This window comes from Triticum dicoccoides, chromosome 6A (assembly GCF_002162155.2).
Source record: "Triticum dicoccoides isolate Atlit2015 ecotype Zavitan chromosome 6A, WEW_v2.0, whole genome shotgun sequence".
NCBI lineage: Eukaryota > Viridiplantae > Streptophyta > Magnoliopsida > Poales > Poaceae > Triticum > Triticum dicoccoides.
In genome coordinates, this window is record NC_041390.1 from 489988374 (window position 1) to 490060462 (window position 72089).

Here is a 72089-nt window from a genome sequence, read left to right on the forward strand (position 1 = left end):
TTTTTGAAATTACTACGTTCCCCAACATTGGCATCCGAGCCTGGTTTTATGCGTAGATGTCATATGCACGAGTAGAACACAAGTGAGTTGTGGGCGATATAAGTCATACTGCTTACCAGCTTGTCATACTTTGGTTTGGCAGTATTGTTGGATGAAGCGGCCCGGACCGACATTACGCGTACGCTTACGCGAGACTGGTTCTACCAACGTGCTTTGCACACAGGTGGCTGGCGGGTGTCAGTTTCTCCAACTTTAGTTGAACTGAGTGTGGCTACGCCCGGTCCTTGCGAAGGTTAAAACGGCACCAACTTGACAAACTATTGTTGTGGTTTTGATGCGTAGGTAAGAATGGTTCTTGCTCAGCCCGTAGCAGCCACGTAAAAACTTGCAACAACAAAGTAGAGGACGTCTAACTTGTTTTTGTAGGGCATGTTGTGATGTGATATGGTCAAAGCATGATGCTAAATTTTATTGTATGAGATGATCATGTTTTGTAACCAAGTTATTGGCAACTGGCAGGACCCATATGGTTGTCGCTTTATTGTATGCAATGCAATCGCCCTGTAATGCTTTACTTTATCACTAAGCGGTAGCGATAGTCTTAGAAGCATAAGATTGGCGAGACAACAATGATACTACGATGGAGATCAAGGTGTCGCGCCGGTGACGATGGTGATCATGACGGTGCTTCGGAGATGGAGATCACAAGCACAAGATGATGATGGCCATATCATATCACTTATATTAATTGCATGTGATGTTTATCTTTTATGCATCTTATCTTGCTTTGATTGACGGTAGCATTATAAGATGATCTCTCACTAAATTTCAAGATAAAAGTGTTCTCCCTGAGTATGCACCGTTGCCAAAGTTTGTCGTTCCCAGACACCACGTGATGATCGGGTGTGATAAGCTCTACGTCCATCTACAACGGGTGCAAGCCAGTTTTGCACACGTAGAATACTCAGGTTAAACTTGACGAGCGTAGCATATGCAGATATGGCCTCGAAACACTGAGACTGAAAGGTCGAGTGTGAATCATATAGTAGATATGATCAACATAGTGATGTTCACCATTGAAAGCTACTCCATTTCACGTGATGATCGGTTATGGTTTAGTTGATATGGATCACGTGATCACTTAGTGGATTAGAGAGATGTCTATCAAAGTGGGAGTTCTTAAGTATATGATTAATTGAACTTAAATTTATCATGAACTTAGTACCTGATAGTATCTTACTTGTCTATGTTGTTTGTAGATAGATGGCTCGTGTTGTTGTTTTGTTGAATTTTAATGCGTTCCTTGAGAAAGCAAAGTTCAAAGATGATGGTAGAAATTACATGGAATGGGTCCGTAACTTGAGGATTATCCTCATTGCTGCACAGAAAAGTTATGCCCCGGAAGCACCGCTAGGTGTACCACCTGCGCCAGCAACTGCAGACATTGTGAATGCCTGGCAGCCGCGTGTTGATGACTACTCGATAGTTCAGTGTGCCATGCTTTATGGCTTAGAACCGGGACTTCAATGATGTTTTGAACGTCATGGAGCATATGAGATGTTCCAGGAGTTGAAGTTAATATTTCAAAAGAATGCCCGGATTGAGAGATATGAAGTCTCCAATAAGTTCTACAGCTGCAAGATGGAGGAGAATAGTTCTGTCAATGAGCATATACTCAAGATGTCTGGGTACTGCAATCACTTGATTCAACTGGGATTTAATCTTCCGGATGATAGCGTCATTGACAGAATTCTTCAATCACTGCCACCAAGCTACAAAAGCTTCGTGATGAAATATAACATGCAAGGGATGGATAAGACGATTCCCGAGCTCTTCGCAATGCTAAAGGCTGCGGAGGTAGAAATCAAGAAGGAGCATCAAGTGTTGATGGTCAATAAGACCACCAGTTTCAAGAAAAAGGGCAAAGGGAAGAAGAAGGGGAACTTCAAGAAGAACAGCAAGCAAGTTGTTGCTCAAGAGAAGAAACCCAAGTCTGGACCTAAGCCTGAGACTGAGTGCTTCTACTGCAAGCAGACTGGTCACTAGAAGCAGAACTGCCCCAAGTATTTGGCGGATAAGAAGGATGGAAAGGTGAACAAAGGTATATGTGATATACATGTTATTGATGTGTACCTTACCAGAGCTCGCAGTAGCACCTGGGTATTTGATACTGGTTCTGTTGCTAATATTTGCAACTCAAAACAGGGACTACGGATTAAGCGAACACTAGCCAAGGACAAGGTGACGATGCGCGTGGGAAACGGTTCCAAAGTCGATGTGATCGCCGTCGGCACGCTACCTCTACATCTACCTTCGGGATTAGTATTAGACCTAAATAATTGTTATTTGGTGCCAGCGTTGAGCATGAACATTATACCTGGATCTTGTTTGATGTGAGACGGTTATTCATTTAAATCAGAGAATAATGGTTGTTCTATTTATATGAGTAATATCTTTTATGGTCATGCACCCTTGAAGAGTGGTCTATTTTTGATGAATCTCGATAGTAGTGATACACATATTCATAATCTTGAAGCCAAAAGATGCAGAGTTGATAATGATAGTGCAAATTATTTGTGGCACTGCCGTTTAGGTCATATCGGTGTAAAGCGCATGAAGAAACTCCATACTGATGGACTTTTGGAACCACTTGATTATGAATCACTTGGTACTTGCGAACCGTGCCTCATGGGCAAGATGACTAAAACGCCGTTCTCCGGAACTATGGAGCGAGCAACTGATTTATTGGAGATCATACATACTGATGTATGTGGACCAATGAATATTGAGGCTCGCGGTGGGTATCGTTATTTTCTCACCTTCACAAATGATTTAAGCAGATATGGGTATATCTACTTAATGAAACATAAGTCTGAAACATTTGAAAAGTTCAAAGAATTTCAGAGTGAAGTTGAAAATCATCGTAACAAGAAAATAAAGTTTCTACGATCTGATCATGGAGGAGAATATTTGAGTTACGAGTTTGGTCTACATTTGAAACAATGCAGAATAGTTTCGCAACTCACGCCACCTGGAACACCACGGCGTAATGGTGTGTCCGAACGACGTAATCGTACTTTACTAGATATGGTGCGATCTATGATGTCTCTTACTGATTTACCGCTATCATTTTGGGGTTATGCTTTACAGACAGCCGCATTCACGTTAAATAGGGCACTATCGAAATCCGTTGAGACGACACCTTATGAATTGTGGTTTGGCAAGAAACCGAAGTTGTCGTTCCTTAAAGTTTGGGGCTGTGATGCTTATGTGAAAAAGCTTCGACCTGATAAGCTCGAACCCAAATCGGAGAAATGTGTCTTCATGGGATACCCAAAGGAGACTGTTGGGTACACCTTCTATCACAGATCCGAAGGCAAGACATTCGTTGCTAAGAATGGATCCTTTCTAGAGAAGGAGTTTCTCTTGAAAGAAGTGAGTGGGAGGAAAGTAGAACTTGATGAGGTAACCATACCTGCTCCCTTATTGGAAAGTAGTTCATCACAGAAACCGGTTCCTGTGATGTCTATACCAATTAGTGAGGAAGTTAATGATGATGATCATGGAACTTCAGATCAAGTTGTTACTGAACCTCGTAGATCAACCAGAGTAAGATCCGCACCAGAGTGGTACGGTAATCCTGTTCTGGAGGTTATGTTACTAGACCATGACGAACCTACGAACTATGAAGAAGCGATGGTGAGCCCAGATTCTGCAAAATGGCTTGAGGCCATGAAATCTGAGATGGGATCCATGTACAAGAACAAAGTGTGGACTTTGGTTGACTTGCCCGTTGATCGACAAGCCATCGAGAATAAATGGATCTTCAAGAAGAAGACAGACGTTGATGGTAATTGAGGGATTCCTGGATTAGGGGGTCTCCGGACAGCCGGACTATATCCTTTGGTCGGACTGTTGGACTATGAAGATACAAGATTGAAGACTTCGTCACGTGTCCGTATGGGACTCTCCTTGGCGTGGAAGGCAAGCTAGGCGATACGGCTATGTAGATCTCCTCCCTTGTAACCGACCTTGTGTAACCCTAGCCCCCTCCGGTGTCTATATAAACCAGAGGGTTTAGTCCGTAGGACAACATATAATCATACCATAGGCTAGCTTCTTGGGTTTAGCCTCTACGATCTTGTGGTAGATCAACTCTTGTAATACTCATATCATCAAGAACAATCAAGCAGGACGTAGGGTATTACCTCCATCAAGAGGGCCCAAACCTGGGTAAACATCGTGTCCCCTGCCTCCTGTTACCATCCGCCTTAGACGCACAGTTCAGGACCCCCTACCCGAGATCCGCTGGTTTTGACACCGACATTGGTGCTTTCATTGAGAGTCCCACTGTGTCGTCACCGTAAGGCTTGATGGCTCTTTCGATCATCGGTAGCGATGCGGTCCAGGGTGAGGTTTTCCTCCCCAGACAGCTCTTTGTATTCGGCGGCTTCGCACTGCGGGCCAATTCGCTTGGCCATCTGGAGCAGATCGAGAGCTACGCCCCTGGCCGTCAGGTCAGATTCGGAAACTTAAACTACACTCCCGACATCCACGGAGACTTGATCTTCGACGGATTCAAGCCCATGTCAGGTGCGCCGCACGGTCACGACGAGCATGACGTAACTCTGCCGTCGGACAGTATTCGGGAGATCGCATCTGCAACTACTCCGGCTGTCAATCCAAAGCAAATCGCACCATCCAAGAGCGGAGGGATAGAACCCGCCATGGAGGCCGTACTTTAAGTGGCGATAGAGCCGGATACCGACTTCACCCTTTACGAGATCCGTGTTGCTGAACCACTGGATTTGTCTCCAGCCATAGACTCCGAGCCGCCTGCATCCACGCCCATCGAATCCGACTGGGCGCCGATCATGGAGTTCACCTCTGCGGATATCTTTTAGCACTCACCTTTCGGTGATGTGGTAAATTCATTAAGGTCTCTCTCCTTGTCAGGAAAACCTTGGCCAAACTATGTCCGGCTAGAATGGGATGCGGACGACGAATAAATTCGCTGCCCACCCACCACCCACTTAGTAGCCACTGTCGACGATTTAACCGACATGCTCGACTTCAACTTCGAAGACATCGACGGTATGGACGACGATGTAGGAGACGAACAGGAACCACCGCCCATAGGGCACTGGACCGCCACCTCATCATATGATATATACATGGTGGACACCCCCAAAGAAGGCAATGGCGATGAGACAGTAGAGGAAGACCCCTCCAAGAAGCAACCCAAGCGCCAACGTCAGCGGCGCCGCTCTAAGTCCCGCCATAGCAAAAGTAGTGATACCAGCACAAGAGACAATAACACTCCGGATAGTGCCGAAGACAACAATAATCCCCTCCAGCACGATTTAGAGCAGGAGGGTGAACAAGCTAGCCCTCCAGAGCGGGCAACAGATGGAGAATCGGAGGAGGACAATTACATGCCTCTCTCCGAAGACGAGGTGAGCCTCAGCGATGAATAATTTATCGTGCCTGAGGATCCCGTCAAGCAGGAGCGTTTCAAGCGCCGGCTTATGGCCATAGCAAATAGCCTGAAGAAAAAGCAACAACAGCTTCAAGATGATCAAGATCTGCTAGAAGACAGATGTACCGAAGTCCTTGCGGCCGAGGAATACGAACTCGAGCGCCCCTCCAAGAATTACCCAAAGCGCAGGTTGCTACCCCACCTCGAGGAGGAAGCATTGAAACCTACATCACCAGTGTACGATGCGGCTGACCGGCCACCACGTGGCCGAGCCAGAGAGGCATTTCGGCCTGAAGTTCAGCCTACACCCCGCCGCCACTCAAACAAAAATACCAAGGCCCGGGGCAACACATGGGACCTGCGAGACGTATTGGAAAACAAGGCAAAACATGCAAGATCGATCTACGGATCACGGGGCACGCACCAATACGCGACGATTATCGTCACGCCGGATACACTAAAAGCACATCCGGCCGAGCCGGACACGGCAGACAAGACTCGTATGAACTCCATCGTGATATAGCCCGGCACAGAGGCGCCGCACACCCCTTATGCTTCACTGATGAAGTAATGGATCATGAATTCCCAGAAGGGTTTAAACCCGTAAACATCAAATCATATGATGGTACTACAGACCCCGCGGTATGGATAGAAGACTTCTTCCTCCACATTCATATGTCCCGCGGGGATGACCTGCATGCCATCAAGTATCTCCCGCTTAAACTCAAAGGGCCGGCTCGGCATTGGCTCAATAGATTGCCGGCAAACTCCATAGGAAGTTGGGAGAACCTGGCAGAGGCATTCCTGCACAATTTCCAGGGCACTTACATGCGACCGCCGGACGCTGACAACTTAAGTCATATAACTCAGCAGCCAGGGGAATCGGCCAGGAAATTCTGGACCCGGTTCCTAACCAAGAAGAACCAAATTGTCAACTGTCTGGATGCAAAGGCCTTAGCGGCATTTAAGCATAATATCCGTGACAAATGGCTCGCCCGGCACCTCGGCCAAGAGAAGCCAAAATCCATGGCAGCCCTCACGACACTTATGACCTGCTTTTGTGCGGGCAAAGATAGTTGGTTGGCTCGTAGTACCAATACAGCAAGCAAACCTGGCATATCACAAGCCAGGGATAGCAACGGCAAACCATGACGCAACAAACACAAGCGCCGCAAATATGGTGAAAACGCCAAAAATACGGCAGTTAATGCCCGGTTCAGGGGCTCAAAGTCCGTTCAGTGGAAAGGGCCGCCCAAAAATACAAATCCGAGTCCATCCAGTCTGGACCACATACTCGCTCGCCAATGCCAAATTCATGGCACCCCAGAAATGCCAGCCACCCATACCAACAGACAATGCTGGGTCTTCGAACAAGCCGGCAAGGCAAGCGCCAAAAACGAAGAGGGGTCTCAAAGCGACGATAGCGACGAAGAGCCCAGATCGCCGAACACGGGAGGGCAAAAGAAATCCCCCACATATTCAATCGGTGAATGTGGTAAATACCACCCAAATTGCCCACTTGGACCAGAGAAGCACCCTTCGGGATGATGGCCCAACAGAACTCGCCGTCCCACAATATAAGCTAGGGCCGGTCACCTTCAACCACACGGATCGTCCGATTAACGCCAATCGGGGCAATCCAGCCACACTAATCCTCGACCCAATAGTAGATGGGTTCCACCTCACTCGAGTCCTTATGGACGGAGGTAGCAGTTTAAATCTGCTTTACCAGGACACAGTGCGCAAGATGGGCATCGATCATTCAGCGATCAAGCCCACTAAAGCCACTTTTAGAGGCATCATACCAGGTATGGAGGTTAGCTGTACAGGCTCCATTGCCCTCGAGGTAATCTTCGGATCACCAGAAAATTACCTTGGTACATAGGACAACATGATAGGCATTCATGGAAATATAATGTCCTTGGTACATAGCTCTGCCACAAGGTAGGATCCTTTCAGGACACTCTTATAATACAATTCGGGCTTGCGGTGCTCCTTCCTCTCCGGCAGTCCCTCGGTCACTAGCTTTTCGGCATCCATCTTCCCCCAGTGCACCTTTGCAAGGGCGAAGGCCATTCGTGCTCCTTCTATACAGACCAAGCACTTGATGAAGTCAAGTCGAGGGCAGGCGCTCACAAGCCACCTCACAAGCCCGAAGTAGCTACTTGGAATCGGCTCGGCAGGCCATAGCCGGATAACCATATCTTTCATGGCTAGTTCCGCCACCTTATGCAGTTCGATCAGCTATTTCAGTTGATTGGCAAAAGGCACCGGAAAATTCGGTGCCAAATACTGCGACCAAAAGAGCTGATCGGCGGTGTTCCTTCCTTCGGCTCGGTAGAATTGAGCGGCATCTGATATACTGTGAGGTACATAGGGAGTCCTGGATTAGGGGGTCTCCGGACAGCCGGACTATATCCTTTGGCCGGACTGTTGGACTATGAAGATACAAGATTGAAGACTTTGTCCCGTGTCCGGATGGGACTCTCCTTGGCATGGAAGGCAAGCTAGGCGATACGGATATGTAGATCTCCTCCCTTGTAACCGACCTTGTGTAACCCTAGCCCCCTCCGGTGTCTATATAAACCGGAGGGTTTAGTCCATAGGACAACATCCAATCATACCATAGGCTAGCTTCTAGGGTTTAGCCTCTGCGATCTCGTGGTAGATCAACTCTTGTAATACTCATATCATCAAGAACAATCAAGCAGGACGTAGGATATTACCTCCATCAAGAGGGCCCGAACCTGGGTAAACATCGTGTCCCCTGCCTCCTGTTACCATCCGCCTTAGACGCACAGTTCGGGACCCCCTACTCGAGATCCGTTGGTTTTGACACCGACAGTAATGTTACTGTCTACAAAGCTCGACTTGTTGCAAAAGGTTTTTGACAAGTTCAAGGAGTTGACTACGATGAGACCTTCTCATCCGTAGCGATGCTTAAGTCCGTCCGAATCATGTTAGCAATTGCCGCATTTTATGATTATGAAATTTGGCAAATGGATGTAAAAACTACATTCCTGAATGGATTTCTGGAAGAAGAGTTGTATATGATGCAACCTGAAGGTTTTATCGATCCAAAGGGAACTAACAAAGTGTGCAAACTCCAGCGATCCATTTATGGAGTGGTGCAAGCCTCTCGGAGTTGGAATAAACACTTTGATAGTGTGATCAAAGCATTTGGTTTTATACAGACTTTTGGAGAAGCCTGTATTTACAAGAAAGTGAGTGGGAGCTCTGTAGCATTTCTGATATTATATGTGGATGACATATTGCTGATTGGAAATGATATAGAATTTCTGGATAGCATAAAGGGATACTTGAATAAGAGTTTTTCAATGAAAGACCTCGGTGAAGCTGCTTATATATTGGGCATCAAGATCTATAGAGATAGATCAAGACGCTTAATTGGACTTTCACAAAGCACATACCTTGACAAAGTTTTGAAGAAGTTCAAAATGGATCAAGCAAAGAAAGGGTTCTTGCCTATGTTACAAGGTTTGAAGTTGAGTAAGACTCCATGCCCGACCACTGCAGAAGATAGAGAGAAGATGAAAGATGTTCCCTATGCTTCAGCCATAGGCTCTATCATGTATGCAATGCTGTGTACCAGACCTGATGTGTGCCTTGCTATAAGTCTAGCAGGGAGGTACCAAAGTAATCTAGGAGTGGATCACTAGACAGCGGTCAAGAACATCCTGAAATACCTTAAAAGGACTAAGGATATGTTTCTCGTTTATGGAGGTGACAAAGAGCTCATTGTAAATGGTTACATTGATGCAAGCTTTGACACTGATCCGGACGATTCTAAATCGCAAACCGGATACGTGTTTACGTTGAACGGTGGAGCTATCAGTTGGTGCAGTTCTAAACAAAGTGTCGTGGCGGGATCTACGTGTGAAGCGGAGTACATAGCTGCTTCAGAAGCAGCAAATGAAGGAGTTTGGATGAAGGAGTTCATATCCGATCTAGGTGTCATACCTAGTGCATCGGGTCCAATGAAAATCTTTTGTGACAATACTAGAGCAATTGCCTTGGCGAAGGAATCCAAATTTCACAAAAGAACCAAGCACATCAAGAGAGGCTTCAATTCCATCCGGGATCTAGTCCAGGTGGGAGACATAGAAATTTGCAAGATACATACGGATCTAAATATTGCAGACCCATTGACTAAGCCTCTTCCACGAGCAAAACATGATCAGCACCAAGACTCCATGGGTGTTAGAATCATTACTGTGTAATCTAGATTATTGACTCTAGTGCAAGTGGGAGACTGAAGGAAATATGCCCTAGAGGCAATAATAAAGTTATTATTTATTTCCTTATATCATGATAAATGTTTATTATTCATGCTAGAATTGTATTAACCGGAAACATGATACATGTGTGAATACATAAACAAACAGAGTGTCACTAGTATGCCTCTACTTGACTAGCTCGTTAATCAAAGATGGTTATGTTTCCTAACCATAGACATGAGTTGTCATTTGATTAACAGGATCACATCATTAGGAGAATGATGTGATTGACATGACCCATTCTGTTAGCTTAGCACTTGACCATTTAGTTTGTTGCTATTGCTTCCTTCATGACTTATACATGTTCCTATGACTATGAGATTATGCAACTCCTGTTTACCGGAGGAACACTTTGTGTGCTACCAAATGTCACAACGTAACTGGGTGATTATAAAGGTGCTCTATAGGTGTCTCCAAAGGTACTTGTTGGGTTGGCGTATTTCAAGATTAGGATTTGTCACTCCGATTGTCGGAGAGGTATCTCTGGGCCCACTCGGTAATGCACATCACTTAAGCCTTGCAAGCATTGCAACTAATGAGTTAGTTGCAGGATGATGTATTACGGAACGAGTAAAGAGACTTGCCATTTGTAACACCCCGGATGTAACTTTCCCTATTTGTACTCCAACTCTTGCTGTTTCCGGCATTAAGTTATTTTATTTCCTCGGGTTCGGGTTTTGTCTCCGTGTGTTGTTGTCGTTGTCATGCATCTCATATCATGTCATCATGTGCATTGCATTTGCATACGTGTTCATCTCATGCATTCGAGCATTTTCCCCGTTGTCCGTTTTGCGTTCCGGCGCTTCGTTCTCCTCCGATGGTCATGTCTAGCTTTCTTTCGTGTGTGGGGATTAAACATTTCCGGATTGGACCGAGACTTGCCAAGCGGCCTTGGTTTACTACCGGTAGACCGCCTGTCAAGTTTCGTTCCATTTGGACTTCGTTTGGTACTCCAACGGTTAACCGAGGGACCGAAAAGGCCTCGTGTGTGTTGCAGCCTAACACCCCTCCAATTTGGCCCAAAACCCACCAAACTCTGCTCCATGTCCTAGAGCGTTCGATCATGATCGCGTGGCTGAAAACCGCACCTCATTTGGACTCTCCTAGCTCCCTCTATGCCTATATATACACCCCCCATTCCAAATTCCGGATCCCCCTCGTCCCTAACCCTAAAATCCCAGATCCGCCGCCGCCGGACACGTCCGGACGGCGCCGGACACGTCCGCTGCTCCCCGCCGCCGCCACGTGGCGCCTCCCCATACGCCCGCCGCCTCCCTCCACGCGCTGGCCCGCTGAGCCCAGGCAGGGCCCCCGCGGCCCATCGGCGCGCGCCGCCGCACCGCTGCTCCCCGCCGCCTCTCTCCGCCGCTGGCGCCGCGCCCCACCGCCCGCCGCCACCGCGCTAGCCACCGCCGCCTCCGCCTCCACGCGTCGCCGCCGCCTCCGCGCCGTGCCGCGCCGACGCCGCCGCCGCGCCGGCCGGAGCCACTCCGGCGAGCTCCGGGTCAACTCCGGTGAGATCCCGGCCGGATCCGGATCGGGACCAGATCCACCGGTCCCCGATCCAAACGCCCTCGCCCGTCCCCGCACCGCTCCGTACCGATTCGCGAGATCCACTTTTTCCGGAGGTTGTTTTTTTCTCTAAGTCCCAGAATTTTTAGTTTATATGCCCATATTCGTGGCTCCGTAACTTTGCATCTGTAGCTCCGATTCATGTATATAGCATATCAAAATGTTCATCACAGAGAGTGCATCAGTTCATTCCATTGCATCATTTTCATTTGAGTTCATCTTGATTCCCAAAATGCTGTTAGAAGAGGGCTACTTGAGTTAATTGTCAGATATGTTACTCCGTTTAGCACTTTTGTCATTTTTGCCATGATTAATGTGTGCATGATATGCCCGTGAGTTCTTCATATGTTTTGTTAAGGGTTTTGTCATCTTTCCAGAGGTGCAACCCATGTATTTTTAGGATGTGTGTGGTGACTTGTGCAAGCTTGCAAAGTGGTGCACTTGCTAATTCTGTTTTCAGGGACTTAGTAATTTCACTAAGTCCTGGGATTGTTTATCTCACGATGCCATATGTTCTTGTTGTTTCCTAGTGATCCGTGCCTCTTTTGAGGATGATCAGTAAGGGAGTTTCGTTAATATTGTAGTGCTATATCCATCCATGTCTTTGTTTTAAATTATGGAGCACCCTAGCTTGAGTCAATTGAGCTCTACTTTTGCTTCGTTGCGAATCTGGGCAAATCATCAACTTGTTTGCGATTTCGCCGATGTTATTGTAGTTGATCCGTGCATGCTATGCCATTGTTCTTGCCATGTCTAGCTTTCATTTTGTTCCTTCTTAAGGGATGTATGCTTGTCTTGCCATGACTTGCACCGTGGTGAGTGCATCGAGCTCGTAAACATGCCTTCGTGAGTTATGTTTCAGCATGTCCCAGTTTTTACTAAGTCTGAAAACTGATTATGTTTTTGCTATGTTCATGTGCTTGTTAGTATTTTTTGTGATCCCTTTTGGCTCAAGGTCACTAAGGGACTTTTGTTAAGCTTGTTGAGTAGCTCCATGCCATGTCTTTCTTTGTCATGTTCAGGTCCTGTAGCATGTTGTTTTGTTGCTCCGAAGAGGACTATATGATCTGAAATTCTAGACAAGTGTTAATTTCACTAACTCTGAGATCTGTTTTACCATTTGCGTTTTTGCCATGCTTGTTTGAACCTGTTAATGGATGATTTGTCCATAGCTCAGTGCTAGACTTTTGTTAAGCATCTTGAATGCTTCCCTGACATGTATTTTGTTGCCATGTTTGGTGGCTGTAGCACGTCCATCTCATTGCATTTAGATGCCTACTTGCTGTAAATCGCAGACCGGTGTCATTTTTGAATCGCTTGCCATTTCCAAACCGTAACTCCGATTCCGGCGTTCTTTATATCATTTTCAAGCAATTTCATCTCATCTTTCCAGTGGCACCCTTGGAATTCCAAGTTGAGGCCAGGTTCATGCATTTCCTGTCATATCTTGCATTTTGCATCCCGCATCGCATCCCGCATAGCATATCATCTTTGCATCGTGTTGATTGAGTTTGCACGTGGTTGATTGTATCCTTTTTGCTTGTTTGTCTTGTTTGGGTAGAGCCGGGAGACGACTTCGCTAACGAGGAGCCCGTTGAGTTTGCTTTTGAGGATCCAGTCAACTCTGACAACTGTGCAGGCAAGATGATCATACCCTCGAAATCACTACTATCTTTGCTATGCTAGTTTGCTTGCTCTTTTGCTATGCCATTGCTACGATGCCTACCACTTGCTTGAAAGCCTCCCAAATTGCCATGTCAAACCTCTAACCCACCATTGTCCTAGCAAACCATTGATTGGCTATGTTACCGCTTTGCTCAGCCCCTCTTATAGCGTTGCTAGTTGCAGGTGAAGCCTAGAGGCCGTTCCTTGTTGGAACATTGATTTACTTGTTGGGATATCATTATGTTATCTTGTTATCTTAATGCATCTATGTACTTGGTAAAGGGTGGAAGGCTCGGCCTCTCGCCTAGTGTTTTGTACCACTCTTGTCGCCCTAGTTTCCGTCATATCGGTGTTATGCTCCCGGATTTTGCGTTCCTTACGCGGTTGGGTTATAATGGGAACCCCTTGATATTTCGCCTTGATTAAAGCTTTTCCAGCAATGCCCAACCTTGGTTTTACCATTTGTCACCTAGCCCTTTTCTTTCCCTTGGGTTCTGCAGACTCAAGGGCCATCTTATTTTAACCCCCCTGGGCCAGTGCTCCTCTGAGTGTTGGTCCACTTGTCAGCTACCGGTGGCCACCAGGGGTAACTCTGGGCTGGCCTACCCGTACCTAGGACAATCTGAGTGTGCCCTGAGAAAGAGATATGTGCAGCTCCTATCGGGATTTGTCGGCACATTCGGGCGGTGTTGCTGGTCTTGTTTTAACCTGTCGAAGTGTCTTGAATTACCGAGATACCAAGTCTGATCGGAACGTCTTGGGAGGAGGTCTATTCCTTCGTTGACCGTGAGAGCTTGTCATGGGCTAAGTTGGGACTCCCCTGCAGGGATTGAACTTTCGAAAGCCGTGCCCGCGGTTATGGGCAGATGAGAATTTGTTAATGTCCGGTTGTAGACAACTTGAACCTTAATTTAATTAAAATGAATCAACTGAGTGTGTTACCGTGATGGCCTCTTCTCGGCGGAGTCCGGGAAGTGGACACGGTGTTGGAGTAATGTTTGCGCAGGTTGTTCTCTAGCTTCTCGCTCGTGCTTTGCCTCCTCTTCTCGCTCTCTTTGCGAATAAGTTAGCCACCATACTTGCTAGTCGCTTGCTGCAGCTCCACTCATATTTTACCTTGCCTTACCTATAAGCTCAAATAGTCTTGATCGCGAGGGTGCGAGATTGCTGAGTCCCTGTGGCTCACAGATTACCATTACACCAGATGCAGGGCCTGATGATTCCGCTCCAGGAGATGCGTGTGAGCTCAAGTGGGAGTTCGACGAAGACTCTCAATGATACTTTGTTTCCTTTCCCGATGATCAGTAGTGGTGCCCAGTTGGGGGTGATTGGGACCGTGTCGCATGTTGGGTTCTCTTTTATTTTGGCGCCGTAGTCGGGACATGAGTGTTTGGATGATGTAATGTTATTTATGTACTTGATTGACGTGGCGAGTGTAAGCCAACTATGTTATCTCCCCTTTTATTATTACATTACAGGGATGTTTGTGAAGATTGCCTAACTTGCGACATATGCCTTCAATGCGATTATGTCTCTAAGTCATGCCTCGACACGTGGGAGCTATAGTCGCATCGAGGGTGTTACACCATTAACGAGATTGAACTAGGTATTGAGATACTGACGATCGAATCTCGGGCAAGTAACATACCGATGACAAAGGGAACAACGTATGTTGTTATGCGGTCTGACCGATAAAGATCTTCGTAGAATATGTGGGAGCCAATATGAGCATCCAGGTTCCGCTATTGGTTATTGATCGGAGATGTGTCTCAGTCATGTCTACATAGTTCTCGAACCCGTAGGGTCCGCACGCTTAAAGTTTCGATGACGGTTATATTATGAGTTTATGAGTTTTGATGTACCAAAGGTTTTTCGGAGTTCCGGATGTGATCACGGACATGACGAGGAGTCTCAAAATGGTCGAGATATGAAGATTGATATATTGGAAGCCTATATTTGGATATCGGAAGTGATCCGGGTGAAATCGGGATTTTACCGGAGTACCGAGGGGTTACCGGAACCCCCCGGGGGATTAATGGGCCATAGTGGTCCTTAGTGGAGAAGAGGAGAGGCGGCCAGGGCAGGGCCACGCGCCCTCCCCCCTAGTTCGAATAGGACAAGGAGAGGGGGGCGGCGCCCCCCTTTCCTTCCTCTCTCCCTCCTCTTTCCCCCCTTCTCCTAATCCAACAAGGAAGGGAGGGAGTCCTACTCCCGATAGGAGTAGGACTCCTCCTGGCGCGCCTCCTCCTGGCCGGCCGCACCTCCTCCCTTGCTCCTTTATATACGGGGGCAGGGGGCACCCCATAGACACAACAATTGATTTGATCTTTTAGCCATGTGTGGTGCCCCCCTCCACCATATTCACCTCGATAATACTGTAGCGGTGCTTAGGCGAAGCCCTGCGTCGGTAGAACATCATCATTGTCACCACACCGTCGTGCTGACGAAACTCTCCCTCAACACTCGGCTGGATTGGAATTCGAGGGACGTCATCGGGCTGAACGTGTGCTGAACTCGGAGGTGACGTGCATTCGGTACTTGATCGGTCGGATCGTGAAGATGTATGACTACATCAACCGCGTTGTGCTAATGCTTCCGCTTTCGGTCTACGTGGGTACGTGGACAACACTCTCCCCTCTCGTTACTATGCATCACCATGATCTTGCGTGTGCGTAGGAATTTTTTTGAAATTACTACGTTCCCCAACAAAGACATCGGGAGCAACCAAACTAGAAGTCATAAGCTTTCCCGGAGAAACAACTTGCATGACTTTGGACAAAACCTCTGTGTCAACATTGTGCTCCGATGCAAATGGGAATGACATGAAAGAATGCGATGCACCAGTATCAAAAAGAACTTTTGCAGGAATAGAGTTAACTAGAAGGTTACCCATGATCACTTCTGAAGAATCCTCTGCCTGAGCTGCGTTCATCATATTGACCTTGGCATGCTTGGGATTATGCTTGACCACTGCATTACTGGCAGATCTCACAGGAGGAGGAGGCAGAAGGCACCTTTGGTTGAAGCATTTTTTTTGCATAGTGCCCTTTCTGCTGACACTTGTTGCAAGTAACCTCTGAGAGCGGACGGTGATAAGGAGCACTTGACATTGGAGCATGAGACTGCGCTTTGTTCTGATAGCCTGGGTTAGGTGGGTGGAAAGATCCATTGCCACCTTTACTCTTCTGCTGATAAGGCTGACGGGACGGAGAAGGAGGAGGCAACCAGAACTTCTGTTGCTTAGCTGACCACTGCGCTTTTTTGTTTGTATGCCTGAGTATTGATGTCTTTATGTCAAATTATAGACTATTACTTTGAATCATTAGTATCTAAATATTCATACCATAAGAGAAAGATTACATGATGAACATGTTAGGTAGCATACCACATCAAAAATTATGTTTTCATCATTTACCTACTCGAGGACAAGCAGGAATTAAGCTTGGGGATGCTTGATACGTATCCAACGTATCTATAATTTTTTTTGTTCCATGATATTATAATATCAATCTTGGATGTTCTATATGCAATTATATGTTATTTTATATCAATTTTTGGGACTAACCTATTAACTGTCAAGTGTCAGTTGTTGTTTTCTACTTGTTTTTGGTTTTTCAGGAAATCAGTACCAAACGAAGTCCAAATGCTACGAAATTTTTTGATGATTTTTTCTGAACAAAAGAGACCCTAGAAGCTTTGAGAGGAGACCAAAAGGAAAACTAGGAGACAACAAGGCAATAGGCCGCGCCCAAGGGGTAGGTATGCCCCTGATGCCTTGTGGGCACCTCGTGGCTCCGCCTGACCAAATTCCACCTCTATAAATTCTCTAAAATCGGGAAACCAATAGAGAGCCAACCAAATTAAATAGTTTTTGCGCAACCTCAAGCATCTATTCTTCCGTGATCCCATATGGAGGCCTTTTCCAACACTCTGCCAGAGGGGAATCGATCATGAAAGGCTTCTACATCATCATCGCTTCCTTTCGATGATGCATGAGTAGTTCACCACAGACCTATGGATCCATAGATAGTAGCTCGATGGCTTCTTCTCTCTCTTCGATCTTCAATACAATGTTCTCCTCGATGTTCTTAGAGTTTTATCCGATGTAATGTTCTTTTGCGGTGTGTTTGTAGGGATCCGATGAATTATGGGTTTATGATGAGATTATTCATGAATATTAATTGAGACTTTTCTGGATTCTATTATGCACGATTATTATAGCATGGTATTTCTCTCTGATCTATCCATTTAGTTTGGCCAACTAGATTGATTTATCTTGCAATGGGAGAGGTGCTTTGTGATGTGTTCAATCTTGCGATGCTCTATCCCAGTGACAAAGTAGGGGACAAGACATGTATTTGTATTTGTTGACATTAAGGGTAAAATGATAGGGTTTATCCATATTAGTTCAGTTTACTTTGTCTGCATCATGTCATCTTGCTCAAGGCGTTACTATGTTTCATACTTAATACCCTAGATGCATGCTCGAGAGCGGTCGATGGGTGGAGTAATAGTAGTAGATGCAGGCATGAGTCGATCTACTTGTCTCGGACGTGATGCCTATATACATGATCATTGCCCTGAATATCGTCATAATTATGCGCTTTTCTATCAATTGCCCAACAATAATTTGTTCACCCATCATATGGTATGTACTCAAGAGAGAAGCCTCTAGTGAAAACTATGGCCCAGGTCTACTTGTATTATATATAAAAACACAAAAATACCTTTATGCACTTTATTTTATTTTATTTTATTTTGCAATTTATTTATTTACCTATCACTACGAGATTTAACCCTTGCAAGGAACCGCCGAGGGGATTGACAACCCCCTTGTTTGCGTTTGGTGCAAGTATTTACTTTTGTGTGTGCAGGTGCTGCTAGCAAGGTTCTGTGTGGTTCTCCTACTGGATTGATAACCTTAGTTCTTAACTGGGGGAAATGCTTACCTCTAATATACTGCTTCACCCTCTCCTCTTCAGGAAAATGCCAACGCAGCTCACAAGTAGCATTGTCCTATGATCAACAATCTGGTCATTTTGGTAACTTTTACTCACAACTTACTTGTAGTACCATATATATCTGGTTGTTACATACCATGGAATACAAGTGTGATTGAAATCATGTATTTCTCTTCTCAGTATTTCAGAATACTGACTCTTGCTTAATACTCTCTCCATGTGACTTTGTCGAGAAACTCTTCTTGCATATTTCATATTAAGTTGTTTTATTTTTATGTCAATATGTATTTTGGCTAAGTCCAATTAGACATTACTATCTCCATAGATCATTATGTCTAATATCAAGACTATATATTTCCTAAGTACTTTACTAAAAAAATTAGTTTCAATAAAGTCTTAATCCATGTCAAGAAATTTATATAATTTTCAATCAACAATGTGTCATGTGCACACAGTGTTCAGAAATATTATCATTCTTGTAAATACAAGCATCTTCGCTTTCCTCAATGAAATCAAATTATTTGACCATTTCATCAGGATGAAGATTCCAACTCCACTATACTTGCTTCAGATTTGCACACTTACTAGCATCCTCTAGATCGACAAAATTATCTTGAGCTGTATCAAATATACAACCCTGGTTCTATTTCCATCTCATGGGCATCATTTTGACATTCATCTGTTATATCTCATAACTGGAATATTTAGTAATTGCTAGTATAATCTGAACTGACTTTAAGTATTATTATGATGAGACAATCGCATCATAATTAACTCCTTAATATTGTCATAAACTATTTGCAACAAGTCGAGCATTATAAAACATTTTTATCTTTTTCAATCTATAGCTTCATCACTACACTTTAGACTGTCTTTCAGAGGGTCCATCAAGTTCTAAACTTGAATTATGTGTATGGATACAAATTGTTGGTCCGAGTCTCTCTCGCGCAACATTTTTGCATATTAAAATAGAAAAACAAAAGTGGAATGGGTCGGCCTAGCGTGGGGGAGGGGTGTGCGTCGGTTTGCCATTTAGCCTAAAACCGACGCGTGGAGCACTAAATAAGAGACGCCATAACAAATGATACAACTCTGTAAGAGAGCTCCTATTCCCCGCGTAGGGCGACAAGAGTGGGTTCTCCTATTTGGTGCGCAGGTCCAGCATGAATGATCAAACGCGCAACCCCTCGAGTGCGCGATCCATAGTTTCGGCTAGCCCATTTAGGGTTTTCTTATTCATCAACCGTTTTTTACATTTCTCCGTTGTTTTTCTTTTGCTGTTTTTCTTTCTTTTTCTCTTTTGCTTTCTTTCTTTTACGTTTATTTTCATTTTTCTGTTTCTTATTTTTTTATAATTTTTCTATTCTTTTCTTAATTTTTTGTTTTCAATTTTTGAATTTTTTAATAAAACCAAGAACATTTTCAAATTTGTCAACATTTTTTACAAATTCATGAACATATCTTAAAACATGAATATCTTATGAATTCGTGAACCATTTTACAAATTCACGAAAATAATGAACTCATGAACAATTTTAGTAACTTACAAAAAAATTTGCCAAACATTATTTAAAACTCATAATCACTTTTTGAATTCATGAACATTTTTTATATTTGTGAACATATCAAGAACATTATTTGTCTTCTCGAAAGTTTTTTAGATTCATGAACATTTTTTGAATATGCAAACATTTTTAAATATCATAAACATTTTATTAATATGCAAACATTTTTTGAATTTGCAACTAATTTATGATTTCTTGAGTATATTTTTAAATTTTTCTTTTTAAAAATTATGAATTATGTTTGAAACATGAAAAAATAGAACAGAAAAAAGCGACATAAAAAGCGATAAAAATAGGGGCGCCTTATGGGACGGTCCAAAAGGACACATGTTGGCTCGGTGGTGGGTAGCGCTATGTCTCGCTTGCACCGAGTCCTGGGGGGCCTCCTATATGCCGCTTGCTGCGGCAAACTGATGGCGATTCGCACAGGAGCCGGCTCACCTGGGCGGCCCATTCACTGTCCTTGGCGAGATGAAATATCCAGAAAAGAAGAACGCGTGAACGAATCGAACCTGCGACCTATGAGTGACTAGTAGAATGCACGTGCATTGCCACGGGCATTTGAAATACTTTGCTGGAGTTATATATAAATATAATGCAAGTTAGATTTCAAGAGTATAGAAAAGCTAGCTAGTAACAATTGAGTAAAGATTTAAATCCACTTCACTTGCAATTTAAGTTGATAAAAAGGTAGTTTGACGAGTATACATAAAGAGTGATGATCCAACCAATAATCTATTACGAATTAAGATCTAGTTGATGTGCTTAACATATTCTCAAAAAATATCAAAGTGTTGTCTTTAGCTTAATTCACGCGATATTCAAGGAAAGATAATAAAAACTTCTTTATCAACTCATAACAATCCAAGCAATATATGTAGTTAGCACAAAGATCCCACGTGGAAGGTCTAAAAATGTGCAACGGAAAACACTCACCGTGTGAATCGGTGCTCTTGCAAAAAAGTGCATGTGCAAAATATTTTAAATTTCTTTCCACCCAAAGATTCTATGGCACGTCAAATTCTGCAATGAAAAGAACAAAAGTATTGATTGAAACGATGAACTACATAACATATTGCAGGTTTTAAAATTAAGATCTATCAATGAACAAAAGTATTTCGTTTCATCAGTCAAATAATGTGGAATATAATGAAAAGGCAACAATTTTTGTATGTTGCATCCTCCGTCCAGAAATAACTGTCGCTCAAGCGGATGCATTTATTTAAAAAATGATACACATGCCGGTTGATAGTAAAGCCATAAACATCAAAAATGACTATTTCAAATAAAAAAAGGCATATCTACGTAACAATAAATATATCTGGCCTTATTTTCATGCTTTTCGAGACTTCATGCTCGAGCATACTTGGGTACCCATCAAGAAGCAACCCTTCTCTCGCACATCAGGCTGTGATAGTCGTGAGATAACCATCCCAAATAGAGCATTTTTGAGCAAGAGCCAATAAGAACCCTCTCTCTCACCGGTTTAGTTTCACCTCACCTCACGCCACCTCCCTTCATGTTTTTTTTCTCCCTCACACTAAAAACCAAATCCATACGCCTGACCAGTTCGGGTTTTCTTGCTTTGGCAGGTCTCGATTTAATTCAATCTCGTAAATATTAGGTAATTAAAAATTCAAAAATCGCATCATATATGTGAGATCACCTTCCTAAAAGAAGGGCAGAAGATTATTTTTTTTCAATAACATTCCAAAAGTATTCATCTCACCACTTACCAAATGACAACGAAAATTAGAATTTCCGACTCAATTCACAAGTCTGTGCACATCTTGCGATCCCCGCACACAAAACCAACAAATAAACAACTGTGATCAAACAAAGAGGATCAAGGAAAACATATCCAGCACTCACAAAACTAAAGATGTGTTTTGTTGTAATAATATCATATGATGGAAAATTGGGGAAATTTACAAGATTAGTATATGATTTGAAAACATGGGATATTTAAAAGATATAGTATATAGTTTGAAACAGTGGATATCTACAAGATATCGTAAACGAGACAAAACAGCAGTAGTCGCTCCAACAGTAAGGTTTAGAAAAAGGGCCGCCAACGGTTGATCGATGTGTACTCACTGAGAACCTTTTATTCATGTTGTGGGAAGTATGCTCCTGATGCAGGAGAGTCCAAAGCATACTCCATTTTCTCATAAGCATCTTCAAATAAGTGAGTTGAAACTGGGTGTGTTCTCCCTTGAACACTAACCACAAGGTAATCTCCAAAATATCGTGCAGATAGGCTTGAATCAACAGTTGCGGACTTGAAGTTAAAGCAACAAGAAATAAATAAACAGATCTCATAATAATTGGCACAACAAGGCACTGCAAATATGAAAATAAATAATAATAAAATATAAGGGAATGGACACTACATTAGAACCAGTTTCAGCTTTATTCATTGTTGATTATAGCATTTTTCAACAATACGCTTAAGAATAATCAGCAAGAAGTCGCTCCGAAAGGGGCAAATCACGATTAACCATGTGCTTCTTCTATCATTTAGGGAGAATCAAGACATTTTGTATAGCACATAAAGAAAGAACATACACGTGCAAGTACATACTGAAATAGTGTGTTCATGTACTTCATCTAGTACAACATGAGTAACATCACTATTTCTTAGAAGGATAGCATTTCTATAGAACGGAAACTTATATCCAAGATTTATCCTAAAGGTAGAAAAATTTAAATGGTGCAAGCAAGTGCTACAACAAGTAACTAAGGCCCTGTTCGGATCCTCTCTGCTCCACAACTGCAGCACCCGGAGCGGAAGGAGCGCCAACACAATTGCAGGGAGTGGCTCAAACTAAGGTCCTCGCGCGGAGCGGAGTTTCGACACATTTCTGTATGTTAGGAAACTCAAATAAGATAACGGTGCATAAAAGTTATAAAAAATTTGGTACTACTGCCAATCAGCATCACATAAAGCTAAAAATTTCTAAGGTATTGCCAGCATTAGTGCAGAATTTTGGGGTTTAAATATAGCAGCTAATATTTTACAGAATATATCGAAATCTTTGGGCCATGTCATGCACAAAACGAACATGAATTAGTTGAGTTTTCTATAGAAAGTAACTATACTACTACTGAGCATGTATATTTGTCGATGGATTCATAATTCTTAATTCAGACATTATAGGCATGGATTCATGAAGACCACATATGTCATATCATAGTAGAAATCAACACCGTTAAAGGGCAGTTGTATGCTATTAAATTGAAGAGAAGTGCCTGTAGAGAATCATCACGACATAACCATGGAAGCTAGTGTCGGTGCTCATGGTGGAAATCAAGCAAGGGCTCCAGGTAATCATGTCGCGGAACAAAAATCAAAGACAAGTGCCTGTGGAGAAACTGTTATTCAACATCAGAGTCCACACTACAAGATTGTGTGTATTATGGTCATCTATTGTTGGCCCAGGGCATTCAAACTGCTATCCTAGAGAACAGTTAATTGCCCTGTGCGTTGCAATGGGGGCATACCTATTTCAGTAGTTCAACATCAATCACGTCTAACATATGCGTTTAAGGTCCTCGTGCACGATAAAACAGTTCTATTTTCTTCATATTCTTCTTTCAAGCACACACCCCCTCTCCTATCCCCTTCCCCTCTATTCTCCAGTAATTGTGCACAAACAATCAAGAGAAAATAATAAAATATCTAAAGAAAAGAAGTTGTAACCTAAAAATTGTTTGCATCCATCCAACCAAAGAATTTAATTACATGTAGTACCTTACATAAAAACTTCATGATCCACTGAACCATCTACAAGATGCCAATCGCGATCGAGAAACTCCTTGAGGCACCATTCATGCACCCCCGGCCACCTACTCCTCCTCTAACCCAATGATTCATCCTTGAGGAACACGTGAGCCACCAGCCAGACCCAGGCGCCACTAAAGTACGTGCATTTCCCATGCCGTCAGATGTGTCGCCGGCCGCACAGCCATTGTCCCTGCCGCAGGCCACTGCCACCGCTATGACTACCATTCCTTTGAGGCCCCCTTAGTGGAGCTCTAAGAGATGACCACTGAAGTCTCTGCCCAGCCACACCAGAAAAATTCTAAGTAACAAGTGTTACGATGGTGTCATGTTATTTTAGTAAAATGTTAGCCATACATATTTACCAGGAAATTTGTGTGCCTATCTGGAAAATGCCTATACACAATAAATCAAAACTACTTCAGACTTGATGATTTGGCATACATGGAGAAAGGTTTAAGAGTTCGGTGTCAGTAAATTTGTTTTTTCTTCTTCACATTCTCGGTAACAAATAGATCTCAATGAGGTACTTCTTGTTCATGATGATCAATTGTATTTTACATATGAAGGGAATTTACTTGGCCAATCATTAATGTAGTGAAAATGTAATAAATAAATAAATAAAAACTTCAGTTTAGTGAAGGAATTATGAATGGTGCTGATTAGACCACATATATCACCGTGCATAATTTTTGTAACCGCCACAATTAGGAGGTAATGAGCTACATACCAGGTTGAAGCTCCATACACATCCAAGGAATAAGGCCAACACAGTGATCTTTATTCAGCAAGTGCACATAGTCCATCAGAGTTTTTACCTGCTCTTGACATGGCACCATTCTCCAGTTACAGATGATGTAATATGTACTTGTTTACCAAAAACAATCATTCATTGGCACATGGAACTGCAATGCACACACATCTTAGATCACTTTCAACTGAATCTCGGTTCTAGAAATTATGTATAGATGCGAATTGGTGGCACGTTCTTCTATTTTTTTTCTTTTCTGACGGGTTCCATTTATGCATCTGGACCATGCACCATCTACCATAATCCTGCCTTAAATTAATAAGCATGTGCACTCACAACCCATTCGTGCCACTGATAGTCTTGTGATGACCCTGAACCTAGTAAGTATGAAAAAGGAAAACATGTGAAGAATTTCTTAGTGATATACTCCCTCCGTTCCGAATTACTTGTCGCAGGTATGGATGTATCTAGATGTATTTTAGTTCTAGATACATCCATTTCTGCGACGAGTAATTTGGAACGGAGGGAGTAGAAGAGAAGAAATATACATCATGCTCTTCCATGGTCTAATCAAAACAGAAAATATTATTGGTAACCCACAATAGAATCCCTTCAATTAACGATACCATTTCTCAAAAGTGACCTTCCAAATTATCAACTAGAGCCTCGAGAGGAGATTGCAAGAAAATCGCATATTTGATCTCCAAACACTCCTGCTCAATAAGTTCATTCATCTGCTGATAACAGTAGGGCATGTAGTTGAGATACGGGATCAATGTGCAGTCCATCAGATACTTGGGTAACATTGGTTTGCTATTCTTTGATTGAATATTCAATATTTTTTTGTCATTCGGACCTTCACTTCTTGATACGATGCTGATACACTCAGTATTTTTTTGTCATTCAGACCTTCACTTCTCAATCATCATAATCTGAACGATGTTGATACACTGTTATGCTGATAGTTTGAATGAATTCTACCCTTCCCACAAGTCTCCAAAGGCAACCTAAGCCACAACTACTTATTGGCCAGGCCTTGCAAAGATCATACATACAACTCTACCAAGGACATATGATCTCGTGAGAGGAGGAAGACGAAGAACACATGCCTGCAAGAGTACATGAGATGCCAAGACGATCTCGAGCGCCAGCTCCTAATGGAATCGCGGATGGTGGTCTCGGATCGAGCAGGTGGACATGGAGACAGAAGGCAGCGTCCGGCCATGAAATCGAGGGAGTGCACGGAGCCTCAAGTCACCATTGCCCAGACCGCGCTGAGACCACCATAAGCATTCGCTTCCGGAGCCCACGATTTGCGCGGCCTCGTCCCACACTTTATTTCGGTGGTCTCCCTCCTGCCTACCTCAACTTTAACAACCTTGCGTGGCCATCCATCTACACAGCAACCATGACAATGAGAAGGGGAGAAGAGGTGGCCTGCGAGGCTGCGACACAACGTCCCAGTAGGAGGAGGTCCTTCGGGGAACTCAGGACGAGGAGGCCAACGAGCCATGACCGAGGGCGAAGATGAAAAGCATCGTGAGAAGGAAGGAGGGATCTTGTGTATGGATTTCGATCACCAATTACCAAATCCAGTTATGGTGATTGATCTCTATTGATTCGATTGAATCAACACTTACCATGAGGATGCGGTCGATAAAAGGAAACAGAAGACCATCCAGGGGGCTTCGATCGGGGAGCCTCTATCGGTGGTGGAAGGCTGGGTACGAGCGAACCAAATGACGTATAGACTGAGACATTAGGAGTAGAGATGTGCAAGATGCACTAGCCACCGCGACACGCTAGGTTTCGCGGTAGAATTGCAGCGCGAATATAAAAGAAACTACCGGCAGAGGAAAAAATTAAAATCAGTTCATGTAATATAATCCCATAAGGTAAGTTGGCGAGGGATCGAACACAAGACCTCCCCGCCAAGGAATGGCATCCATAGCCAGTTTAGTAACTAAGGTTTTATCTGTAAAAGGGCAGCTAGGCGTATATGAACAAAAAAATACAGTAGATTAATTTTTTGACCAATTCAAACGTGGTTTCAAAAAATATACATTTTGAAACAAAAACATTATTCGGCAAACTAAAATAAAAACAAAAACAAATAGGAACAAAAATTGAATACGAGAACATTTTTTGAAATTATGAACTACTTTTGTATACGCAAAATATTTTTTAGGAAACAGTAAAATAATTGAAAACGTGAATATTTTCCAAAATTACAAAACTCGAGAATTTTTTGTACTTGCAAATTAATTTTAAGAACAGAACATTTTTTGAATTTGTGATTTTTATTTCAATACTGTAGCATTTCTTGAATATGTAAACAAATTTGGAAACGGTACCATTTTCTGAAATTCACAACATTTTTTAATTTGCTGACAAAAATTAAACATGCAAACATTTTTTGAATTGTGAACTAATTTTGAAACATGAAAATGTTTTGAATATGTGAACAAATTCTGAAAACGAAAAAAATTGTATTTGCGAACAAATTTGTAAAGTAAGAAGAATTTTTGAGATTCCTAAACATTTATGAATTTGTGAACAAAAAGTGGAAATAGGAACATTTTTTTATAAATTACAAATTCCTTTCCAATTTGTGAATAAATTTAAACATTTGAACATTTTTTGAATTTGTAATTTTTTTTAAAACGGAAACTTCCTTTGAAACATTTTTTATGTATTGAACAAAATTTTATAAGGTGAACGTTTTTTAGATGAAACAAACAAATTTTGAAATTCTATTGTTTTGTGAATTTCTGAACAAAATTTGAGAACAGGAAAATTTTCTGTAAAATGAAAAAGAAATTGTAGAATGGGAAAACATATTTTTTTTTAAAGAAAAGTAATTTTGAGAAATGAAAATGAAAAGGAAAGAACAGCAAAGAAAAAAGAAAAAACGAAAAAGGTAAAGAAAATAAACAGAAAAGGAGAAAAGGAAAAAATAAACAGGAAAAACTAAAAAAACAGAACAGAAAGAAAAATCCGGTTCAGGAACCTTCTAGAAGTTTCCCAAAATGATGAAAAAACCGGTTGGGAACCACTAGAAGTTTCCTAAAACCGGAACGCTGGAAACGCTTAAATGGGCTGCCCCAATCGGAACGATAGATCGATTCCCCCTGTGCGAAACAGCAACATTTTGACGCAGAATGCGGCGAATAGGGTTTTCCCCGAGACCTGCCTTTTTTTTTTTTAGATGACGCATCTGGTGCATCACTAAATGGGCCGTCCAAGTCCGACGGGGTGTAACGGTCTTATTTATTTTCACGTTTTTGGTTTCTTTGTAACTCTATTTTTTTCCTTTTATTTATACTTTAAATTTATCAATTAAATATATTTAGAAGCACTTTACATAAAAACATTTGCAAATAATGGTAACAAGGCATTTAACAAATGTTAAATGTTTATAAAGAAAAAAATTCTCATCTGAACAAAAAATGTATAAAAAATATGTGTTGAAAAAGTTGATCAAGTATTTGAAAAAAATACTAAACAAGAATTTGAATTTTTTTTAATCAACAATTTAAAATTTTTGAATGCTTATGAAAAAAATGTTGACCATGTATTAAAAACATGTCAAACTTGTAGTTGAAATATTATAATAAAGCATTTCGAAATCTTAAATTGTGTACATATAAAATGTTTACAATGTATTTAAGAAATCTTAATCATTTATTTGTAAAATATTTAGACAAGCATTTGAAAAAATGTTTAAAATTTGTATATATAAAATGTTGACCATGTAGTAAAAAAATGTTAACCAAGCATTTGAAAATTGTTAAACTAAAGATAACTAGTAGAATGTCCGTGTGTTGCCACGGGCTCTTGGAATAGTTTACAAGAGTTACATGTTAAATTTCACACGTACAAACAATATAACATAAACACAATTATTTAATACCTGAAGTCTATTTTTGCAATGTAAATTGATAACATAAAGAAAAATTAACGACATGTCCATGTAACAAACTGAGCGATGTTCCAACTAAACATCTATTACAAAACTATTAATATCCAGATGATACGCTTAAGAAATTCTTTCACAATATCAGGAATGTTTTCTTTAGCATCATTCCCACGATGTTTTAGCAAGTATAATAAAAACTGCTTCCTCAGTTCATACCCATCCTACACAAACAATACATGTAGTTAGTATGAAAATTTCACGGAGAAGGTCTTAAAACATGTAACGGACAATACTCACCGCGCAAATCGGCTTGACCAATTCTTTGCCGTTCCACCAGAGCATAAAATGAAAAACAAAATAGCCAGACACATTCCTGTAAAACTTTAAATTAATAATATAAAGAATATAGTGATAATAAAAGTAAATGTTTTTGTTATGAATTCATTACCCGTCTATACTCGTTGGAACACCCAACGGAAATAAATGTTGCCATTTAGATATATCATAATTCCAACTAGACAACTTTATTTTGAGTGCTTCTTTGAAATCCCTTGCAAAACTTTTTAATTTCAGTGCATGCCTCAACTTTTTATCCTCTAACGATTGTGATGTTTGAATAGGATCCATAATATATAGACGATGTGCCTCTTTGTCGATGACGTACAAGATGTATCGGCCGATGGATGCATAGGGAAGATAAATCTACAAGTGGAGCTATTAGAAACAACAATTAACTATGATAACAGTGCACAAAATACTTCACTTACCTTGTTGCACAATGAGATGTCGTTGTCCATTCCAGGACAGCTATCAAATAATGTTGCCAACGTCTAGATAGTTTCCTTCTTGCAAAAACTTCTGACCTCGTGTTGACTCTAGCATCATGGACTAAGCAAAAAAAGAAATATTGTTTCAACATGTTGATACTAATGACACATAGAATGAAGAGTTACGATAACTTACACAAAATCGTAGATCCATGTAGTGTACAGGAGGGTCTGGGAACAATACTCCCTCGTCACATGCCAGCATACGCACGACGGTGTTGAAGCAATCATTGTCCATGGGCTGCTCCATGTTAAGTATGCACTGAAGTTTTTAAGACTTAAGCCCATTGGATCAGGTGTCAAGCTCCGGACCCATACCTTCCTATAAATTGGATAGTAAGAAGAACAATAATATACATCCGCACATTAAATATTGATACATGATACTTACTCCAAACACCCGACATCATCGATCGACATGACGTAGTTGCAGACTCTAGTACAATGTCCGTGCGTTGTCACGGGCCAAAATAATTATATATAGAGATAATACCATCCAAATAAACTGTAATTCATCACGTGGATGTTGCATGCGACTTATAATTGTATTGCTATAAATATCGGTCCTTTTAATACATATTTTCTGGTCCCGTATATAAACACACTGCATGAGTTCAGCGTGTATAAAACAGGCGGTGACATAAAATTCTGCAATTAACAAAAATGCACTTCGTTTGAAGTGTATGTATCTCGATGAGTTTTCGAACTCTCTCAACATCTTAGGGAGATGAAGATGTTCTCCCCCACGCAGCCAACAACCCCCTACCCACCGACCTTGGTGTCGGCACAGATGCAGATGTCCTCCTTCTGTTTGGATTGTTTTCAACCAGCTGGCATCCCTCCCGCGCTGGTGTATGGGGAGGCGCAAGAGCGATGCGTCATGCACAGTTTGGTGTCCTTGGTGGAGGGCCGGCTAGAGGATGAGGTGCTGACCGTGACACGAGGGATGGGCATCTCTAAGTCGGCCAAGATGCGGTGCGTTGTTGGTGTGCCTCATGTGCTCACAGACACCAGTGGCGTGCTTAGCTCCCACGCTGGCTTCAGGAAGACTCTTGTTCAGTTGCTCCCTCTAGTTTACGTACTTGGACTGACTCAGGCATTCAGAATCAAATGGTGATAGTGTGGGGCCTATGTTTGATCAGATGGTGGATGTTGTCATATTTGGATGAGGAGTCCACCAAGAAGGTTGCGACCTCCTCGTCACAGTAGATCTCCTATTCACAGGCGAGTTTGTTCCCTTTACGAAGCAATTCTTTCTCACAGGTAATGGCGGATGTTTTTTGTGTTTAGTTCTTTGCCTTGTTGGTGAAGGAAGTGAAAACAATATGATCATACGGGGACAAATCTTCTTCAATGTGGATGTTCTAGAAGATTTTGATATACGTATTGGTCAATATATGTATATACAAGTACAAAACCCACTCCATCTTCAGCTATAATATAATGTAACTGCAGTTCGACACTTCTGTTAGAGATGTATGATATGACTACCACACCTTTGTGGTTTGCACACTTTTTGTTGTTTAATTTGCAAGACCTATGTCGAATTGCTCGAGAATTTAGCTTGGTCTGTTTGCCAATATGACCTATATTCGCTGCCTGTGATCAATTGGTTAGATAGAGAGATGGTTATTTTTCCCATTAATTGCTTAAATAACGACTAAAACGACAAGTTCACCCTTGAAGTTGAAGTTATAGTTGAATGTCGTGTGTTGCCACAGATTCTTTTAGAAATACATTCATTGATCAAGTATCATAGTAATTCACAACATATATGTGGCATACGATTTTTTTACTGTATACTGAGTATATGTCATGATAAGTATCTTCAAGGAGCCCATGCTCACTGTCTCTACTCCTTTGATGTCCATCATCACTTCTCCCTTGCTTTGATGTCCATAGACGATGATGGAGGTCTTGTATCCATGCTCTAGGTTCTGACCACATGAGCATAAAGGCGAACTCCCATTTATGATGCCCCCTTTGGCATTCTTCCTTGTGCTCTCTTGCCCTGCCATGTCTAGCACCGCCTGCCCGTTCACCAACATATCTAACAATTCCTCAAAAGTTCAAGGCTGACACAAAAATCTAAACATATGGTGATAAAAAATTTAGCCCACGGGTTGGAAGGAAGAAATGGTTTCCCCTGATGACATGCTGTCCAACTCACCTAGCTCAAAAATGTGGAGAATAGGTCCATGATGTCCCAGTATAGTTTGCTATTGAGAATTGAGATCCTTTTCTTAAACAATCCAAATGAGTCTATAAGGATAATTAGAGAAATGCTACTGATGACCCATCTACACAATTTTGAGATTATGTATGTAGTGTTAGTATTATGCATACGAGAATATCAAAAAGATGGAAATGTGCATTCATACTCCTAAACCATGAATCTGAGTGTTATAATTTGCTTCGTGTTCATTCCTTTGTCCTGCATGGAACCAAACATTACTCATAATCAGCTCAAAAAACATTACTCACAATGCTTTTTTATGCGACTAAAATAAACATTCAAAGAAAAGTCCGAACAACTTCACTTTAATGAAACAAATTCGGTCAAAAATTTGTTCTCATTGGCGATCACATCAATATAAAATAGAAAGTATCAATCAATTTTTAAGTTGTAAGGTGCAGAATGTCATTGTTTGTCATCCTTTGTCGTCTACTTTGATGCCCAATCTGCATACCTTCCTGAAAAAAACCCTGAATAAATTGTCTAGTCCATACCCTATACCAGCTTCATTGCGCATAGTTGAATAATGCAGTAGAACACTTGTACTAATGCCAAAAAATGCAGGGTTCAATTGTCAGAAGTCTCCCTAATGACATGTTATTTATTGTTGTCGTTGCACACACTGAATCTTGTTCTTCCACCTGTAGTTAGATACTTAGATGAACAAATACATATTAGCTTTGATTATAGAAGGAATTAATAAGAGGACATCACTAAAACGTGAAAAAATGAAGGTAATGTTAGCGTATTTTATCAGAAAAGATCATTGTGCAAATTAGCAAACACCTTCCGTGCATAGTGGCTAGAGATGTGAAAATAATTGAACTGTGACATTATGACATATTGGAGATAAGAACTCAGTTAACCTTTTATGTGGCATCAGCTTCGCATCAAATCAATTCCATGGATAAAAATCAACTTGTTTGTAATGTTGTACTACCATCTTAGGCTCTCATGCTCTTTCTCTTGCACATGCACGTGATCCCAAATTCAGAGCACGACAGCAAAGGCTTGATCATATACCGTAGCTGCCTCTCTTATCTGAGTGCGGCGACTACAGTCATCGTGGTGATTCTGACTTCAAGCATAGCCACGGCGGTCGTACCCAATGGAGGCGGTTCTGGCACCGCCGCATCAGAGTCATGATTACCTAGCATGCATGCCACACGCATGGCCCACAGACGCTATGTAGCTAGCCACACCCAAATCACAGGAAACCCAACATAACAGGACACACCCTGCAATAACAGAGGAATCTAATGAAGAATCAGCAAATATTAATATATTATAACCCAAGAAGAAACATAACATTTCGAGCTAACCTGAGATATGAAAGGCCACGGCCGAACCAGCATTATACAGGCCAAGATGGAAGTTGCTGTCCTGAGTGCTCATTTACTTTGTGCAATAGATTTTGATACATCTTTAGGTGCCACTATAAATAGAACAAGACCAACATCAATACAGCGCAACACATTCCTGCAAAATTCAGAACCGACAAATTTGGTTCAAACAAAAAAGAACAAGGGCCATCTTATGCTAACCTGACATCTCAGATGACCACCACCGAACTAACTGCATTCCAAGAAAAGATGTGCCCTGGATGTTCTTAAAAGTTAAAACCCGCATCTCACAATTCCAAATTTTCAAAACTGAGTGGTGCTACATATTATTAAAACAATTCATTGGTTTGTTCTGGCACAATCGGAGGAGGGAATTTACCAGCTCATAGGCACACAAACTAATAGCAAGAGGTATACAGGCGATTGTGTGCCCATGATTTCCCAAAAACACCTGAAACTTTACTACAATTATAAATAAGAGGAGACACGAAGAGAGCAAGGTCAAAAAAGTGACGGGGATGCGTCAGCATGCACCTCCCAGTGAGGGGAATCGGCCTGAGGGGGCGCCATTGTCGGGATTGGGTAGATGATGTGCTGCCCCAGAGGTCGATGGGACAACGCGGTCGCGTCCATCTCCTTGTTGTGGCCAACCTGACGCAGCAGATGAATACGGACCGACGTGGCGGCACAAATAAAAGTTTGTATAAACAGGATAATCACAGATCTAATACAACATCAAGGTTCAGGTTTCACGGTTGCATTCAGTACATGAATTCTAGATGTGTTATGACTTATGGCTAATATGTCATTGTACAATCAAAATTACTCAAATGAAATATAGGAAATCAGTTGGTCTTTCACTAACACGATTGTGAGTCAACATTATGTCCACTTTTACAACAGATGGCAAGTCATATCTAGTTTAAGTTGAAAGGTCTCATTACAACTGAGAGCTTCTTCTAGGATACTTCAGAAGTTTTTTCTACTTTTATTTGCATTGCAGATAATCGAAAGGTATGGTGACAAGACAACCTGTTAATTTGGCATACCTTTAGAGAGCAGCTATTGACCTTTCCATTGAATACAGAGAATTGCTTAATCTGAAGACCAAAGCGAAGCGGGCTGCTAGAATAATAAAACAGACAGTTTGAGCAAAATTAACACCTACCCAAAAATTAGGTGCCCAAAGAGAATCCAGGTACACATTGAGGAATGTCTTATCCAACTCATCCGCTGCAACAAGAAGAGTTTGCGAAAGCTAGAAAATTTTCTTGTTAGCCAATGAAGAAAGCCAGAAGCAAACATGCCCGGTTCCTCTTAAAATAAGCTAAGAAGGAGAAACATGAACCTTAGGTTAGTGTCCAGGCTTAGGTATCGTACATTGGCAACAAACAATATATGATGTTCCCTTTGGTTGGATACATTTTCTTTCTACCTAGATTGAGTCAAAATTAGATGATGCACACATTCCGACTAAAGTACATGTACACATCCAGTGGCACAGGCAAATAAAATCAAGAGCAACCTCTCCAAATCATAGCCTGATACAATCAAGATCTTTATCAGTCTTCTTCTCAGGCTACATGTAAATCTTCTCTAGTAGTCCTATGAGCATAAACAACAGATCGAATCTACAAAATTGAGGAGCAATTTGGTACAGAGGCAACCACCTTTACAATGACAGGCAACCACCTTTACAATGACAGTTTATAATACTATAAGTTAATAAGCGTCCAAGGCAAGTTGTGTGATTTCCAAGCCTTCAGAAACCATTATATCAAGATACCTAGGATTATTTGGTTCACACTATTTTATGCAAAGAATTTTAGCTTGAACGCAGTACACTTTATGTTGGTCTGGGATTCGAGTTACCTAAAGAAAATACATTTACGCCTCCAATTCGATGACGACAAGATGCAAATAAAATATTGAGAGAAAACGTATTTATCCTTTTATCGACATCACCAAAAAATAGAGATAGTACCATCCAAATAAACTGTAATTCATCACGTGGATGTTGCATTCAGTACAAAGGCTTATGAAATTATACTCCTACAGTTGTTCTTGAACATGTGAATTAGTTCTTCTCAAGTAAAATAAACAGTCATTCATCAACTTGCATCTGGACATTTAACGAAGCTGAATGTAACCTTGTTAGTACAATTCCATAGAAGTAACTATTGTACATCTTGAAAAATGAAAACATTAAATGATGGATAAATTGAACCGGTCATGGCCTAGCAACGAAATTCCAAACAATATATGTATCACTCGAATTGCCTAATTTTGAATACTGAAAAGATACACATGAATCTGTCAGACTGATACTGAAAAGATACACATAATTCTTGCAACAGGGCAGCAATATGACCTTGGGGAGAACACGATGCACAGACTGTCACTTTCGATTCCTGCCTTAGTGGCTTCGCGTGTGGAGGCTGCACGACGTGAGGAGGTGAGAACAGCTTGAGAAAATCTCATCCATGAAGTGCCTGCAGCACAACTACACACAACCAATTCGAAATTAGGAACTTGCAGATTACGAGCCCCTCGCAACTAACCTGGACAATCAGGGGAGGATGTAGGGGCTACATGAACTATGAGAGGAAGGAGAGGACTGGGACGTGGGCCCGCGACAGAGGATCCGACGGTGTCCCGATCGCAGTATGTCAGCCTGGGGGATGAACTCGACGGCGGTGGCAGAAGGCCAGGAGGTCTCATGAAAGCCCATTGACGCCGTCGACGAAGTAGCTCCAGACGGCGGTGGGGAAAAGTGAGGAGAGGTGGCGGCGGGGCAGCGAGGGTAAGAAACCCTAGTGGCGGCCGGGCATGTTGGTGGGGTTAGGAGCGTTCTCGCGTGGGGGAGTGGAGAGGTGGAGCTGCTCCTGCCACCGCGCTCGAAGAAGAGGCCGGTCCGGTGGAGCAGTAGGGGCAGCCGCGGAGCGGGAGATGCGGCGGCGGTGGCGGAGTGGGAGACGAGGGAAAGAGAAAACGCAGCCAGATGGGATGGATCGAGAGGAGGGGCGGCGTACCCATTTTTGTCGCTGGTTAACCTTCGTACGTATTTTTCGTTGCTTAACCTTCGTAGGTTTATTTTCGATCGTACATGGATGGGTGTGGGTTGGGGCCTCAAAGGAGGTTTTTTCAATTTGTGGTGACTAAGTGAGAGGTGGGAGGAAGTACCAAAAAAATATTGGAGGTGGGACTAAAAAAACCCGGAAGCGAGACTATCAATTGCTCCATTAGGAGTAAAGAAACCCCGCACATTGCTGCGGGAATTGGATGTAGCTATTTCTATATGATTTTATGGTATGCAACTTTAGTTTTTGTATTACAATATGAGAATAGAAGCTAAAGTACATACAGTATATTATTATATATTTGTTGAATATGAGTAGCATGCATGATGCATGTTAATATGAGTTTTCCATGCATAATGACATGTTGAGTTGACATAGTTGCATGTTGAGATAATTAAATTAGTGGGGCATGCATGGTAGCATGGTGAGTTGGCATAGTTGCATGTTAAGATAAGTGAGATAGTGGCAATCAATTATTTGGTGGACCTATTTGATGATGTGAACAGGTTGTATGTCAAGATAAAAAAGATAGTAGGGATGAATCTCTTAGGTATATAGGATGTGTATACAGAAAATGTTTCACATGTAGATGAAAATGTAACAGAAATACAATGTTTCTGAAATAGTTGATCTTGTATTTAAAAAATATTAATTAAGCATCTGAAAAAGAACAAGTATTTAATAATGTTAATAAAGCATTTTTTAGTTATTGACTATTTTTTAAAACTAGCTATCCTCTTATTCCAAGCGGTTGTTACTCAGGGATTTGGAAATGTTAAATGTGCATAGAAAAAAATTGACCATGTATTAATAATATGCTGATATTGTATTTGCAAAATGTAATCACGCATTTGAAATGTTAAAATGTGTATAGAAAAAAATTGGCCATGTATTTAAAAAATGTTAATCAAACATTTGAAAGATACTAATCAAGAATTTGAAAAAATATATAAAAATATTGACCATGTATTAAGAAATGTTAAACTTATATTTAAATAATGTTAAACATGTGTATTAGAAAAATATTATTAACGCATACAAAAAATGTAGAATGAAAATGAAAAGAAACAAAGAAAAAGGAAAAAAGAAAACCAGAAAAATAAACACAATAAACCAAAGAAAGAAAAGGAAAAGAAAAAGAAAAGGGAAATAAAATAAATGAGTGCAAAAATTGAGAAGAAATAGAGAAAAATAAAAGAAAAATAGTTGAAAACCAAGAAATAAACAAAAACTGAAGAAGGAAAATGTGAAAGAAAAGAAAGAACTATAAAGTCGTGAAGGAAAAAAAATCAAAGACAAAACAAAATAAACCGAAGTATACCTTGGAGAAGGATTCAGAAAACCAGACAAAAAATCAAAGGAAAAGGACAAAAACACATTAGCGAACGAACGAAACGATGCATGCTATGTAGGGAAAGCTTCCGTGTGATGGATGCTAGTCTCGCTATACGTGAGACATAGCTTTCACGGATGGGGGTGAGGGGGGGTGCTTTCCCCCGTTTTACGCACCCCCTATCCCACACACACCACTATTTTGGGCCGACACCGTTTTGAGCAGGGCGCCCCTATTTTTCTTTTTTAGTTCTTTTGCTTCGTTAAGTAAATTCAAGATTTCAAAAAATGATCACAAATTTGAAAAATATTGTAAATTTCTACATAGTTCCGTATTTCAAAAAATGTTCATGAATTTTAAAAAATGTTCACACATTTGAATGAAATGTTCACGGAATTTTAAAATGTTCTTGGATTGAAACAATGGTCAGGAATTCAAAAGCCATACTTGGATTTAGAAAATGTTCACACATTAAGAAATGCTCGTGATTTTAGAAAATGTTCTAGGATTCAAGAAATGATTTTGAATTTGAAAAGGTTTGTTTCAAAAACTGTACATCATTTTATAATAATAATATAAAATTAAAAACAAATAGAAAAAAATAATTAGAAAAAGGGATGAAAAAGGGATGAAAAAGGAAATTGAAAAAAATAAATATAACCGATAGGAAAAACTCACTGGCAAAATGAAAAGAATCAAACCTGAAGCATTTAGTAGCTTCCCAAAATGAGCATAATTAGAATATTACATGGGCCACCGGCCGAGTAGAGGAAACACTTCAGTGTTGCATAGGAATAACAAATGATACGATGCTATGGGACCACTTATTTCCCAACTCCTCGTTGGCGCTCTCAACGCTGGTTATAGCCTACTGTACAAATCATCACACACACTCCTGCTGTCCTAGGCTCGACCCATTTTTTTTTCCTTTTTTTCTTAACCCTCAAAAAACTAGGTGCTCCCGAGAGATTAGAACACTCAACCCCATTGTGATAGCCTATGTCATGGTGATCTCACAGCAGATGCCATAAAATGGCTAAAACTAGGGGGGCTACGTGAGGACGTTGATGAGTTCCAGAAGCGAGGTTAGCACGCGCGGGTGCGGGACACAAGGCGTACCCAGGTTCGGGGGCCCTGTGGGAGGTAACACTCCTACTCCTGCCGAAATGGAATGATATGCACCAGAGTTACAATGGTGCTCCTGGAGCTGTTTGGGTGGAGGAGGAAGAAATGGCTAGGCCTTAGTTCTCGCCTCTCTTGTGGGTGTGGGTGTGAATGGGTGTGTGTTCTACTGATCAGGTGACCCTCTGCATGGAGGACTTCTGGGGGTCTTATAGGCTGACCCCCCAGGGTTACACTCGTGAAGTTACATGGGTGCGGGGCTCGGGTGTCATTGTCTAGGAGCCGGCGATGGGGACCGCCGGGTCCGCCGGGGGCGGGTCCTGCCAGGTCCGTTGTGCTCGGGCCGTGTTGGGGCCGCTGGGCACGGGTCCAGCCGGCTGCACGACACTATGACCTGAAGGAAATATGCCCAAGAGGCAATAATAAAGTTACTATTTATTTCCTTATTTCATGATAAATGTTTATTATTCATGCTAGAATTGTATTAACCGGAAACATAATACATGTGTGAATACATAGACAAACAGAGTGTCACTAGTATGCCTCTACTTGACTAGCTCGTTGATCAAAGATGGTTAAGTTTCCTAACCATAGACATGAGTTGTCATTTGATTAACGTGATCACATCATTAGGAGAATTATGTGATTGACTTGACCCATTCCATTAGCTTAGCACTTGATCGTTTAGTTTGTTGCTATTGCTTTCTTCATGACTTACAAATGTTCCTATGACTATGAGATTATGCAACTCCCGTTTATCGGAGGAACACTTTGTGTGCCACCAAATGTCACAACGTAACTGGGTGATTATAAAGGTGCTTTGCAGGTGTCTCCGAAGGTACTTGTTGGGTTGGCGTATTTCGAGATTAAGATTTGTCACTCCGATTGTCGGAGAGGTATCTCTGGGCCCACTCGGTAATGCACATCACTATAAGCCTTGCAAGCATTGCAACTAATGAGTTAGTTGCAGGATGATGTATTACGGAACGAGTAAAGAGACTTGCCGGTAACGAGATTGAACTAGGTATTGAGATACCGGCGATCGAATCTCGGGCAAGTAACATACCGATGACAAAGGGAACAAATGTATGTTGTTATGCGGTTTGACCGATAAAGATCTTCGTAGAATATGTAGGAGCCAATATGGGCATCCAGGTTCTGCTATTGGTTATTGACCAGAGAAGTGTCTCGGTCATGTCTACATAGTTCTCGAACCCGTAGGGTCCGCACGCTTAACGTTCATTAACGATATTGTATTATATGAGTTATGTATGTTGGTGACCAAATGTTGTTCGGAGTCCCGGATGAGATCACGAACATGACGAGGAGCTCCGGAATGGTCCGGAGGTAAAGAATCATAGATTGGATGATATGGTTAGGCCAAGGGGTCAGGCCCACGGGGCTATAAGTCGGTGCAAAAGGAGTTTTGCAGAGGCCAGGGGCCAAACGCCGGAGACCCTGGCGTCTGGCCCTGGGCCAGACGCCGAGGCCCATGGCGTCTGGTCCAGATGCCAAGGATTGTGGCGTTTGGTCCTGGAGTCCGAGTGGGACTCTTGCCTTTCGGGCAAAACCGACTTTGAGGAGGCTTTTGCTCCAAGTTTCGACCCCAGGGCTCAACATATAAATAGAGGGGCAGGGCTAGCACCAAAGACACATCAAGAAACACCAAGCCGTGTGCCGGCAACCCCGTCCCCTCTAGTTTATCCTCCGTCATATGTTTCGTAGTGCTTAGGCGAAGCCCTGCGAAGATTGTTCTTCACCAACACCGTCACCACACCATCGTGCTGCCGGAACTCATCTACTACTTCCCCCCTCTTGCTGGATCGAGAAGGCGAAGACGTCACCGAGCCGAAAGTGTGCAGAACTCGGAGGTGCCGTGCTTTTGGTACTTGGATCGGTCGGATCGTGAAGACGTATGACTACATCAACCGCGTTGATATAACGCTTCCGCGAATGCTCTACGAGGGTACATGGACAACACTCTCCCCTCTTGTTGCTATGCATCACCATGATTCTGCATGTGCATAGGAATTTTTTTATAATTACTACGTTCCCCAACAGTGGTATCAGAGCCAGGTTTTATGCGTTGATGTTATATGCACGAGTAGAATACAAGTGAGTTATGGGTGATACATGTCATACTGCTTACCAGCATGTCATACTTTGGTTCGGCGGTATTGTTGGATGAAGCGGCCCGGACCGACATTACACGTATGCTTACGTGAGACTAGTTCTACCGACGTGCTTTGCACACAGGTGGCTGGCGGGTGTCAGTTTCTCCAACTTTAGTTGAACCGAGTATGGCTACGCCCGGTCCTTGAGAAGGTTAAAACAGCACTAGCTTGACGAACTATCGTTGTGGTTTTGATGCGTAGGTAAGAACGGTTCTTGCTCAGCCCGTAGCAGCCACGTAAAACTTGCAACAACAAAGTATAGGACGTCTAACTTGTTTTTGCAGGGCATGTTGTGATGTGATATGGTCAAGGCATGATGCTAAATTTTATTGTATGAGATGATCATGTTTTGTAATCGAGTTATCGGCAACTGGCAGGAGCCATATGGTTGTCGCTTTATTGTATGCAATGCAAACGCCCTGTAATGCTTTACTTTATCACTAAGCGGTAGCGATAGTCGTAGAAGCATAAGTTGGCGATACGACAACGATGCTACGATGGAGATCAAGGTGTCGCGCCGGTGACGATGGTGATCATGACAGTGCTTCGAAGATGTAGTTCACAAGCACAAGATGATGAGGGCCATTGTTGGGTTTCGTAGTAATTTCAAAAAATTTCCTACGCTCACGCAAGATCATGGTGATGCATAGCAACGGGAGGGGAGAGTATGATCTACGTACCCTTGTAGATCGACAACGGAAGAGTTTGGTTGATGTAGTCGTACGTCTCCACGGCCCGACCGATCAAGCACCGAAACTACGACACCTCCGAGTTCTAGCACACATTCAGCTCGATGACGATCCCCGGACTCGGATCCAGCAAAGTGTCGGGGAAGAGTTCCATCAACACGACGGCGTGGTGACGATCTTGATGTACTACCGTCGCAGGGCTTCGCCTAAGCACCGCTACAATATTATCGAGGACTATGATGGAAGGGGGCACCGCACACGGCTAAGAATATGATCACGTGGATCAACTTGTGTCTCTAGGGGTGCCCCTGCCTCCGTATATAAAGGTTCAAGGAAGGGGGGCCGGCCGACCAAAGTGTGGCGCGCCAGGAGGAGTCCTACTCCTTCTGGGAGTAGGACTCCCCCCTTTCCTAGTTGGAATAGGATTCGTGGAGGGGGGGGGGAGAGGAGAGAGAGGAGGAAGGGGGCCCGGCCCCCTCTCCTTGTCCAATTTGGACCAAGGGGGGGAGGGGCGCACGGCCCATCTCTGGCCACCTCTCCTCTCTTCCACTAAGGCCCACTAAGGCCCATATACCTCCCGGGGGGTTCCGGTAACCTCCCGGTACTCCGGTAAAATCCTGATTTCACCCGGAACACTTCCGATATCCAAACATAGGCTTCCAATATATCAATATTTATGTCTCAACCATTTCGGGACTCCTCGTCATGTCCGTGATCACATCCGGGACTCCGAACAACCTTCGGTACATCAAAATGCATAAACTCATAATATAACTGTCATCGTAACCTTAAGCGTGCGGACCCTACGGGTTCGAGAACAATGTAGACATGACCGAGACACGTCTCCGGTCAATAACCAATAGCGGAACCTGGATGCTCATATTGGCTCCTACATATTCTACGAAGATCTTTTATCGGTCAGACCGCATAACAACATACGTTGTGCCCTTTGTCATCGGTATGTTACTTGCCCGAGATTCGATCGTCGGTATCCTATACCTAGTTCAATCTCGTTACCGGCAAGTCTCTTTACTCGTTCTATAATACATCATCCCACAACTAACTCATTAGTTGCAATGCTTGCAAGGCTTAAGTGATGTGCATTACCGAGAGGGCCCAAAGATACCTCTCCGACAATCGGAGTGACAAATCCTAATCTCGAAATATGCCAACCCAACATGTACCTTTGGAGACACCTGTAGAGCACCTTTATAATCACCCAGTTACGTTGTGACGTTTGGTAGAATACAAAGTGTTCCTCCGGCAAACGGGAGTTGCATAATCTCATAGTCATAGGAACATGTATAAGTCATGAAGAAAGCAATAGCAACATACTAAACGATCGGGTGCTAAGATAATGGAATGGGTCATGTCAATCAGATCATTCAACTAATGATGTGATCCCGTTAATCAAATAACAACTCTTTTTCCATGGTTAGGAAACATAACCATCTTTGATTAACGAGCTAGCCAAGTAGAAGCATACTAGTGACACTCTGTTTGTCTATGTATTCACACATGTATTATGTTTCCGGTTAATACAATTCTAGCATGAATAATAAACATTTATCATGATATAAGGAAATAAATAATAACTTTATTATTGCCTCTAGGGCATATTTCCTTCAGTCTCCCACTTGCACTAGAGTCAATAATCTAGATCACATCGCCATGTGATTTAACATCAATAGTTCACATCTTTATGTGATTGGTTCACATCTCCATGTGACTAACACCCAAAGGGTTTACTAGATTCAATAATCTAGTTCACATCGCTATGTGATTAAGACCCAAAAAGTGATCATGTTTTGCTTGTGAGAGAAGTTTAGTCAACGGGTCTGCCACATTCAGATCCGCATGTATTTTGCAAATTTCTATGTCAACAATGCTCTGCATGGAGCTACTTCTAGCTAATTGCTCCCACTTTCAGTATGTATCTAGATTGAGACTTAGAGTCATCTGGATCAGTGTCAAAACTTGCATCGACGTAACCCTTTACGAAGAACCTTTTGTCACCTCCGTAATCGAGAAACATATCCTTATTCCAGTAAGGATAATTTTGACCGTTGTCCATTGATCTACTCCTAGATCACTATTGTACTCCCTTTCTTAACACAGTGTAGGGTATACAATAGATCTGGTACACAGCATGGCATACTTTATAGAACCTATGGCTGAGGCATAGGGAATGAGTTTCATTTTATTTCTATCTTCTGCCGTGGTCGGGCTTTGAGTCTTACTCAATTTCACACCTTGCAACACAGGTAAGAACTCTTTCTTTGACTGTTCCATTTTGAACTACTTCAAAATCTTGTCAAGGTATGTACTCATTGAAAAAACTTATCAAGCGCCTTAATCTATCTCTATAGATCTTGATGCTCAATATGTAAGCAGCTTTACCGAGGTCTTTCTTTGAAAAATTCCTTTCAAACTCTCCTTTATGCTTTGCAGAATAATTCTACATTATTTCTAATCAACAATATGTCATTCACATATACTTATCAGAAATGCTATAGTGCTCCCACTCACTTTCTTGTAAATACAGGCTTCACCGCAAGTCTGTATAAAACTATATGCTTTGATCAACTCATCAAAGCGTATATTCCAACTCCGAGATGCTTGCACCAGTCCATAGATGGATCGCTGGAGCTTGCACATTTTGTTAACAGCTTTAGGATCGACAAAACCTTCTGGTTGCATCATATACAACTCTTCTTAAATAAATCCATTAAGGAATGCAGTTTTGTTTATCCATTTGCCAGATTTCATAAAATGCGACAATTGCTAACATGATTCGGACAGACTTAAGCATAGATACGAGTGAGAAACTCTCATCGTAGTCAACACTTTGAACTTGTCGAAAACCTTTTGCGACAATTCTAGCTTTGTAGATAGTAACACTACTATCAGCGTCTGTCTTCCTCTTGAAGATCCATTTAATCTCAATGGCTTGCTGATCATTGGGCAAGTCAATCAAAGTCCATACTTTGTTCTCATATATGGATCTCATCTCAGATTTCATGGCTTCAAGCCATTTTGCGGAATCTGGGCTCATCATCGCTTCCTCATAGTTCATAGGTTCGTCATGGTCAAGTAACATGACCTCCAGAACAGGATTACCGTACCACTCTAGCGCGGATCTCACTCTGGTTTACCTACGAGATTCGGTAGTAACTTGATCTGAAGTTACATGATCATCATCATTAGCTTCCTCATTAATTGGTGTAGGTGTCACTGAAACAGTTTTTTTGTGATGCACTACTTTCCAATAAGGGAGTAGGTATAGTTACCTCGTCAAGTTCTACTTTCCTCCCACTCACTTCTTTCGAGAGAAACTCCTTCTCCAGAAAGTTTCCGAACTTAGCAACAAAAGTCTTGCCTTCGGATCTGTGATAGAAGGTGTATCCAATAGTCTCCTTTGGATACCCTATGAAGACACATTTCTCCGATTTGGGTTCGAGCTTATCAGGTTGAAGCTTTTTCACATAAGCATCACAATCCCAAACTTTAAGAAACGACAACTTTGGTTTCTTGCCAAACCACAGTTCATACGGTGTCGTCTCAACAGATTTAGATGGTGCCCTTTTAACGTGAATGTAGCTGTCTCTAATGCATAACCCCAAAACGATAGTGGTAGATCGGTAAGAGACATCATAGATTGCACTATATCCAAAAATGTACGGTTATGACGTTCGGACACACCATTATGCTGTGGTGTTCCATGTGGCATGAGTTTTGTGAAACTATTCCACATTGTTTTAATTGAAGACCAAACTCGTAACTCAAATATTTGTCTCCGCGATCAAATCGTAGAAACTTTATTTTCTTGTTACGATGATTTTCCACTTCACTCTGAAATTCTTTGAACTTTTCAAATGTTTTAGACTTATGTTTCATCAAGTAGATATACCCATATCTGCTCAAATCATCTGTGAAGTTCAGAAAATAACGATACTTGCCGTGAGCCTTAACACTCATCGGACCGCATACATCAGTATGTATTATTTCCAATAAGTCAGTTGCTCGCTCCGGAGAACGGAGTCTTAGTCATCTTGCCCATGAGGCATGGTTCGCAAGCATCAAGTGATTCATAATCAAGTGATTCCAAAATCCCATCAGCATGGAGTTTCTTCATGCGCTTTACACCAATATGACCTAAACGGCAGTGCTACAAATAAGTTGCACTATCATTATTAACTTTGCATCTTTTGGTTTCAATATTATGATTATGTGTATCACTATGATCGAGATCCAACGAACTATTTTCATTGGGTGTGTAACCATATAAGGTTTTATTCATGTAAATAGAACAACAATTTATTCTCTTACTTAAATGAATAACCGTATTACAATAAACATGATCAAATCATATTCATGCTTAACGCAAACACCAAATAACACTTATTCAGGTTCAACACTAATCCTGAAAGTATAGGGAGTGTGCGATGATGATCATATCAATCTTGGAACCACTTCCAACACACATCGTCACTTCACCCTTAACTAGTCTCTGTTTATTCTGCAACTCCTGTTTCGAGTTACTAATCTTAGCAACTGAACTAGTATCAAATACTGAGGGGTTGCTATAAACACTAGTAAAGTACACATCAATAACATGTATATCAAATATACTTTTGTTCACTTTGCCATCCTTCTTATCTGCCAATCACTTGGGGTAGTTCCGCTTCCAGTGACCAGTCCCTTTGCAGTAGAAACACTTAGTCTCAGGCTTAGGACCAGACTTGGGCTTGTTCACTTGAGCAGCAACTTGCTTGCTGTTCTTCTTGAAGTTCCCCTTCTTCCCTCTGCCCTTTTCTTGAAACTAGTGGTCTTGTCTACCATCAACACTTGATGTTTTTCTCGATTTCTACCTTCGTCAATTTCCGCATTACGAAGAGCTTGGGAATCGTTTCCGTTATCCCTTGCATATCATAGTTCATCACGAAGTTCTACTAACTTGGTGATGGTGACTAGAGAATTCTGTCAATCACTATCTTATCTGGAAGATTAACTCCCACTTGATTCAAGCGATTGTAGTACTCAGACAATCTGGGCACATGCTCACTAGTTGAGCGATTCTCCTCCATCTTTTAGCTATAGAACTTGTTGGAGACTTCATATCTCTCAACTCGGGTATTTGCTTGAAATATCAACTTCAACTCCTGGAACATCTCATATGCTCCATGACGTTCAAAACGTCTTTGAAGTCCCGATTCTAAGCCATTAAGCATGGTGCACTAAACTATCAAGTAGTCATCATATTGAGCTAGCCAAACGTTCGTAACGTCTGCATCTGCTCCTGCAATAGGTCCGTCACCTAGCGGTGCATCAAGGACATAATTCTTCTGTGCAGCAATGAGGATAAACCTCAGATCACGGATCCAATCCGCATCATTGCTACTAACATCTTTCAACACAATTTTGTCTAGGAACATATCAAAATAAACACAGGGAAGCAACAACGCGAGCTATTGATCTACAACATAATTTGCAAAATACTACCAGGACTAAGTTCATGATAAATTTAAGTTCAATTAATTTACTTAAAGAACTCCCACTTAGATAGACATCCCTCTAATCCTCTAAGTGATTACGTGATCCAAATCAACTAAACCATGTCCGATCATCACGTGAGATGGAGTAGTTTCATTGGTGAACATCATTATGTTTATCATATCTACTATATGATTCACGCTCGACCTTTCGGTCTCCGTGTTCCGAGGCCATATCTGTATATGCTTGGCTCGTCAAGTATAACCTGAGTATTCCGCATGTGCAACTGTTTTGCACCCGTTGTATTTGAACGTAGAGCCTATCACACCCGATCATCACGTGGTGTCTCAGCACGAAGAACTTTCGCAACGGTGCATACTCAGGGAGAACACTTCTTGATAATTAGTGAGAGATCATCTTATAATGCTACCGTCAATCAAAGCAAGATAAGATGCATAAAATATAAACATCACATGCAATCAATATAAGTGATATGATATGGCCATCATCATCTTGTGCTTGTGATCTCCATCTCCGAAGCACCGTCATGATCACCATCGTCACCGGCGCGACACCTTGATCTCCATCATAGCATCGTTGTCGTCTCGCCAATCTTATGCTTCCACGACTATCGCTACCGCTTAGTGATAAAGTAAAGCATTACAGCGCGATTGCATTGCATACAATAAAGCGACAACCATATGGCTCCTGCCAGTTGCTGATAACTCGGTTACAAAACATGATCATCTCATACAATAAAATCATGTCTTGACCATATCACATCACAACATGCCCTGCAAAAACAAGTTAGACATCCTCTACTTTGTTGTTGCATGTTTTACGTGGCTGCTACGGGCTTAAGCAAGAACCAATCTTACCTACGCATCAAAACCACAACGATAGTTTGTCAAGTTGGTGTTGTTTTAACCTTCGCAAGGACCGGGCGTAGCCACACTCGGTTCAACTAAAGTTGGAGAAACTGTCACCCGCAAGCCACCTATGTGCAAAGCACGTCGGGAGAACCGGTCTCGCGTAAGCGTACGCGTAATGTCGGTCCAGGCCGCTTCGTCCAACAATACCGCCGAACCAAAGTATGACATGCTGGTAAGCAGTATGACTTATATCGCCCACAACTCACTTGTGTTCTACTCGTGCATATAACATCAACATATAAAACCTAGGCTCGGATGCCACTGTTGGGTTTCGTAGTAATTTCAAAAAAATTCCTATGCTCACGCAAGATCATGGTGATGCATAGCAATGAGAGGGGAGAGTATGATCTACGTACCCTTGTAGATCGACAACGGAAGTGTTTGGTTGATGTAGTCGTACGTCTCCACGGCCCGACCGATCAAGCACCGAAACTACGGCACCTCCGAGTTCTAGCACACGTTCAGCTCGATGACGATCCCCGGACTCCGATCCAGCAAAGTGTCGGGGAAGAGTTCCGTCAGCACGACGGCGTGGTGACGATCTTGATGTACTACCGTCGCAGGGCTTCGCCTAAGCACCGCTACAATATTATCGAGGACTATGGTGGAAGGGGGCACCGCACACGGCTAAGAATATGATCACGTGGATCAACTTGTGTCTCTAGGGGTGCCCCTGCCTCCGTATATAAAGGTTCAAGGAAGGGGGGCCGGCCGGCCAAGGTGTGGCGCGCCAGGAGGAGTCCTACTCCTTCTGGGAGTAGGACTCCCCCCTTTCCTAGTTGGAATAGGATTCGTGAAGAGGGGGAAAGAGGAGAGAGAGGAGGAAGGGGGCCGGCCCCCTCTCCTTGTCCAATTCGGACCAAAGGGGGGAGGGGCGCGCGGCCCATCTCTGACCACCTCTCCTCTCTTCCACTAAGGCCCACTAAGGCCCATATACCTCCCGGGGGGTTCCGGTAACCTCCCGATACTCCGGTAAAATCCTGATTTCACCCGGAACACTTCCGATATCCAAACATAGGCTTCCAATATATCAATCTTTATGTATCGACCATTTCAAGACTCATCGTCATGTCCGTGATCACATCCGGGACTCCAAACAACCTTCGGTACATCAAAATGCATAAACTCATAATATAATTGTCATCGTAACCTTAAGCGTGCGGACCCTACGGGTTCGAGAACAATGTAGACATGACCGAGACACGTCTCCGGTCAATAACCAATAGCGGAACCTGGATGCTCATATTGGCTCCTACATATTCTACGAAGATCTTTTATCGGTCAGACCGCATAACAACATGCGTTGTTCCCTTTGTCATCGGTATGTTACTTGCCCGAGATTCGATCGTCGGTATCCTATACCTAGTTCAATCTCGTTACCGGCAAGTCTCTTTACTCGTTCTGTAATACATCATCCCACAACTAACTCATTAGTTGCAATGCTTGCAAGGCTTAAGTGATGTGCATTACCGAGAGGGCCTAGAGATACCTCTCCGACAATCGGAGTGACAAATCCTAATCTCGAAATATGCCAACCCAACCTGTACCTTTGGAGACACCTATAGAGCACATTTATAATCACCCAGTTACGTTGTGACGTTTGGTAGCACACAAAGTGTTCCTGTGGCAAATGGGAGTTGCATAATCTCATAGTCATAGGAACATGTATAAGTCATGAAGAAAGCAATAGCAACATACTAAACGATCGGGTGCTAAGCTAATGGAATGGGTCATGTCAATCAGATCATTCAACTAATGATGTGATCCCATTAATCAAATAACAAGTCTTTGTCCATGGTTAGGAAACATAACCATCTTTGATTAACGAGCTAGTCAAGTAGAGGCATACTACTGACACTCTGTTTGTCTACGTATTCACACATGTATTATGTTTCCGGTTAATACAATTCTAGCATGAATAATAAACATTTATCATGATATAAGGAAATAAATAATAACTTTATTATTGCCTCTAGGGCATATTTCCTTCAGCCATATCATATCACTTATATTGATTGCATGTGATGTTTATCATTTTATGCATCTTATCTTGCTTTGATTGGCAGTAGTATTATAAGATGATCTCTCACTAAATTATCAAGGGATAAGTGTTCTCCCTGAGTATGCACCGTTGCGAAAGTTCTTCGTGCTGAGACACCACGTGATGATCGGGTGTGATAGGCTCTACGTTCAAATACAACGGGTGCAAAACAGTTGCACACGCGGAATACTTAGGTTAAACTTGACGAGCCTAGCATATAACAGATATGGCCTTGGAACAAGGAGACCGAAAGGTCGAGCGTGAATCATGTAGTAGATATGATCAACATAGTGATGTTCACCATTGAAACTACTCCATCTCACATGATGATCGGACATGGTTTAGTTGATATGGATCACATGATCACTTAGAGGATTAGAGGGATGTCTATCTAAGTGGGAGTTCTTTAATAATTTGATTAACTGAACTTTAATTTATCATGAACTTAGTCCTGGTAGTATTAGCATATCTATGTTGTAGATCAATAGCTCGCGATGTTGCTCCCCGTTTATTATTTATATGTTCCTAGAGAAAACTAAGTTGAAAGATGTTAGTAGCAATAATGCGGATTGGATTCGTGATCTGAGATTTATCCTCATTGCTGCACAGAAGAATTATGTCCTTGATGCACCGCTAGGTGACAGACCTATTGCAGGAGCAGATGCAGACGTTATGAACGTTTTGACAAAAGCTTGGTATGATGACTACTTGATAGTTAAGTGCACCATGCTTTACGGCTTAGAACCGGGACTTCAAAAATGTTTTGAACGCCACGGAGCATATAAGATGTTTCAAGAGTTGAAATTGGTATTTCATACTCATGCCCGTGTCGAGAGGTATGAGACCTCTGACAGTACTTTGCCTACAAGATGGAGGAGAATAGCTCAACCAATGAGCATGTGTTCAGATTGTCTGGGTACTACAGTTTCTTGAATCAAGTGGGAGTTAATCTTCCAGATAAGATAGTAATTGACAGAATTCTCTAGTCACTATCACCAAGTTACTAGAACTTCGTGATGAACTATAATATGCAAGGGATAAGGAAAGTAATTCCCAAGCTTTTCATGATGATGAAATCGATGAAGGTAGAAATCAAGAAAGAGCATAAAGTGTTGATGATTAACAAGACCGCTAGTTTCAAGAAAAGGGCAAAGGGAAAGAAAGGGAACTTCAAGAAGAACGGCAAGCAAGTTGCTGCTCAAGTGAAGAAGCCCAAGTCTGGACCTAAGCCTGAGACTAAGTGCTTCTACTGCAAAGGGACTAATCGCTGGAAGCGGAAATGCCCTGAATATTTAGTGGATAAGAAGGATGGCAAAGTGAACAAGGGTATATTTGATATACATGTTATTGATGTGTACCTTACTAGTATTTATAGTAGCCCCTGGGTATTTGATACTTGTTCGGTTGCTAAAAATTAGTAACTCGAAACAGGAGTTATAGAATAAATAGAGACTAGTTAAGGGTGAAGTGACGATGTGTATTGGAAATGGTTCCAAAATTGATATGATCATCATCACACACTCCCTATACTTTCGGGATTAGTGTTAAACCTAAAATAAATGTTATTTAGTGTTTGCGTTGAGCATGAATATGATTGGATCATGTTTATTGCAATATAGTTATTCATGTAAGTTAGAGAATAATTGTTGTACTGTTTACATGAATAAAAGCTTCTATGGTCATACACCCAATGAAAATGGTTTGTTGGATCTCGATCATGGTGATACACATTTTCATAATATTGAAGCCAAAAGATGCAAAGTTAATAATGATAGTGTAACTTATTTGTGGAACTGTCGTTTAGGTCATATTGGTGTAAAGCGCATGAAGAAAATCCATGTTGATGGGCTTTTGGAATCACTTGATTATGAATCGGTTGATGCTTGAGAACCATGCCTCATGGGCAAGATGACTAAGACTCCGTTCTCCGGAACAATGGAGCGAGCAACAGATTTGTTGGAAATCATACATACTGATGTATGTGGTCCGATGAATATTGAGGCTCGCGGCGAGTATCATTATTTTCTGACCTTCACAGATGATTTGAGTAGATATGGGTATATCTACTTGATGAAATACAAGACTGAAACATTTGAAAAGTTCAAAGAATTTCAGAGTGAAGTGGAGAATCATTGTAACAAAAATAAAAGTTTCTACGATATGATCGCAGAGGTAAAATATTTGAGTTACGAGTTTGGCCTTCAGTTAAAACAATGTGAAATAGTTTCACTACTCACGCCACCTGGAACACCACAGCATAATGGTGTGTCCGAACGTCATAACCGTACTTTATTGGATATAGTGCAATCTATGATGTTTCTTACCGATTTACCACTATAGTTTTGGGGTTATGCATTAGAGACAGCTGCATTCACGTAAAAAGGGCACCATCTAAATCCATTGAGATGACACCGTTTGAACTATGGTTTGGCAAGAAACCAAAGTTGTCGTTTCTTAAAGTTTGGGGTTGCGATGCTTATAATAAAAAGTTTCATCCTGATAAGCTCAAACCCAAATCGGAGAAACGTGTCTTCATAGGATACCCAAAGGAGACAGTTGGGTACACCTTCTATCACAGATCTGGAGGCAAGTTATTCGTTGCTAAGAATGGATCCTTTCTAGAGAAGGAGTTTCTCTCGAAAGAAGTGAGTGGGAGGAAAATAGAACTTGATGAGGTAACTATACTTGCTCCCTTATTGGAAAGTAGTTCATCACAGAAATATGTTCCTGTGACTACTACACCAACCAGTGAGGAAGCTAATGATGATGATCATGTAACTTCAGATCAAGTTACTACCGAACCTCATAGGTAAAACGAAGTGAGATCCGCACCAGAGTGGTACGGTAATCCTATTCTAGAGGTCATGTTACTTGACCATGACGAACCTACGAACTATGAGGAAGCGATGATGAGCCCAGATTCCGCGAAATGGCTTGAGGCCAGGAAATCTGAGATGAGATCCATGTATGAGAACAAAGTATGGACTTTGATTAACTTGCCCATTGATCGGCGAGCCATTGAGATTAAATGGATCTTCAAGAGGAACACAGATGCTGATAGTAGTGTTACTATCTACAAAGCTAGAATTGTCGCAAAATGTTTTCGACAAGTTCAAGGTGTTGACTACGATGAGAGTTTCTCACTCGTATCTATGCTTAAGTCTGTCCGAATCATGTTAGCAATTGCCGCATTTTATGAAATCTGGCAAATGGATGTCAAAACTACATTCCTTAATGGATTTCTTAAAGAAGAGTTGTATATGATGCAACCAGAAGGTTTTGTTGATCCTAAAGGTGCTAACAAAATGTGCAAGCTCCAGCGATCCATCTATGGACTGGTGCAAGCATCTTGGAGTTGGAATATATGCTTTGATGAGTTAATCAAAGCATATAGTTTTATACAGACTTGCAGTGAAGCCTGTATTTACAAGAAAGTGAGTGGGAGCACTACAACATTTTCTGATAAATATATGTGAATGACATATTGTTGATTGGAAATAATGTAGAATTTTCTGGAAAGCATAAAGGAGTATTTGAAAGGAGTTTTTTGAAGAAAGACCTCGGTGAAGCTGCTTACGTATTGAGCATCAAGATCTATAGAGATAGATCAAGACGCTTGATAAGTTTTTTCAATGAGTACATACCTTGACAAGATTTTGAAGTAGTTCAAAATGGAACAGTCAAAGAAAGAGTTCTTGCCTGTGTTACAAGGTGTGAAACTGAGTAAGACTCAAAGCCCGACCACGACAAAAGATAGAAAGAGAATGAAAGTCATTCCCTATGCCTCAGCCATAGGTTCTATAAAGTATGCCATGCTGTGTACCAGATCTATTGTATACCCTACATTGAGTTTGGCAAGGGAGTACAATAGTGATCTAGGAGTAGATCACTGGACAGCGGTCAAAATTATCCTTAGTGGAATAAGGATATGTTTCTCGATTATGGAAGTGACAAAAGGTTCGTCGCAAAATGGTTACTTCGATGCAAGTTTTGACACTGATCCAGATGACTCTAAGTCTCAATCTGGATACATATTGAAAGTGGGAGCTATTAGCTAGAGTAGCTCCGTGCAGAGCATTGTAGACATAGAAATTTGCAAAATACTTAGGGATCTAAATGTGACAGACCCGTTTACTAAAATTATCTCACAAGCAAAACATGATCACACCTTAGTATTCTTTCGGTGTTAATCACATAGCAATGTGAACTAGATTACTGACTCTAGTAAACTCTTTGGGTGTTGGTCACATATCGATGTGAACTATGGGTGTTAACCACATAAAGATGTGAACTATTGATGTTAAATCACATGGCGATGTGATCTAGATTATTGACTCTAGTGCAAGTGGGAGACTGAAGGAAATATGCCCTAGAGGCAATAATAAAGTTATTATTTATTTCCTTATTTCATGATAAATGTTTATTATTCATGCTAGAATTGTATTAACCGGAAACATAATACATGTGTGAATACATAGACAAACAGAGTGCCACTAGTATGCCTCTACTTGACTAGCTCGTTGATAAAAAATGGTTAAGTTTCCTAACCATAGACATGAGTTGTCATTTGATTAACGGGATCACATCATTAGGAGAATGATGTGATTGACTTGACCCATTCCGTTAGCTTAGCACTTGATCGTTTAGTTTATTGCTATTGCTTTCTTCATGACTTATACATGTTCCTATGACTATGAGATTATGCAACTCCCGTTTACCGGAGGAACACTTTGTGTGCCACCAAATGTCACAACGTAACTGGGTGATTATAAAGGTGCTCTACATGTGTCTCTGAAGGTACTTGTTGGGTTGGCGTATTTCGAGATTAGGATTTGTCACTCTGATTGTCGGAGAGGTACCTGTGGGCCCACTCGGTAATGCACATCACTATAAGCCTTGCAAGCATTGCAACTAATGAGTTAGTTGCGGGATGATGTATTACGGAACGAGTAAAGAGACTTTCCGGTAACGAGATTGAACTAGGTATTGAGATACCGACGATCGAATCTCGGGCAAGTAACATACCGATGACAAAGGGAACAGACGTATGTTGTTATGCGGTTTGACCGATAAAGATCTTCGTAGAATATGTAGGGGCCAATATGGGCATCCAGGTTCCGCTATTGGTTATTGACCAGAGAAGTGTCTCGGTCATGTCTACATAGTTCTTGAACCCGTAGGGTCCGCACGCTTAACGTTCGTTGACTATATAGTATTATATGAGTTATGTATGTTGGTGACCGAATGTTGTTCGGAGTCCCGGATGAGATCACAGACATGACGAGGAGCTTCGGAATGGTCCAGAGGTAAAGATTCATATATTGGATGATATGGTTAGGCCAAGGGGTCTGGCCCACGGGGCTATAAGTCGATGCAAAAGGAGTTTTGCGGAGGCCAGGGGACCAAACGCCGGAGACCCTGGCGTCTGGCCCTGGGCCAGACGCCGAGGCCCATGGCATCTGGGCTAGATGCCAAGGATTGTGGCATTTGGTCCTGGAGTCCGAGTGGGACTCTTGCCTTTCGGGCAAAACCGACTTTGAGGAGGCTTTTGCTCCAAGTTTTGACCCCAGGGCTCAACATATAAATAGAGGGGCAGGGCTAGCACCAAAGACACATCAAGAAACACCAAGCCGTGTGCCGGCAACCCCGTCCCCTCTAGTTTATCCTCCGTCAAAGTTTTGATAGTGCTTAGGCGAAGCCCTGCGAAGATTGTTCTTCACCAACACCATCACCACGCTGTCGTGCTGCCGGAACTCATCTACTACTTCGCCCCTCTTGCTGGATCGAGAAGGCGAGGACGTCACCGAGCCGAACGTGTGCAGAACTCAGAGGTGCCGTGCTTTCGGTACTTGGATCGGTCGGATCGTGAAGACGTACGACTACATCAACCGCGTTGATATAACGCTTCCGCGAATGCTCTACGAGGGTACGTGGACAACACTCTCTCCTCTTGTTGCTATGCATCACCATAATCCTGCGTGTGCGTAGGATTTTTTTGAAATTACTACGTTCCCCAACATGACCCGTCCCGTCCCGCGCCACAGGGTGGCAGGTGCAGCTCAGCTACAGTGCAGCGCCGCCCGCCTCGGTCAGCGGTGGAGGGCGTACTGTAGCCACGCCCGCCCTGGCCGGCGCAAAAGGGGGGAACGCTGTAGCCACGTTGGCCCCGTCTTGGGGAGTCGTCTCGTCGTACGTCCGGAGGGGTCAGCTGCTGACATGTGGCCAGCCGGCCGGGCCGGGAAGCCATGCCTAGCCGGTCCACGCTGGCAAGCCGGCAGGCAGGCCAGCCGGATTGAGGGGCTTCAGTTGCCGCGATGTTTTAAAAAGGGATCCAGGTTCCATTGCCTACCAGGGGTTCACCCCCCTCCCCTGATAGCCTATGTGTTGTGTGTCAAATGAGCTTTCACTATCTGGTTTTTTCCATTATATTCAACCTTTTTCTTTGTATTCCATTTCCTTCTGCATTTTTTATTCAAGAATATTTTTTAAAATACTAAAATTTTAAAATTTGTGAACAGTTTTCTTAAATTCATGAACTTTTATTAAATCCGTGCACTATTTTTTCAAATGCACGAACTTTAATTTCAACTGCAGGAATGTTTTTCCAACCCACAAACTCTTTTTAATTTCGAAGATTTTAAATATTCATGAATTTTTCTCAATTTCATGAATTTTTTCCAACGGTGAAATTTTTACAAATTCATTATTTTTTCAAAAAATAAAATCTATGAACTTTATTCGATCTTTGTGACTTTAATCAAAAGCCATGAACTTTTCCAAAAATTGAAAATTTTGAAGTCCTTGAACTTATTTTCTAATTTCATGAACTTTTTAAAATTTGATGAGTTTTTTTACATTCGAGAACTTTTTAAAAATCATATTTTTTACAAAGTTCATGAACTTTTTATCAAATTTGTGTTTTCTCTGAGCTTTTTTATATTATTATTTACTTCATAAAGTTCACAATATTTTTCCAAATTTTGTGAACTTTTCTAAATTCAATGAACTTTAAAGATCCATAAAAAATGACATTACAATTTTTTCAATAGTACTAAAAAAATCAGTCAGTTTTTCCTACCGGACCAACAACAGAAAAACAAAAAAACTAGCAGGACAAGAGGGCGCCCAAGCGAGCAAGAGTGGTCGAAGCGAGCGACAAAGTGAGAAAGAGTGGGCAAATTGGGTGACTGAACGAAGCGAGTGGCTGGAACTAAGTTATGTCGCGGCCCGCTCGCATTCAGTTAAACGCCAAGCTAGCTTCAGGCTGGGAACACAACTTACTTGAGGCGAATCAAGTAAGTCAAGCGCAAAGCTGGCTTAAGGCTAGGAGCGCCACAAACTCTTTTTACTTGGGGCCAATTTATTTCAATTGGTTTTCCATAGTTTTTCTTCTATTTTTCTTTTTGTTTTTTCATGGGCGCTCTTCGTTTTTTCTCTGTTTATTTTGGTCTTTTCTTTCTCATTGATTTTCTTTATTTTTTTCACGGTTCTCATTGTTTCTTTCCCTTTGTTCTTTTTTCTTTTTTACCTCGATTTTATTTGTTTTTTTCTCGTTTTTCATTAGTTTTTCATGTTTCTCTCGGATTTTCCTAGTTATCTATACACATTTTTGGTATATATCTCATGAAAAAATTAATACATGTTTAAGATTTTCCAAATTATTTGTCAACAATTTTTCTATACACATTTAAATTTTCAAATGTATTATTTTTTAATACAAATTTAACATTTTTAATACATCATAACATTTCTTTCTATAGATATTTCTCATTTTTCACATACAAGTTTAACATATTTTGAATAAATGGTCAACAGTTATTTTTTTGAATACATGGTCAAAATGATTTCTATACATATTTAACATTATCAAATAGAAGTTTAACCTTTTTTTAATACATGGTCAACATTTTTTCATTGAACAACTAATATTTCTCAAATACAAATTTAACATATTTTGAATACATGGTCAACATTTTCTATACACATTTATCATTTTTAAAATATAATTTTATTATTCTTTAATACATGGTCAGGATTTTTTATATATACATTTAACATTTTATAAATACAACTTTAATTTTTTTAATACATTGTCAATATTTTTTAATAATTGATGAACTGTTTTGACACGCATTGTATATTTTTTGCATATATTTTCATATACATGAGAAATATTTTCTTTATATATTTTTAACATTTTTAAATACTTGGCCAACTTTTTTCTAATGTTTTATGAATATTTTTTTTGTAGTATATATATTGATAATATTTTGAAGACTAAAGAAAAATAAAGCAAAAAATAACACCAAATAAGTGAAAAAATAAAAGGAGGTTGTGGCTCCCGCGGCCTGGGCGGCCCATCTTGCTCTCTCGTTCAGCGAGGGTTCCTTAGATCTCGCTTTAAGCAAGATATAAGGGTACCTGTCAACTTTTTTTTTTGAGGGCGGATACCTGTCGACTTATTCGGCACGTTGCGCGCTGGAAAGAAGGGCAACCCGCACCCCACCGCGCACCGTTTTGGCCCAGTCTATATGCCGGTGACCAGTATTTTTCATTTCTTTTTCATTCTTCTTTAAATAATATGTGGTTTTCAGAAACCTTCTGAAATAAAAAATGAATTTAGAAAAGAAAATATTGAAGAAACCTTTTAATGTTTGCTGATTCGAAGAAATATTCGAGGTTTTAACATTTTTTATGAATTTTAAATAAATGTACAAGAAATGAAAAATGTTCTTCATTTTTTCAAAAAGTTCAAAAAATTGAAAAAATGTTTGTGACTTACAAAAAAGTTTATTGATACAAAAAGTGTTCATACAGTTCGGAAAATGTTCGTCAAAACAAAAAATGTAAGTAAATTCCAAAAATTGTTCCGCAATTTCCAAAAAAAGATTGTCCATTCAAAAAATGTTAGCCGAATCAAAAACAATATTTACGGTTGTTGAAAAAATCACAAATTTTTTTAGAAATCATCGATTTACAAAATGTTCTCTATTTTAAATTTTTTGGCCAATTCAGAAATGTTCATGATTTCAAAAAGTAAATGACCATTGAAAAAATGCTCACCAGTTCAAAAAATTGTTCACAATTGATCAGAGTATAAAAAGATGGTCATGTTAAGAAAAATATTCAGAAATTCGTTAAGAATGCTTGCGGGATTGAAAAGATGTTTTCAATTACATAAAAAAGTTCATGATAACAGAAAATGTACAAGATTCGAATGAAACTTTACAGCTTTGAAAAGATGTTCACAAAATTGAAAAGGAAAATTTTAAAAAGAAAGAAAAGTAAAAAAGTTAAATCAACAAAAGAAAAGTAAAAAATAAAATGAAAAATGGGAGGATTTCTAAAATAAAATGATCACGAATTTATAAATGTTCTAGGATTTCAAAAATAATCCCGGATGTGGAAGCATGTTCGCGTATTTGAAAAAAATGTTACCCAATTTTAGAAAAGATAAGTTTAAAAAATGTTCATGATTTTTACTAAATGTTCTAAGTGTAAAAAAATCTTAAAAACTGTTCGTGATTTTAAAAAATATTGAATTTGTAATAAAAATGAAAATAACAAAGAAATAAAAAAAAGAAAATGCAAAAATGAAGAAAAAACAGTTTTTGAGCAAGAAATTATATTTGGTAGGGACCAGAAACTTTGAAGAACCGCAAAAAGAGAGCTAGCTGGGCCGGCCCAACTAAAGTAACGACACCGGGGAGTATATGATTCCTTGTTACCCCACAGTACGCGGGAAATAGGATTCCCGGTGCTATAAGTGCCGAATAGAAATTCACAGTGTTGTTTTGGTATGGTTCTTGATTAATGAACAACATACTTCTAACTAGCGGGCGAAGGCGCGGCGACATGCCGCGCCCGTGCAAGTGCTCTTGATTTGTATAATTGTTGTTGCTCCTTCTTTTAACACAATTGTTGTTGCTGCCCATAAACTATAAGAACAACAAAGTACACATGCTCATCCGGAAAAAAACAGAGTACACATGTCGAATGAGTGGATAAGTATATCTGGTTGAACATTATGGGATACATTGCATTGGCTAAATGATACAAATTTGCTAATGAAAAAAGAAAATCCAATGAAGTGCAATAGTTTTTTTTACAGGCTAAGCTATCATAAGCAAATGCTAGATGATACAAATTTGCTAATGAAAAAAGAAAATCCAGTGAAGTGCAATGGTTTTGTTACAGGCTAAGCTATCATAAGCAAATGTGAAATAAACGATTGACATGCTAAAACAGTGAGACCATTTAGTAATACAGGTGGTTTGACTCTCCAGTTGTGACATTACATTCTTTTTTTTTCATTTACTATGAAAACTTCAAATAACTACTCCCAAGTCTGAAGAAATAGGGGAGTTAGGTTCAATTATAGTGCCACGATAAAGAGAGCTTATGTCATCTCAAGGTATTACTGGTTGCTTCTAACCAGTGAGAGATAAAAGAAGAGAAACTCTCCTCGTGCATAACGGAATTCCAAAAATGCTCTCAGCATCCAGAGGTATAAACACTTCTCGGACCTTTTCCTCTCACCAAGATGCAGACAATCTATCAATCAGCTCCGAAACCAAAGTTGGTTTTATCTTGTACAAGAGATGCTATTGGCCTCACCATCCCTGACCTTGGTATCCAATTATGATCCCATATTTTTGTATCCTCTCATGCCCCAATTCTCCTAATAAGTCCTTGTGCAAGAGCTTCTCTTCCATCCATGATCGCTCTCCATATTTGCGATGGGTTATATCCTAGATGAGCTTCTAGAAAAGATGATGCTGGAAAGTACTTTGCTCACAATATCCTAGAGCTCAAAGCCATTGGGTCTTGTAATATTCTCCAAGCTTGCTTCGACAGGAGTGACAAGTTAAAGATATCAATATCTCTAAAGCCAAGTCCTCCCAAGTGTTTAGGTTTAGTGCATACATCCCATGACACCCAGCAAGGTTTCCTCTTGCCCCTTTTGCTGCCCCACCAAAACTGTTGTATCATTGAAGTTATACTTTCACAAATACCTCTCAGTAATATGAAACAAGACATAGAACATACAGGTATGGCTTGAGCAATTGACTTTATTAGCACCTCCTTACCTCCATATGATAACAGTTTCTCCATCCATCCCTTGATTTTTTTCCAAACTCTATCCTTTAAGTATTTGAAAGTCCCATTCCTAGCATGACCCACATTAGTAGGCATGCCTAAATATCTGTCACTCAGCTGTTCATCATGCACTTGAAGGGTGTCCTTGATTCTATCCTGAACCACTTGGGGACACCCCTTACTGAAAAATATGGATGATTTATCATTGTTGACTCTTTGCCCCGACGCACTGCAATAGGTCTCTAGCAGGTTTGAAACAACGACAGCCCCTCGTTACTGGCCTTGAAAAGCAGCAGGCCGTCATCAGCAAAGAGCAAGTGGTTAACAACTGGTGCCGTCGGCGCCACCTGAACTCCCATAAAAGCTGACGATTGAGGAACGGATTTTAAGAGGCACGAAAGGCCCTCTGCTGCTAACAAGAAGAGATAGGGGAGATCGGATCTCCCTGTCGGATACCCCTCGTGGGTCTGAATTGTTGCAATTATTCTCCATTAAATAAAACCGAGAATGACACTGAAGTGACCATGTTCATGACCACCCTAATCCATTGCTGATCAAAACCCAGCTTGACCATTATTGCTCCGAGGTAGCCCCATTCAAGTCTGTCATAGGCCTTCATCATATCAAGTTTCAAAGCGCAATGACTATTATTCTTCGCCTTGCTCCTCTTCATAAAATGCAAACACTCATAAGAAGTGATAATATTATCTGTGATTATTCTGCCAGAGACAAATGCTGACTGTTCTTCTGAAATTATGTCTGGCAAAATTTGCTTTAATCTGTTTGCAATCACCTTTGAAGAAACCTTGTACAGAACGTTACACAAGCTTATTGGTCTGAATTGTGAAAGCAAAGACAGAGTCATTACCTTTGGAATTAACACCAAGAAAGTATCATTGATGCACTCCGGGCTTTCTTCTCCTCTGACAATTCTAAGGACAGCCTTTGTTACCTCTTGACCACACACCTCCCAATGTCGCTGATAAAAATGAGCCGGAAAACCGTCCGGGCCTGGAGATTTAGTGGGAAGCATATGAAACAAAGCTGTTTTGACCTCCTCCTCTGTGTAATCAGCACATAATACAACATTCATCTCAGCAGACACTTTTTGAGGCACATGATTCAAAACTGCATTTACATTGGTCACTTCCTCTGATGTATAAAGATTTTTATAAAAATCAGTTACCATCTCCTTGAGTTCAGCCGGATCCTCCACACTAATCCCCAAAGAATTCCTTAGAGATTTTATCATGTTCTTCTTGCGTCTCATGCTTGCTCTTAAATGAAAGAACTTCGTATTTTTGTCTCTGGCTGTCAACCATTCTATCCATGATCTTTGTCTCCACAAGAGTTCCTCCCTATGGTAAAGCTCGACCAGCCGCTCATTGATTTTTCTCTCAGCGTGATTAGGACCCACTCAGGCTGGATCATTACGCATCTCCTCTAATTTCTTTTTCAGGGTCTTCATCTCCCGTCTTACCGACCGAAAAGTCCTCCTATCCCAGCAAGCTGTTACATAGGTGCAGTAGTTTTTGTTTTAGATCCATCGTTCTCTCTCCTGCCTCAGACGCGGACCATCATGACAGAATTGTCTCTTTCAAATTTTCATGTGTTTCCCAGGCCACTTCATAGCGAAAAATTCTGCTACCACCTTGCCTCTGCTCATTATCTCTATTTAGCTCCAAATGGATCGGCCCATGATCCGAGGTAGCCGCGGTATAATGTGTTAGTCCTGCATAAGGGAATAGGGAGCACCATTCCGTGGAACCAAGAGCTCGATCAAGTCTAACTCTTGTGAAAGTGCCTCCCGCCACCTTTTTCCGAAAAGTCCAGAAACGACCCTTTTGAACCCAATATCCATTAAGCTGCAAGTATCAACTGTATCACGGAAGCATTGGATTTGGGCGTTGCTGCGTTGGCCAATGCCCTCATGTTCATCTGGTCGTAAGACCTCATTGAAGTCTCCTATACATAGCCAAGGGAGAGAACTAGAGCCTGCTATGTTTTTTAAAGTGCTCCATGTATGATGTCTAAGGTGACGAGAGATGCTCGACTGTTCCCTGGTTTTTATTCTGTAAGGCTGAAGCGGGCCTCCGTGTCTTGGGCCGATCAGGAAAACTGGCCCAAATAACCACATGCCTCCAAAAATAGCTACGGTAGTAGCCGCCCTCGCGACTTCAGGCCCAACTCGCGGCATACATCGCGTTTACTTTAGATCAAACGATCAGTGATGCTTAACAAACAAAATCAAACGGCCAAAAACGTCTAATTCGTGAGAGGACAGGGATTAGGTGCAGTTTTACGGTTTTTAATATATATTTCATTTTCTACATATTAATTCAAACAATGAGATTATAAAGAATCTACTATCTATAACAGAGAAAACTCGGGGTTTTGTTGCAGTATAAATTGTCGGAGTAGGGATCTATTTGCCTCTAGCCCCATTTGAATACACATTATACACGCTTGCAGACTATTCTGTTGCAGAGTGTGTACTCACCTGGTGAAGTCCAAAACTATATAGTTGTAGAAGTCATATCATCACCTTGCTGTAAAAACAAAACTTGGTTATTTTTTGAATCATGTCTAACAAACTACACGTGTTCAGAAGACCTGATCTTCGCTTGCAAGTTCAGAAACAGCAAAATTGCACATATGTTGTTACTCTGAGTTGACAACAGAATTAAAGTCAAGGTGCGTTTGGATCTTGCCAACATTGGCCCTGCCAACCATCGGCACGCCAATTTTTTGGTGGACAAATAGGCCACCAACGCCATGGCAACAAATTGGCCACAAACTAAACAAGAGTGGCTGCTAGGCCAGGGACGAGCCAATTTAGTGGAGCCCATCCAAATGGACACTGGTATTTCAATCAACTCCAAGATTTTGGTTGGGCAGATGACGGCATCGATCCGAACACACCCTCAGTGTCCAAGGAAAATTTTCAAACTAAAAAACCAAGGAAATCTTTGTGTCAAAAGTTTTTCTTTTACCAATTATCCATGATAATTACTTGAGCTCACACACTTAAGGCACCATATAGTTGTATTCATTTATATCTTCGGACCATGGAAAGCCTTTCCCTAATATGAACATACAATCAAAATGCACAGCCGAGCTAAAATCCGTTAACAATCACACACACACACGTATGTATATATAAGACATTATCGCTGGGGGCAGAATGCCATAACGCAACCATCCCCAGCCGACTGGAACATGGAGTACACGTCCGGCGAGGATGATACCTGGGCGACGAAAGCCTTGCAGGCATCCTTCGCCATCGCCGCCGTGATGTTTGGCGGGGCTGTCGATGCAGCGGGCGCCTTAACCCCATCACAACGCTAATCAAACCGTGCCCTCACCTCCTCCTCATCTCGACATAACGCCACATGATAGAGAAAATGCTAGAAGAAGCTGAAGGAAATATGCCCTAGAGGCAATAATAAAGATGTTCTTTATATTTTCTTATATCATGATAAATGTTTATTATTCATGCTGGAACTGTATTAACCGAAAACTTAGTACATGTGTGAATACATAGACAAACAAAATGTCACTAGTATGCCTCTACTTGACTAGCTCATTGAATCAATGATGGTTATGTTTCTTAACCATAGACATGAGTTGTCATTTAGTTAACAGGATCACATCATTAGAGAATGATGTGATTGACTTGACCCATCCGTTAGCTTAGCACGATGATCGTTTAGTTTGTTGCTATTGCTTTCTCCATAACTTATACATGTTCCTATGACTATGAGATCATGCAACTCCCAAATACCGGAGGAACACTTAGTGTGCTATCAAACGTCACAACGTAACTGGATGACTATAAAGATGCTCTACAGGTGTCTCCTATGGTGTTTGTTGAGTTGGCATAGATCGAGATTAGGATTTGTCACTCCGAATATCGGGGAGGTATCTCTGGGCCCTCTCGGTAATGCACATCACTATAATCCTTGTAAGCAATGTGACTAATGAGTTAGTTACGGAATGATGCATTACGGAACAAGTAAAGAGACTTGCTGGTAATGAGATTGAGCTAGGTATTGAGATACCGATGATCGAGTCTCGGGCAAGTAACATACCGATGACAAAGGGAACAACGTATATCTTTATGCGGTTTTTGACCGATAAAGATCTTCATAGAATATGTGGGAGCCAATATGAACATCCAGGTTCCACTATTGGTTATTGACTGGAGACTTGTCTCGGTCATGTCTACATAGTTCTCGAACCCGTAGAGTCCGCACGCTTAACATTCGGTGACGATCGGTATTATGAGTTTATGTGTTTTTATGTACTGAAGGTAGTTCGGAGTCCCGGATATGATCACAGACATGATGAGGAGTCTCGAAATGGTCGATACATAAATATTGATATGTTGGATGACTATATTTGGACACCGGATGAGTTCCGGGGGTCACGGGATAATTATCGGAGTGCCGGGGGTTTATCAGAACCCCCGAGGGAAGTAATGGGCCACATGGGCCTTAGTGGAGAGAGAGAAGGGCCGGCCAAGGCACGGCCGCGCGCCCCTCCCTCTCTAGTACGAATTGGACTAGGTAAGGGGGGTGGTGCCCCCCTTTCCTTCTCCCGTCTCCCTCTCCTTCCTTTCCCCTTCCTCCTCCTAGTTGGACTAGGAAAGGGGGAGTCCTACTTCTACTAGGAGGAGGACTCCTCCCCTCCTTGGCGCGCCACCAAGGGCCGGCCGACCTCCCCCTTGCTCCTTTATATACGGGGGCAGGGGGCATCCTAGGACACACAAGTTGATCATTGATCCCTTAGCCGTGTGCGGTGCCCCCTCCACCATAATCCACCTCGGTCATATCGTCATAGTGCTTAGGCAAAGCCTTGTGCCGGTAGCTTCATCATCACCGTCATCACGCCGTCGTGCTGATGAAGCTCTCCCTTGACACTCAGCTGGATCGAGAGTTCATGGGACGTCACCGAGCCGAACATGTGCAGATCGCGGAGGTGTCGTACTTTCGGTACTAGGATCGGTCGGATCGTGAAGACGTACGACTACATCAACCGCGTTGTCATAACGCTTCCTCTTACGGTCTACAAGGGTACGTGGACAACACTCTTCCCCTCTCGTTGCTACGCATCACCATGATAGATCTTGCGTGTGCATAGGATTGTTTTTTGAAATTACTGCGCTCCCCAACAGTGGCATCCGAGCCAGGTCTATGCGTAGATGTTATATGCATGAGTAGAACACAAAGGAGTTTTGTACGTGGGTATATACATATTGCTTGCCGTCACTAGTTGATTCTTGATTAGGCGGTATTGTTGGATGAAGCGGGCCAGACCGACATTACGCGTACGCTTACGCGAGACTTGTTCTACCGACGTGCTTCGCACACAGGTGGCTGGTGGGTGTCAGTTTCTCCAACTTTAGTTGAATCGGATTCAATGAACAGGGTTCTTACTGAAGATCAAAAAGCAATCACTATACGCCATTGTGGTTTTTGATGCGTAGGTAAGAACGGTTCTTGCTCAGCCCGTAGCAGCCACGTAAAACATGCAACAACAAAGTAGAGGACGTCTAACTTGTTTTTGCAGGGCATGTTGTTATGTGATATGGTCAAGACATGATGCTAAATTTTACTGTATGAGATGATCATGTTTTGTAACACAGTTATCGGCAACTGGCAGGAGCCATATGGTTGTCGCTTTATTGTATGAAATGCAATCGCTATGTAATTGCTTTACTTTATCACTAAGCGGTAGCGATAGTCGTACAAGGAATAGTTGGTGAGACAACAACGATGCTTCAATGGAGATCAAGGTGTGAAGTCGGTGACGATGGTGATCATGACGGTGCTTTGGAGATGGAGATCAAAGGCACAAGATGATGATGGCCATATCATATCACTTATATTGATTGCATGTGATGTTTATCCTTTATGCATCTTATTTTGCTTAGTTCAGAGGTAGCATTATAAGATGATCTCTCACTAAATTTCAAGGTATAAGTGTTCTCCCTGAGTATGCACCGTTGCTACAGTTTGTCGTGCCGAGACACCACGTGATGATCGGGTGTGATAAGCTCTACGTTCACATACAACGGGTGCAAGCCAGTTTTGCACACGCGGATACTCGGGTTAAACTTGACGAGCCTAGCATATGCAGATATGGCCTTAGAACACTGAGACCGAAAGATCGAGCGTGAATCATATAGTAGATATGATCAACATAGTGATGTTCACCATTGAAAACTACTCCATCTCATGTGATGATCGGACATGGTTTAGTTGATATGGATCACATGATCACTTAGAAGATTAGAGAGATGTCTATCTAAGTGGGAGTTCTTAAATAATTTGATTAATTAAACTTTAATTTATCATGAATTTAGTACCTGATAGTATTTTACATGTCTATGTTGTTGTAGATAGATGGCCCGTGCTGTTGTTCCGTTGAATTTTAATGCGTTCCTAGAGAAAGCTAAGTTGAAAGATGATGGTAGCAACTACACAGACTGGGTCCGTAACTTGAGGTTATGCTCATTGCTGCACAAAAGAATTACGTCCTGGAAGCACTGCTAGGTGACAAACCCACTGTAGGAGCAACACTAGATGTTGTGAACACCTGGCAGAGCAAAGCTGATGACTACTTGATAGTTCAGTGTGCCATGCTTTACGGCTTAAAACCGGGACTTCAACGACGTTTTGAACGTCATGGAGCATATGAGATGTTCCAGGAGTTGAAGTTAATATTTCAAGCAAATGCCCGGATTGAGAGATATGAAGTCTCCAATAAGTTCTACAGCTGCAAAATGGAGGAGAATAGTTCTGTCAGTGAACATATACTCAAAATGTCTGGGTACCACAACCACTTGACTTAGCTGGGAGTTAATATTCCTGATGATAGTGTCATCGACCGCGTTCTTCAATCACTACCACCAAGCTATAAGAGCTTTGTGATGAACTATAATATGCAAGGGATGGATAAGACTATTCCCGAGCTCTTCGCAATGCTAAAGGCTGCAGAGGTAGAAATCAAGAAGGAGCATCAAGTGTTGGTGGTCAACAAGACCACCAGTTTCAAGAAAAAGGGTAAAGGGAAGAAAGGGAACTTAGAAGAATAGCAAGCCAGTTGCTGCTCAAGTGAGGAAACCCAAGTATGGACCTAAGCCTGAGACTGAGTGCTTCTACTACAAAGCGACTGGTCACTGGAAGCGGAACTGCCCCAAGTATTTGGCGGAGAAGATGGATGGCAAAGTGAAAGGTATATTTGATATACATGTTATTGATGTGTACCTTACTAATGCTCGCAGTAGCGCCTGAGTATTTGATACTGGTTCTGTTGCTAATATTTGCAACTCGAAACATGGGCTACGGATTAAGCGAAGATTGTCTAAGGACGAGGTGACGATGCGCGTGGGAAATGGTTCCAATGTCTATGTGATCGCCGTTGGCACGCTACCTCTACATCTACCTTTGGGATTAGTTTTAGACCTAAATAATTGTTATTTGGTGCCAGCGTTGAGCATGAACATTATATCTGGATCTTGTTTGATGCGAGATGGTATTCATTTAAATCAGAGAATAATGGCTGTTCTACTTATATGAGTAATATCTTTTATGGTCATGCACCCTTTCTAAGTGGTCTATTTTTACTAAATCTTGATAGTAATGATACACATGTTCATAGTATTGAAGCCAAAAGATGCAGAGTTGATAATGATAGTGCAACTTATTTGTGGCACTGCCATTTGGGTCATATTGGTGTAAAGCGCATGAAGAAACTCCATTCTGATGGACTTTTGGAATCACTTGATTATGAATCACTTGGTACTTGCGAACCATGCCTCATGGGCAAGGTGACTAAAACTTCGTTCTCCGGAACAATGGAGCGAGCAACAGAGTTATTGGAAATCATACATACTGATGTATGTGGTCCAATGAACATTGAGGCTCGCGGCGGAGGAGACATTTGAAACATCTACCCATATCTACTCAAATCAGTTGTGGTCCAATGAACATCCTAGAATACCTGAAAAGGACTAAGGATATGTTTCTCGTATATGGAGGTGACAAAGAGCTCGTCGTAAATAGTTACGTCGATGCAAGCTTTGACAATGATCCGGATGACTCTAAGTCACAAACCGGATACGTGGTTTTATTAAATGGTGGAGCTGTCAGTTGGTGCAGTTCCAAGCAGAGCGTCGTGGCGGGATCTACGTGTGAAGCGGAGTACATAGCTACTTCAGAAGCAGCAAATGAAGGAGTCTGGATGAAGGAGTTCATATTCGATCTAGGTGTCATACCTAGTGCATCGGGTCCAATGAAAATCTTTTGTGACAATACTGGTGCAATTGCCTAGGCAAAGGAATCCAGATTTCACAAGAGAACCAAGCACATCAAGAGATGCTTCAATTCCATCCGTGATCAAGTCAAGGAGGGAGACATAGAGATTTGCAAGATACATATGGATCAGAATGTTGCAGACCCGTTTACTAAGCCTCTCTCACGAGCAAAACATGATCAGCACCAAGACTCCATGGGTGTTAAAATCATTACAATGTAATCTAGATTATTGACTCTAGTGCAAGTGGGAGACTGAAGGAAATATGCCCTAGAGGCAATAATAAAGTTGTTATTTATATTTTCTTATATCATGATAAATGTTCATTATTCATGCTAGAATTGTATTAACCGGAAACTTAGTACATGTGCGAATACATAGACAAACAGAATGTCACTAGTATGCCTCTACTTGACTAGCTCGTTGAATCAATGATGGTTATGTTTCCTAACCATAGACATGAGTTGTCATTTGATTAACGGGATCACATCATTAGAGAATGATGTGACTGACTTGACCCATCCGTTAGCTTAGCACGATGATCGTTTAGTTTGTTACTATTGCTCTGTCCATAACTTATACATGTTCCTATGACTATGAGATCATGCAACTCCAGAATACCAGAGGAACACTTAGTGTGCTATCAAATGTCACAACATAACTGGGTGACTATAAAGATGCTCTACCGGTGTCTCTGATGGTGTTTGTTGAGTTAGCATAGATCGAGATTAGGATTTGTCACTCCGAGTATCGGAGAGGTATCTCTGGGCCCTCTCGGTAATGCACATCACTATAAGCCTTGCAAGCAATGTGACTAATGCGTTAGTTACGGAATGATGCATTACAGAACGAGTAAAGAGACTTGCTGGTAACGAGATTGAACTAGGTATTGAGATACCGACAATCGAATCTCGGGCAAGTAACATACCGATGACAAAGGGAACAATGTATATCGTTATGCGGTCTTTGACCGATGAAGATCTTCGTAGAATATGTGGGAGCCAATATGAACATCCAGTTTCCGCTATTGGTTATTGACCGGAGACTTGTGTCGGTCATGTCTACATAGTTCTTGAACCCGTAGGGTCCGCACGCTTAACGTTCGGCGATGGTCGGTGTTATGAGTTTATGTGTTTTGATGTACCGAAGGTAGTTTAGAGTCCCGGATATGATCACGGACATGACGAGGAGTCTCGAAATGGTTGAGACATAAATATTGATATATTGGATGACTATATTCGGACACCGGATGAGTTCCGGGGGTCACCGGATAATTATCGGAGTGCCGGGGGGGGGGGGGATATCGGAACCCCTGGGGGAACTAATGAGCCACATGGGCCTGGGTGGAGAGAGAGAAGGGCCAGGCAAGGTAGGGCCGCACGCCCCTCCCCCTCTAGTCCGAAGTAGACTAGGTAAGGGGGGCGGCGCCCCCTTTCCTTCTCCATTCTCTCTCTCTCTCCTTCCTTTCCCCTTCCTCCTCCTAGTTGGACTAGGAAATGGGGAGTCCTACTCCTACTAGGAGGAGGACTCCTCCCCTCCTTGGCGCGCCACTAAGGGACGGCCGGCCTCCCCCTTGCTCCTTTATATACGGGGGCATGGGGCACCGTAGGACACACAAGTTGATCATTGATTCCTTAGCCATGTGCGGTGCCCCCCTCCACCATAATCCACCTCGATCAAATCGTCGTAGTGAGCCCTGCGCCGGTAGCTTCATCATCACCATCATTACGCCGTCGTGCTGACGAAGCTCTCCCTCGACAATCAGCTGGATCGAGAGTTCGTGGGACGTCACCGAGCCGAACGTGTGCAGATCGCGGAGGTGCCGTACTTTCGGTACTAGGATCGGTCGGATCGTGAAGACGTACGACTACATCAACCGCGTTGTCATAATGCTTCCGCTTACGATCTATGATGGTACGTGGACAACACTCTTCCCCTATCGTTGCTATGCATCACCATGATAGATCTTCCATGTGCGTAGGATTTTTTTTTTGAAATTACTGCGTTCCCCAACAGAAGCCACATGTGTTACCGATAGATAGGCTGAGCCTGCTAGCAAATAGCGCGTGCACACTGACAGTATGGTCCCACACGGCCCTCGAAGCCCCGATCGACAACAAAGCTCTATTTGAAGAGAGCTTAGTATATGTACTGATGACTATTTTTTATCAAGATGAATTGATATATCATGATTGCAACTTCAGATCACAAAGGTTAATCACAACTGATCAATTCTACATCAGTGAAGACAAAAGTAGTGATTCTAGCAAACATGGAAGTATGAAGTATTACCAGAAACAATAGTAGCAAGAATAATTTTAGAGGAGATAACATTTTGTTAATGACTTCGTTATCATAGAATATGTTCTTCTATACAAAGGCACCAGTTTGAGAGCAAATTCACATTATTTCAGAACTTCCTATCAATGGCTAGGAAGGTCTCTCTTAATTCCAGATGACCATAGTGTGGCATGCTTATGGACTTCTTAACTATGTCATGTTCTCGAAAATATTTTCATGTGAACTTTCCATATACAAATATAAGTATCCCAGTATGCTACAATTCAGAGTTGCATTTGCAACACGGCCCAAACACACAATTGTTGATTATAATAAAAGAAGAGAAGACCAACCTTATTCATCGCTGTGTGTGCCTCCTTGCACAAAGTCAGGAGCCGGATCTCCGAGGGGTCCTGAGACCAACAGAGCACCTTGGAGACTGTGTGGTCCGCCTTCATCGCCTGAACGCCGTCGGTGACGACTTGCCCTCCTCCTCTGTAGGGGTGAGCTAGGCCTGCCTCTCTAGCCGGCTGTCAGCCAACACGACCACCCACTCCCCTTCGAAGATCACGTTGAGCCACCTAAAACCCATGCGCTCGAGCTGCAGCAGCGGATTGTGCAGGATATGTCACAACCTGGTTTTTGGCCCTTTCTTTTCATTTGTTTTTCTGAGATTTTTGCTTGAGTTTTCTTTTCCCGTGGCTTTGTGGTCTGGAAACTGAAGAAGATGACCTCTTCTTTGCTTCTAGAGTGGCTTGTCAACCTCAAATCCTTCCCTAGACCTTCCCATTTTCATCCTAGCCCAAATCCCAATATTCTTTTTATTGGGGATATTCCTTTTCTATTAAAGGAATAACCCTAATTGTCCTAGGTTGTGAAGCAACCTATATTTCCATCACTCCAAAAATTCCCAAATAATTCCCATAAATTGTTTGGGTCATATCTTCCTCAAATATGGAAAATTATTTCATTTGCCATGTTTATCATCATGCTCAAATAATTCATTTCCTATTATGCCCTAAATGGCACATTGTGAAGCAAGTGCTATTTTCCTTTGCCCAATTGACCTCAAACTTCTTGGACACCTTTTCATGTCCAAATAATTAGCCTGTGCCAAAATTCAACT

At 41.7% G+C, this 72089-nt stretch overlaps 1 long non-coding RNA gene across 9 annotated transcripts; it reads right to left on the reverse strand.

Annotated features, from left to right (window-relative positions):
* Positions 1 to 30506: 30506 nt before the first annotated feature.
* On the reverse strand, positions 30507 to 35423 carry LOC119317421. 9 transcript variants are annotated; one of them, XR_005153604.1, is made up of 6 exons: positions 34993 to 35422; positions 32935 to 34903; positions 32780 to 32851; positions 32602 to 32656; positions 32380 to 32492; positions 30507 to 32295 (listed from the first exon to the last, which is right to left on the reverse strand). It is a non-coding gene; the product is annotated as an uncharacterized LOC119317421 (long non-coding RNA). The 9 variants fall into 9 exon arrangements; XR_005153605.1 differs by having other exon boundaries at positions 32602 to 33051; positions 33569 to 34903; positions 34993 to 35423; XR_005153603.1 differs by having other exon boundaries at positions 32602 to 32851; positions 34993 to 35423.
* Between the last annotated feature and the right edge of the window lie 36666 nt (positions 35424 to 72089).